Below are 72,089 nucleotides of genomic sequence, written 5' to 3'. Positions count from 1 at the left end.
GCTGTAATAAATGTATAGGTTGGTTTAAGGAAAAGGTAACATCTTTACAATGTGTGTCTACCAAGCCAAGAGTATTACATGCCTCTTTATTTATGTAAGTGTTCTTTCTCACGGGACACTGATTTTTAGGGATACAAACTAGTTTCTCACCGGACACTGATTTTTAGGGATACAAACTAGTTTCTTCTCAAGAGACTAGTTTTTTTGTTTTGTTTTTGTTATCAATTCTGCTGTAAGAAATGAATTCAACAAAATGTAATCATTTCATGTTGGGTCACCGAGTACTTCTGACAGCATAAACACATGGGTGTATTGTTGAAAATTGTGTTGCGATGATTAACTATCCAAGATTCCAGGTTGGGATTTTTTTTTTTTTTTTGAACTGAATATAGAGGGATGGCCAGTTGAAAAAACTGATTAGAAAATTCAACACATTCAGGGGCGCCTGGGTGGCATAGCGGTTAAGCGTCTGCCTTCGGCTCAGGGCGTGATCCCGGCGTTCCGGGATCGAGTCCCACGTCAGGCTCCTCCGCTATGAGCCTGCTTCTTCCTCTCCCACTCCCCCTGCTTGTGTTCCCTCTCTCGCTGGCTGTCTCTATCTCTGTCAAATAAATAAATAAAATCTTTAAAAAAAAAAAAAAAGAAAATTCAACACATTCAGAAACCACCAATGTGTATTTGTGTTATTTGTCTATGAAGGATTTCTTTTATTGAAAAGTTGCATCATTATTCCAGAGCAGGAATGGAGGCTGTAATGTTATCTTGGCTACATATTTGCGGCCCATCTGAGAATTGTTTGCATAAATGCATTGGCTAGAAGCCACATCTCCTGGTCCCAAACCCATTCTAATATTGACAAGACAATAAAGAAGAACGGTACATGCCAAGTTATTTAACAAAGCTTGCCAAGGAAGTCACCATGCTGGATTTCCTTTTCCATTGTATACTCAATGCCTGGTATATAGTTGGTGCCTAACTACTTACTGAAGGAATGAATGGAGTCTCTAACAAGGACTTATATGTATGCTTTTTTTTTTTAAGATTTTTAATTTTTTTAAGTAATCTCTACACCCAATGTGGGGCTCAAACTCACAACCCTGAAGTCAAGAGTCACTTGCTCCACCAACTGAGCCAGCCAGGCACCCCTATATGTAAGGTAAAAACTTGGAAGACTGTAATCTGCTGCCAGCCCGGCTGACTACTATGGCAGAAGCAACAAATTCTGGATTGGTAGCTGAGACTGGTGAGCCCTCTTGCCTGTGCCTCATCTAATCTTCCCCAGGGCCTGCCTGTGACGCTTGGTCAATCCTCCCAGTCTACCTTCCATTCCATGGGTGGGTGTTCCCAAAGAGCTTGCTTCTGTTTTCCTTCCCACCCAGCCTCTGTTGCCAAAGATCCTCCGTGCCTCATACTTGCCAAGTCACAAAACCTTTTGTTGTTGGCACTGGAATCAGAGGGTACCATGTTTGAGTGTTGGAACAACACATTAATGACAGAACTTGCCTGTTCTCCTTTTCAGGATGAATAGGTGGATGGGCTAAAATGACTCCATCATAGCCCGAATGGGGCAGTGAAAATAATTTTTACCCCCAGTTGCAGATATGGGCTTATGAATGAGAACGATGTTAGGTCAAAGAGAATGCAGAGTGAAAGAGAAGCATGTCCACCTAAGGCGATCAAAGCCCGGAGTCTCTGTGACTGGTATTAGGAGCTGGAATAGAATGCCAAGAGACTGGAGACCAGAGAATGCTGAAGGAAATAGCGAAGCCAGCTACCGCCAAAAGCTGAGCTTTTGTTTACTCTTAGAGTCACATGGCAGTCTGAATTTATTTAAACATCCTCAGGTGGAGCCGACATATGGAGAAGGATCATTAAAAACGCAGGTGTAAGTGTTAGGAGGCTACTGCGTCTAAGTGAGAATCACTGAAAGACTAGGAGAGTCAGTGTGAACAGAGAGGCCGGAACAGATTCTAAAGTCACATCAGACACAGGATTAGTGGGAACGAACGGCTGCACAGCCACAAGTCATGAATTCTAGAGGCATTCATTGTGGCAGGGAGAAAGTACAAACAGATAAGACTCGAATGGTAGAACATGGTCCATAAAGATCAATAAGCACTGAGAAAATTTGGATAGTGCAAGAATCATTCTCATGGATCTTTTAAAAATTGACTGTTAGAACATATTATCATTATTGCTCATGACAATTCCGTAATAGTGACATCTTTTAAAATTGCTTCCGTCTTAACAGTTTTGCGAGTGTGACTCATCCAGGTTTACACAGCAGCTTGGAGGCGTATCTGTAAGAACTTGGGGCTTTGAATTTCCAAGTCCTGCTAGTGGACTCCACTCCTATTTGCAATTCACCTCTCACAGTCCTAAGGTCCAACCCCAATTTACATACACACACTCTTTCTCTCTCCCTCTCCCTCCCAAAATTTCAAGTGTGAGTTCTGAAACTAAAATTAAAGTGATTTCTCTATCATCAATATTTCCAGATATAGCTAAGTAGATAAATAGATTGAAAAAGTGTATAAATATTGTTAAATACCTTTGGAACTAGGAAGGTGACCTCATTGTTTTGCCATTTTCAGAAACTCTAGAGTGACAAGACCACAGACTCCTCCCATTCCTCCTTCTGCCTTCCAACTTTTTTCCAGCAAACATTTATGGAGTGTGAACGATGTGTCAGCTCATGCTGGGCTCTGAGAGCTACAAAAATAAAAAGATGGGGACCCCTAATGTCTAGGATACGGAAAGTCAAATTTGCATAAGGCCCCTCAGAGACAAGTCTACGGTGCTTGGGGAGGATTTGAGTGCTGAGCACCCAGACACCAAGATGAAAAAGGATAAGGACCTTCCCAACCTTCCCAATCCTTCCCAGAGACGCCTGAGATGGGGGTGGGTGGGTGGGCAGTGTAGGGCATGTGCCTCCCCACGGGACACAAGGTCAGGGTCAGTGAGGAGGAATAAGAGTACGATACAGGGTTGTGTGACACAGATAGGCAGCCGTCCCCGCCCCACCTCCTCTCCAGCACACGAGGGCTGTGAACTTAAAGAATCAAGTGACTCCCCTTGGCAGGCCAGGAGAGATGCTTCCATTTGGAGCCATAGCATCTGAAATTGGCTGAGAGAGCTGTCCTACTTAGGAGGAAAACCTTTCTCTTGGTTGCGGAAAAGCTGTGCATTGGGGTGGTGGGGTCAGAACAGGATTTTTCATGTGCAGTTAACGAAGTGCTGGGTACAGAAGCTGGGCAGCAGGGAAGCACAGGGTGGGAAGACTGAGATTTCAGTTTTGTCTCCACCACTTAGAAGCTGAGCAAACAATTGCTATGAGCTCTAGTTTCTTCCCCTGTAAAAATCCCAAGTGATAATAAGTGGTCCCATTTATTGAATTATGTGGATTTTTAATCTTTGCAACAACCCTATGAAAGAATTATTAATATTCCCATAATACAGATGAGGGAAATGAGGCTGAGGGAGGTTGAGAACATTTTCAAAATCTACATATCTAGTAAATGGCAGAGCGGGGATTTAAACTCATGTCTTGATTGAAAACCTGGTCTTCTTAACCATTTACATCTTCTGACTCTCCTCCATGGGTCTGTGTGAAGGACAAAAGGGTATCAAGTTTAACTGAAATGTTGGTAATTAATGTGACTATTAAATGCCTAATTGTTCCGATAACTTTCAATCTTAGTTTTAGAGAACAGATTTGAGTTTGTGAATTTACATTATTTTTCAAATATAATTTTTAAAGATTTTTCCCTCATTTTTACTTTTTTTGTTGTTCAGTTTGTCACATAATTGCTGTTTGAGAAAAGGAACATCTTTCTTTTCTTTTTAAGGATATTACTTATTTATTAGAGAAAGAGATCATGTACAAAAAGGGGGAGTGGCAGAGGGAGAAGCAGACTCCCCGCTGAGCAGAGAGCCTGACAAGGGGCTCGATTCCAGGACCCTGGCATCATGATCTGAGCTGCAGGAAGACACTTAACCGACTCTGTAATATTTCAAAGGACTTTCCTTCGATCGATCCTTTCAGATCCTCACACGGACAATACGAAGTAGCGAGGAAAGTGATTTTATCCACTCTTGACAGAGGAAGAAACTAAAGGTGAAGTGGTGGCCAGGTCACTCGGCTAGCTGGGGGCACGGCGGGGAAAGGCAGTCTTTCTGGCCCGTGCTCTGTCCACTACACCACCACACTCCCTGGCTCAGTAAATAGATATTAACTGGTGGAGAAGGTTGCTTAATATGAACGGCATCTTATTCTACTTTCACGGATGAGTAATCCTCAGAGATTAATTCCTTTTTTTGAAAGTTCAAAGTCTTTAGTTCATCAGTTTTTGAGCCACCTGTAGGATCAACAGGGTTAGGACACACGATACTTGCAACTTTTTCCGAATTCACAACTGGAAAAGCTGGCGAGTGGGTTTTACTTTTTCTTTTCAACTTAAAAAAGCCAAGTAGATTATATGTTAAGGTCTCTTTGACCTAAGACATGACCTAAGACAGTTTTCCTAAAAACCACGGGCCTTTGTAAACATTTAGCAACTGTGAATAAGCAACTCCCCTTTCAATTACATATGCCTATCTTAAATATTATTGCTGTGTTTGTGGAAAAGATTCATTTAGGCTTTTTCCACTCTTCAAAAAATTAATGTATCTACTCTTATTAAAGTAGCTCGTTGCTATTTTACGGTTTTATATGCACGTAACAAGAAAACAATGTTATCAATACAGAAGAGCATAAAATAAACGTGATCGCTATACCATTCCGGCCCAGGCTGACGCTGTCCATACAGGCATGAACTGCTACTGCTGTTACATCATGTAGCAGTTACTAGTATAATTTAAAAGAATATGCTTACAGCTCTGTTTCTCAACTTATCAGCTTTGGAAAGTGTCTACTGACTTCCATCTATGAAAGATAAGGAAGAATACTTACAGTTCCTCCTAACCTCTCTACCTCCTAATTTTTTTTTTAAAGATTTTATTTATTTATCTGAGAGAGAGCGAGAGAGCATGAGCGGGGTGAGGGGCAGAGGGAGAAGCGGACTCCCCGTTGAGCAGAGAGCCCAATGCTGGATCTGGGGATCCTGGGATCATGACCTGAGCTGAAGGCAGACGCTTAACAGACTGAGCCACCCAGACGTGCCTCTACCTCTTCTGTTCTTTATAATTCAGTTCTATTTCTAATTTTTCTAAAAACTGTATTTTAAATTATTATTTGTAACTTTAAATAATACCCAAACTTCTACTTCTGGATTTATTTATTTAGATAAGATTTTTTTAAAAGGTTTTATTTATTTGACAGAGAGAGAAACAGCCAGCGAGAGAGGGAACACAAGCAGGGGGAGTGGGAGAGGAAGAAGCAGGCTCCCAGTGGAGAAGCCCGATGCAGGGCTTGATCCCAGGACTCCGGGATCATGCCCTGAGCCGAAGGCAGATGCTTAACGACTGAGCCACCCAGGCGCCCCAAGATAAGATGTTCTTGACTCCCAGTTATGTAAGAGGGTCTACTTCTAAGTTCTTGTTTTGGACAGATTTACGCATATACATCTCTCCATATATACATGGTCATGGTTTACTGTATTTATTTTCAGCTCTGTAATTATAATTAAGTCTTGGGACGATTACAAGAGTTAATCCGTGTAAAGCACTCAGCACAGTGCCAGGCACATAGGTCCCCCATCACCGCCAGCTGTTATGAACAACTGAGTAGCGTAGATGAACACCCATTGAGAGGGAAATGTAATGTTATTTAATAGAAATTTGGAGGCTTAAATGAGATTCTTCTAAACTTGAAGAACTCATAGATCCTTCCTCCCTCCCGTCCTTTCCTCCTTTCTTGCTTTCTTCACTCCCTTTGGGCCACGGTCAGATGGCATTGCTTCTTGTTTTCTTTCTTGGATTACAATTTGTTGGATCACTTCTTTGAGCTTTGGTTTTGTTTTGTACAGGAAGCAAGCTTTCTAAATCTTGAATGTTCTAAAAATGGTCTTTTTTTAGACCTCAAATTTGATTGACAGTTTGGCCAAGTTTAGAATTCTAAGATCTGTTTGTTCCCCCTCAGAACCTGGACTACATTCTGCTAAAGACCCACCAGGGAAGGACTTTGGTCTGTTTGGTTCCTTGATACGTCACAAGGACCTAGAACAGGGTCTAGCACGAAGTAATCACTCAATATACATTAGTTTTATGACTGACCTTCTAGTGACTAGTATTGCTGAAAAGAAATTGCAATGACAGTCTGATTATCGTTCTTTTATTTGTCCCCCTCTTTGGAAGCATTCAGGGTTTTCCTTTTGTTCTTAGAATTCTAAAATTTCACCACAGTGCCTAGATGTACTTTTGTTTGTTTACTTTTCCTGCTCTGTAATGAATGGGTTTTTCAATCTAAAAACTCTTTAGTGTAAGGAAATTTATTTCATTATTTTCTTGACCATTTCTTTTTCTCCATGGTCCCCTATACCTTCTGGAGTCACCTTTAGTTCCCTAAAGTATTAGATTTCTTAGAACTTCCACGCATCTTAATTTTTTCTCATATTTTCTGTCATTTTACTTCCTTTATCTTCCAGGTAACCAACTTGATCTTCTATATTTATATTACTACTTAGATTTTCCATTGAAATTTTATTTTTACTTTCCAAGAACTCTTTCATGTTGTCTGATTGTTACCTTTCATTGCAAACTATAATTGTCTTAAAAGAATGCAGATTATAAATTCTTCTGATATTAATTAGCATTTTTATTGCTCTTATGAAACTGTTTCAAATATTAATTGTATTAACTGGCTAATACAGGTGTTAAGAATGTGAGCGATCTGTGTGTGCGTTCCTTAGTTGTTTTTTTTTTTAATACTCCAACTGCTTGGATTATCTTTTTCCTCCAGCTTCAGTTATTTATTTTTCTAAGGCTTTTCCTTTTGTATTGTTTTTTCTCCCAAGTCTGAGGTTCCCTGCTGTCCTTTTATACAAATGAATGAAGAACTACACAAACACCTTAATTTAGTATCAGTAGCTTGTGTGGGTTTCCTCTTCTGGGCTTTATGTTTGTTTCTCTAAGCTTTTTCACTCGAAGAGAATGACTGACAGCAGTTTTTATATAAGTAGGTGGAGTTTGTGGACAGGAAGGCTTCCAGGTAGGTTTTCCTGTGGGCAAAGCACAAGCAAGCAGATCCAAGAGCCGAGAGGTTTCCAGGTGGAGGGGTGGAGGTGCGTTTGAAGTCTGGTGATTTCCAGTTTGAGTTTACTATGGAGATTCAGAATTTCTTCATATCATCTCTTAGGCCCCATAATCCTCACCGAGCATGCTCTCTGAGCTGATGATAGCTTGCTTTCTAGAGGGCAGCGCTGGCTTTTAGCCCGAGGGCAAAAGTTTCAGCTGCCAAACTCTGTTTACACAGGTCAGAGGAAAGGGGCCCAGCTGTGCCGAGGCACTGCGTCCTTCTCCTTAACGAGGCCACCGATGACTGCCCCACACCCATCATCATATTGTCCTCGGAGCAGGAGCTGCCTTCTGGGGCCTCCTGGGGAAGGTATGTGCTCAGTTCTTGGGCCCGGGCCTACAGTTTTCTCTACACTTTCTCATCAGTTCATCTATCTGCTTTTTCTCTTTCAGAAATTTCTCAAAACTTCTGGTTTGCTGATGACGCTTTTTCTTGTTTCCTATGCTGTTATCTCATTCTCTTCAAAGAATCTTTTCTGTTACTTTGATGGGGATGTGGGAGGTCGGAGAGGTAAACCCATGTCTTAATCGACCACTGTGTATGTGTATTCTCTCTCTCTCTCTTTCTCTCTCTCTCTCTCTCACACACACACACACACATACACAGCACATACGCATTTGAAAAGATAATACAATAACACATCCAGTCAATCCTTTGGGGGAAGATGCAGTCCTGTAAATCAACAGAATACAACCCCTGACTTCTTTAGTTGGTCTCAGTGTTTTGCCCAGTTTATGCTTATTTAAAAAAATTAATACTGAACAATGTGTCAGGAATTACAATGATAAAGTCTGAAAATAAAAAAAGTTTTAAAGTGACATTTTGGAATATTTGCTATAATCATTTGTATCCAAAATGGAATATTTGCTCATTGTTGCTTTTTCAGCTCCCCTGCCCTTGGATTTAGACTTGACTACCCCAACTCCATAGTAAATACAAGGGGCTGCTTGCCAAGGCATTGTTTTATTTATTTTATTTTATTTTTTTCTAAGTACGTTCCACACCTACTGCGGAACCCCATGCAGGGCTTGAACTTACAACCCTGATATTAAGACCTCAGCTGAGATCAAAAGTCAAAAGCTTAACTGACTGAGCCACCCAGGCACCCCCCGCCCCAAAGCATTGTTTTAGGCATTATGCTGAGAGAAGTGCTGTTCAACTCATATTCTCCAGGCTGATTATCAGTATCATCTGGATCCTCCTGATTCAGATTCCTTTCCTTACAAATTCTTTAAACAAGTATTTAACTTAATATCAATAAAAATGTTTATTTAAAAAAAAGGGACACCTGGGTGGCTCAGTCAGTTAAGCGTCTGTCTTTGGCTCATGTCATGATCCCAGGGTCCTGGGATCGAGTCCTCTGTCGGGCTCCTTGCTCATCAAAGAGTCTGCTTCTTCCTCTTCCTGCCGTTCCCCTTGCTTGTGCTTGCATGCTCTCTCTCTGACAAATAAATAAAATCTTAAAAACACACACACAAAACAAACAAAAAAAACCCAAACAGACCCCAAACCCTGAAATTAGCAATATGCTTCCCAGTGTCAGAATGAATCCAAGGTTGAATCTGGGCTCCACCATGTACTAACCCTGCCCTCTGGGCAAATGACTTAAAACAGTTTCTGTATCTTACTTTCTGAACTTGCAAATGACCATAATAATAGTATCTGTACCTATACCGGCTGGGTTCCAGAATTAAGATAATGTACACAATTCCCTTAGTACAGTTCCTAACACATAGTAAGGTTTCATTAGATGTTAGCAATTAACATCCACAGATAATTCACATCTATATTACAGAACAGTTCTGTAATATTTATTTATTTATTTGAGAGAGAGAGAGAGAGAGAGAGAGAGAGAGTGTGAAAAAAAGGGGGAGGGGCAGAGGGAAAGGGAGAGAATCCCAAGCAGACTCCCTGCTGAGCACGGAGCCGGACGAGAGTGTGAAAAAAAGGGGGAGGGGCAGAGGGAAAGGGAGAGAATCCCAAGCAGACTCCCTGCTGAGCACGGAGCCTGACCTCACAACCCTGAGATCATGACCTGAGTCTAGAGTCGGACACTTAACTGACTGAGACACCCAGGCGTCCCCCAGAACAGTTCTGTAATAGACCATCAACCCGGTCTTGTTAAGATATTGATAAAATATAGGAGTATTTACTTCCTTGTTCCATCTGGTTGGTCCTTTGGCACATGCTTTTTTTTCAATTGTAGTAAAATAAATACAACATAAAATTTACCATTTTTAAGTGTGCAGTTCAGTGGCATCAAGTGCAATCACATTGTTGTGCGACCATCACCACCATCCGTTTCCAGAACTCTTGCATCTTCCCAGACTGAGACTCTGCACCCGTTAAACAAGTCCCTATTTCCCCCGGCCCCAGTCCTTGGCAATTACCATTCTACTTTCTGTCTCTAGGACTTTGATTACTCTGGATATCTCATATCAACGGACTTATACAATATTTGTCCTTTTGTGACAGCCTTATTTCCCTTAGTATAATGTCCTCAAGGCTCAAGTAGCATGTGTTAATTTCATTCCTTTCTAAGACTGAATGCTCTTCCAGGGCATCTGGCTGGCTCAGTCAGAAGAGCATGCAACTCTTGATCTCGGGGTTGTGAGTTTGAGTCCCACGTGGAGTGTAGAGATTATTTAATAAAAAACTTAAAAAAGACTGAATACTATTCCATTGTATGTATATGCCACATTTTGCTTATCTGTTCATCTGCTGACAAACTCTGGTTACTTTCACTTTCCGGCTATTATGAACGCTGCTGGCATGAACACGGTGTATGCGTCTGTCCAAGTCCCTGCTTTCCTTCTTTTTGGGTGTATATCTAGAAGAGGAAGTGCTGGGTCACATGGCAACTGATGTTTTTGTTCACTCTTCTCATTTGGTAACCTACGGCAGTTTGCATTCTTGTGCTTGAGAGATTTACGTCACGTGCTAGATTTGTTTTCTTCTCTGTTTCAGACACATATGCTGACGCGTCTTTTCAAAGAGGGGAGACAGAGTCCTTTCCTGGGACAGAGTTCACCTGTGCGGTACCACGATGATAACTCGCTCAGCGGGATCCACCCACCAGGCCCCAGGGCTCCTCTGGGGATGGGGGGTCATCTCCGTGGCCCTGTTTACTTAAGACAGAGCACCCTTTCTGCTGGTCACCAGAAACAGCTCTGTAAAGCCTACTCCTCAACTGCTCCACGAATAAGAAATTGGTTAGGCAGACTTTCACCTCTCCACGCAATTCACTGCCATTTAACAGCGCTGCAAATGGCTTCTGAATACCTGAAATGTGCCAGACATGCGCTAGCCAACAAGGGTACAGGGGTTTGAGGCTTGGTCTCCCAGTTTAGTGGGGGGCTTACAGGCACCCTCCCCAAACCTCAAAGCATAGTTAGAACTAGACTGCCTCACACAGGATAGCAAAAAAGTTGTCAAAGAATATTTTGGTGTCCTTTGGCAATGGGAGATCTGGGTTTGGTAGGTTCTCTAACGGGATAATTTATGGGCCCTGTAATTCAAAATTGTGAATTTGAGTGGGATCCAACATTTTGAAAGGGATCAGTGTCAGTGAGGGGGAGGCCCTGAAGCATGAGCTTTACCAGCTTCACAGTAAATTTGCTTCTGGATTTGGGGAGTATTAAAAAGATCCTTTACCCCGCAAGCTCTGCTTTAATAGTGCTATTCTCAGTCATTATTTTCATGCCACAGTTAAGAAATTAAAGAGCGTGGTGAGACTGGATATGTTTGGGTCCCAGATGATTCTCAAGCCCATACCATTTTCAGCTTTCCAGCGCTTGAGGAGGCTGATAGCAAGGAGAATAAACAAGGTTTTGAAAAACACCGTGTTCATTGTAGACCATTTGGGAAGACACCAAAGGAAAAACAAATTCACCTACTAATGGCCCCATTACCCAGACATAAATCGCTGTCAACATTTTTGTGAATTATTTTTCACATCCCCTCAGATTGGTAACCTGCTTTTTGTATACAATACTCAGGAACATTTCCAGGTCATGCATTTTATAAATATAACAAACATTTTAAGAATTTTTTTCTTATGAAAAGGAAAAATAAGACGTCCAAACACTATTGCTGAACTGATCCTCCAGGCGAGGCAGATGGACTGTGTCCCCAAAACGAAGATGCTGCCACCTAAAGGAAAAATGCTAAAAATAGCGTAATGACATTTTAAGAGGATGTTTGATGTGTTAAACTGTGATGTGAAGGGGGCTAATTTTGCTTTGTTTTAATCTTCCTTCCTCTTGCCAGACTGGTTCTCCTCCTCCCTTTAAAAAGTCATTCGACTAGGTAATACATTTACCAGCATAAAATTTTAAGTAACAAAATGGTAGAGAGTAAAACGTAGGTCTCTTACCTATCCCTGCCCACCTGACCACAGTTCCTCTCCCCAGAATCAACCACTATTAGCAGTTTCTTGTGTATCTTTCCAGGGACTGTGCATACACAAGACTCAATGTTTGTGCAGAGGCATGTACTGATATACAGATTTATTTCCCCCCCAAATAGTGGTACTGTAACATTGGACCCACTCTTCTCCACCTTGATTTTGTTTGCGTGGTATTTTTGTATACATTCTCAGGAGATAGTTCATGTCAGTATATACGGGGTTTTTTGTTTGTTTGTTTGTTTGTTTGTTTTTAATGCTTGCATGACACCCCAGTTAACTGTGATCCATTTCACTGAAGGACAGGTATTTAAGTTGTCTCCATTTTTGCTCTCTCTTGTTCAATGATGTGGTGACCTTCCTTGTACATATGTCAAAAAATAGATTGAGGGGCGCCTGTCTGGCTCAGTTCGTAGAGCATGTGATTCTTGATCTTGGGGTTGGGAGTTTGAGCCCCACATGGGGTATAGAGATTACTTAAGTAATGCATATATATTGCAATATAATATATATATTACAATCTTGGAAAGGAAATTGTTGGAGTTTTTGATTTCTTATCTGACTCTAACCTTTGCCACTTCACTCCCTGCCTTTTGCGAATATAGTGACATCAAAATCTCTAGTTTAGTCAAAAGTCAGTGTTTACATAATTAAGACTGAAATATTATTCACTGCTGACCCAAACAGTGTATTATAACTATCTCTAGTATTAGTAACCGCTAATCCCCCTTATCACCTGGCCAAATGGCTTCCTTTTCTATCTATTGTCACCACTTTTTCCCCCAAATGATCCAACAGATTTGGAAAACTTTTAGTAATAATTTTCCCCCAGACTCTCAACACATGGAATAGCCTATCAGTTCTAAATTTCTCTCCTTAGATGTCTTGCTTTTGCACTTAGCACAGGCTTCTGTTCCCTGGAGGGCTGCTTGTCAGGCATGACAGGTACCCGCATCCCAGCACTTGCCCTTTGCCAGTCTGCTTGGTGCATCTCCGCTTTTTTCTGGATCCCATGTCGCCTCTTCCTTGTTTACTCCACACTGTGATGGAACTGCGCCCTTTGGGAGCTTTCTCCTTCATGATGACGCACAGTAGGCAAATAATTTGAGACTCTGCATGTCTGAAAATACCTTAATTTTCCCCTTACACTAGTTGGGGAGTTTGGCTGGACACAAACTTCTCAGTGGTATTTTATCTCTGAATTTCGAGGGTGTTGCTCTACTGTTTCCTAGGAACCTGTATTGCTGTTGAAAAGTCTGATGCCAGCCACAGTGCCGATCCTTAGGACGTTACATGGCTTGCTTAGGATCTTCTCTTTATTCCCAACCTTCTGAAATGTTATGCAGATGTGCCTAGAGAGTGTGGTAGCCGTCAGAAAGCATGTCTTCCATCCATGGTGCAGAGTGGTTGAGGAGAATCCCGTGCCCAGTCCTGCTCAGCATCTCCCACCCCCTTAGGAAGAACCTTGTGACTAGTTCTCTCCAACAGAAGGAATGTGTTGGCTCATGTGCTGGTGGGATCAGGGGACTGGACTGGGGTGAGGGAGGTGAGAAACGGGAGTACACTAGCTCCTGGCTGACCAGTACCAGAGGAAGGGGTGGGGCAAGGGGCCAAGGTTCATGTTCCCACCTCCACTCCAACTCTAGATTCAGCCCCGCTCTTCTCTTCTGCCCCTGCTTGGTCCGTGCAGACCCCGAGTCTGACCTCTCTGGGAGAAGCATCTGATGCCTTGAGCACATCTTCTTCTCCAGGGTCTCAGGCTCCATTGTTCTCTACTCTGGTAAGTAGGTCACCTTTCATCATTCATTCATTTCCAGCTTCCAAAAATTTATTGAAGTCACTTTCTGCCGTTCTCCTCATCTTTATATGATTTTCCCACCTGTAGCTGTTATTTTGGTGGGGTTTGGATGGATCCAGAAGTGTGCCAATTTCCTGGGGCTGCTGTGACAAATTATCACAAACTTGGTGGTTTAAAACAACAGAAATTTATTCCCTTACATTTCTGGAGGATAGAAATCTGTAATCAGTTTCACTGGGCTGAAGTGAAGATGTCCGCAGGGCCACGTTCCCCTCTGTGGCTCTAGGGGAGAATTTGTTCCTGGCCTCTTCCACCTCTGGTGGCTGCCAGCATTCCTTGGCTTGTGGCCACATCACTCCGATCTCTGTCTGTGTGGTCACATCTCCTCCCTCTGTCTTTCCTACAAAGATGCTTATTGTTACACTCAGGGCCCCTCAGATAATTGGGATTATCTATTTGAAGGCCTTAACTTAATCACATCTGCAAAGTCTCTGTCATATCAGGGAACATTCATAGGTTCTGGGGATTATGGCATGGATGGATCCTTGGGGGGTCATATATAGCCTACCACAAGGAGAGAAGATAAAGGCATATGGTCAGTGTACCATGTTTAATGGGGGTCCTTTCTATGATTTCTTCTAGTACCTTTAGATTTCCTTTCATACATTTAAATCTTTGGCCTGGTTGGAATTCATTTCATAATGGAGCTTCTTTACTACCCCAAACACTAATTATTAAATAGCTGTACTTCCCCCATAGAGGGGAAACAAAGGTGACTAGCTCTTAAGAGAAAAAAATTAAAACACACTTATTTTCCTGTAGTAAGTACAAAAATATAAAGAAAAGAAGAGAAAAGGAAAGGAAAGAAAAGAAAAGGGGCACCTGGGTGGCTCAGTCCGTTAAGCGTCTGCCTTCAGCTCAGGTCCTGATCCCAGGGTCCTGGGATCAAGTCCTGCATCAGGCTCCTTTGCTTAGTGGGGAGCCTGCTTCTCCCTCTGCCTCTGACCCTCCCCCTGCTCGTGCTCTCTCTCTGTCTCTCGCAAATGAATTAATTTTAAAAAATCTTAAAAAAAAAAAAGAAAAGAAAAGAAGTAACTAGATATAATTTTAGAGAAACTGCCTCTGCTCACTTTGGATTCTGGAGAGGGTGCATGGAGAACAGAATCACTCCTTGTCTGATGAGAACACCCCAGCCTCAGGCAGCAGGATGGAACAGTCTAGACACTGGCATTACTGCTGCAGACATGCAGCGGTGGGAGAGGTGTGTGGGGTAGGGAGGGACACCCTCACCTTCCTTCTGACCTTCCAGCCTTTCATGGAACAACACACGTGGGGGCCTGCAAACCTGTCATTGCAACGCAAGCAGTGAGGGGTAAGAAAACAAAGCAAGCTAGGACTCCAGTCACACCTCCCAGGGACCACAGGCCTGGCTGATCCTCAACCTGAACTTGATAAACAAGAGCAAAAAGTTCACGTTTTCACCCCGTTTGGGCTACACCTCGAGGCAGTTAGCCAACTGCCTCCTGGGGGGCTTCTGTACAGGTTGTGCAGGGGGATTTTTCTGTCACGGCCTCCTTTTCACTTATTTAAGGAAAATTTTGAGTACGCCAGGGTAATTGTTTTGTATTAAAGCACTGTAATTTAGCTCCTTTCTGGACTTTGTAAGTATGAGTCACTTTCTGCAGCAGTGCTAGGAGATGCAAATAGAATATTATTTCTAAAAATTTGAGATCTCAAGCTGGGTCTTTTATTTGTATTCCCTTGTTAAGTTTTAGTTTTAATTGTGACACTCGCATGACTGAAAGAATGACAGAATTTGGATCACATTTTGTCCTGAGTACTAATGTAACAAGCTGCTTCTCAGTTTCACTCTATTTCTTTTACATGTGGGTCATTATTGCTCGGTCTTGCTCTCTTCCGCTCCTGAACACCCTGTCTCGCATCCGCACAGACACTTTCATCTCTGGATTCCAGATCTTTCTTCATGGGCGATCTAGATGTTTGTGCATTCTATTTTGTTACTTTTCATACCCTCTAAGTGTTCCTCTTGGTCTAAGTATGACTACCTTCCACTTGTCCAACACTAGATCGTCCTTCTTGCAATGATACAGTCACACAGTCTAATTTTTTGCTTTTTTTTTCTTGAGTGTGCCCACAGAGCGAAGAAAGGAGGTAGTTAGTTGGATGGAAGCATGAGCTTCCTCTCCTCCAAGGAGAGGAGGAGGTCTGAAGAGAAGATCTTACGTCTTCTCCTTTAAATCTGAATCGTCTCAGAAGCATATTTCATTTTGAAGTATATGGAATGCCTGGCACAGGAGCAAATGCAAGAGCAATCACAAAACTGAGGGCCAAGCCAATTTCCTGGCATCTCCTACTTCTTCCCCTTGGCTTTCCTGTGAAAACTTTACCATAATGCACTACTGCTTGCTTTACCAAATGTTTGTTCGTTTACGAAAGTTGTGTGAGGTGACAGCAGAGCTTTTAGAATGGGAAAGACCTGGTTTTAATTCTCAGCTTTGCTATGTGACCTTGGACAAATTATCCAAAAAGCTTCAGCTTTTCCACAGTAAACGCTTATCTCCTGAGAGACAAAGGAGAAAATGTATGTAAGAATCTTGGTATCGTGCCTGGCACTTCAAACAACCCAGAAGTCCAATTAATCCATTCAACAGATATTTCCCGAATATTCGCCACATGCCGGGGCCTGTCTGCTGGGTGCTGAGCATGCTGTGGGGGACGGACAGGTCTGACACCTGCCTTTACGGGACTTACGGTCTAGCAGGAAAAGCAGATAATAAACATGTAAACACAATGTAATTACACAGGCTGATTAGCCCATGAGTAAATAAACAGGGGGCAGGGCTGGGGGTAGCAGGGAGCACGTCTCTCTGCGAGGAAAGCCACAGAAGGCTCCCTGCAGCCTGAAGCATGAGAACGAGCAAGTGGAGCCGAGGGCTGTTTGAGGCAGAGGCACGTACATCACTGGCTCAGAAAGAGCCCCCCCACCTCCCCAGGCAACCGTCAGCGACGGGTGAGAGCCCTGGGTGGGTGCCTAATGGACTCTTAGGAGCTGGAATCCACAGAGGAGTCCCAGCTTCAAGTCCCTCTTTGTGTGGTTTCGCAAGCTGCCAGACTGTTGCCTTTCTACTCTGGCTCCATCTATTGAACGAAAAGGACCAATGCTGCCTAAATTTGTCTATTGTGGCTTTGTTTGCAATCTTCAAATTAAGTGGAAACTGAATACACTTTCCCTTAACGTTATACTTAGTTTTGACTCTGTCAAGCCCTATTTCTGGACAGAAGGAGTTTAAAGGGATTCTGATCATTCCTTCTGAACACATTTTCTTTTTCAGAGGAAAGTTCCAGTGTCCCTTAATAGTAATTAATTATGTTAGCTAGTGTGGGCTTATGGAAGCTGCAACCTTCCATTCATTTTGTTTAAAAGAAAACCAGAAGTTTAAAATGGGGTACCTGGCTGGCTCAGTCAGTAAAGCATGTGACTCTTGATCTCAGGGTTGTGAGTTCAAGCCCCGCTTTGGATGTAGACATAACTTAAAAATAAAATCTTAATAAAAAATGGAGTCACTTATGTTAAGGCCTCCATGTGAATAAATAAACCAAGACTTACTATGCCTAACCTGACTGCAGTTTCAACCCCGCATGCATGTAACCTTTAATGGTCCACACGAATTTCCTGGACAGCTCTAGGAAATTTACTGATAGACGCTTCTGCTCCCTAAGGAGGGTGATCTTGCCTCAAACAATATTCTTTGCTAATAATTTCCTCTTCTTGGCTCCCTTCTGCCTTTAAAAACCTTTCCTTTTCTGCAGCTCAAAGGAGCTCCTTGCTGTTTACTAGATGGGCTGCTGCCCCATTCACGTATCATTCAATAAAGTCAATTTGATCTTTTAAGCTATTCAGTTGAATTTTTGTTGTTTAATGATTTAAACTGATCCTCAATTATTGTTTTCAATATGCAAAAGTTGCCTTTGTGGCAGACCTTACATTGATAATTGTTACCATTCTTAGAATCCCAGGGGCAGGGGCGCCTGGGTGGCACAGCGGTTAAGCGTTTGCCTTCGGCTCAGGGCGTGATCCTGGTGTTATGGGATCGAGCCCCACATCAGGCTCCTCTGCTATGAGCCTGCTTCTTCCTCTCCCACTCCCTCCTGCTTGTGTTCCCTCTCTCTGGCTGTCTCTATCTCCGTCAAATAAATAAATAAAATCTTTAAAAAAAAAAAAAAGAATCCCAGGGGCTGACCTGGGTCTCTCACATAGCTTATGTAGCTTTCCAGTCCCTGTGACCTCTTTATTCCAGGGAAATCAGGCCCACCAGGCTATCCACATATTTCTCACACTTGGATTTGCATTTCTGGCTGTTTCACTTCACTCTACTTTCAAGTCCAGGGGTGAGTGTTTCAGCTCATTAATTCTTCTAGCTAATAGTTATTAAATGCTTCCTATGGGCAAAACATTGATTTATTTAAATAAGAGTATTTAGTATACTCTTATTGGGAGTACATGAAAGTTGCCAACCTCCTGAAGAGTGCATTCTAGGTGGTGGGGGAAGGGTGGATATGAAGACAGACAATAAACAAGTAAGTATAAAATGTGCGAGATAGGGGCACCCGGGTGCCTCAGTTGGTTGAGTGGCTGGCTGCCTTTGGCTCAGGTCATGATTCCAGCATCCTGGGATGGAGCCCTGATTCTGCTCAGTGGGGAGCCTGCTTCTCCCTCCCCCTGCTCTTGTGCTCTAGCTTGCTCTCTCTCCCTCTCAAATAAATGAGTAAAATCTTTTTTTAAAAACAAATGTGTGAGATAGCCAATAAATGCTCTATAGCATAGGAAAGCAGAGAAGAGGAGATTGGGAATGGGGGGGGGGTGGGCAATTGCTATTTTATGTTTTGTAAAGGCCTCACTAAAAATAACCTTTGAAAAGACATCTAAAGAAAGTGAGGGAGTGAGGCATGTAGCTGCCTGGAGGGAAAGCCTGATTTCAGGCAGAAGGAAGAGCACATGAAAAGGGACAGGAAAGAACAGGTGAGAGGTAGGAAATGCGATCAGGGAAGCAGAAGGGACAGGGCCTACGGGGTCTCCTAAGCCATTATAAGGATCTTACTTTTGCACTGAATGAGATGGGAAGCCATTCAAGTATTTTGAGCAGAGGAACTGTAACTGAACTAACGTGAGTTCACTCGCTGGTGAGTCACATATAGAAACTACACCAGATGGAGCTGTCGGACAAAGAAAAACATTTGCAGCAAATAAGGGGATCTGGGGACTAACCTCCAAAGCTGTGATTCCCCAGGCAAGGGCGAACAGGCGCCTTTTATTTAGGATTAGGAGGAATATTTACAAAGGGGAGCCCGGTCATTGCACGTAGAGGTGTGTGTAAGGTCACAAGAACATTAAGGAGACATGCCTAGACGTTACGTAAGTTGTAGGTTATGTAAATGAGGCTTGTGCTCCTCCTTGGTCCATCTGTGCAGGTGTGAGTTTGGTGTTAAGCTCAAACTGGTCTGGGTAGTCTGGGCTGCTGGAGCTCTCCCTCTAGCCAGGAATTATTGCTTAAGGGATAGTTGGGGTTTCCATCAGGAATGCTGTGCCCATGGGGTCTTTAGACTGAGTTAAGAGATAAACTGGAAAGAGCTTAAGGAAAAATGTGGGACAAAGGTGGGTGGAGATGAGCAGTAAAGGTGAGGTCTTGGGGTCTAGCTTGTGACAGAATGACATAATCTGACTTAAATTTTTAATAAAATTTGTGTTAAGAAGAAACTATAGGGAGAGCAAATGCAGGAGCAGAGAGATACAATGGGGGGCCTACTGCAATAATCCAGGCAAGAAATGATGGTGGTTTGCCTCCAGGGTGGTAGCAGATGGAGGGTAAGAAGTAGTCTAATTTTAGTATATCCTGAGGGTAGAAATGACAGGATTTAGGGATGGCATGATAGGATGTGGGATGAGAGATTAAGCGAGGCCTCAAGGATGACTGCAAGGTTTTCAGCCTGAGAAAACCAAAGAACAGAGTTGCCATTAGTTGAGACAGAGAAGGCTGTGGGAAGTGAGTTTTGTTCATGGCGGATACTGAGAAATCAGTATAGCTGACCCTTGAACACCATGGGCTTGAACTGTGTGGGTCTACTTATGTGCAGACTTTTAACAGTACAGTACTGATAAGAATGTGTTTTCTCGGGACACCTGGGTGGCTCAGTCAGTTAAGCGTCTGCCTTCGACTCAGGTTATGACCCCAGGGTCCTGGGATTGAGCCCCACATTGGGCTCCCTGCAATATCATTCTCTTCTCTCTGGCTGACTTTGCTGTAAGAACGCAGCATATAACACACATAACATACAAAATATGTGTTAATCAACGTTTATGTTATAGGTAAGGCTCCCACTCAAGAGCAGGCTCTTAGTAGTTAAGTTTTTGGGGAGTCAAAAGTTCCATGTGGATTTTTTTGCTGTGCAGGGTGGGGTGGCACCCTTAAACCCCACCCTCAGTGTTCTTCAAGGGTCAACCGTAATTTCATTTAGCACATGCTAATTTGAGAAACCTATTAGACATTCAAGTGGAGATGTTGAGTAAGTAATAAGAAAAACAGATCTGGAATTCAGGCTAGAGGCCGGAGCCAGACACAAATTAATGCTTTAGCAGTATATAGGTACATATATTTTAAAGCCAGGAGCCTGCGTGGGATCTCCCAGCAGAAAGAGCGAAAAGAGAAGGTTTGAGGATCAGTCCTCAAACTGATTTGGGGACATTTAGATTTGGGCACATGAGGATAAACCAGCAAAGGAGATAGAAGAAGCAGAACCAAGAAACATGTCCTTGAAAACAAGGGAAGGAGGCCTTTGCAAAAGAGTATTGACATGAAAATGCTGCTTGCTGACCTTGAAGTAAGAGGACTGAAACTTGACAGTGAGAAGGTCACTGTGGAGGTCAGCAATGACCTTGACTCATGAAGTGATGGAGTGGAAGTCTGACTTTAATAATAATAATAATAATAATAATAATAATAATCCCCTCAAACAAGAAAATAAACTCAAAATGGAATAGAGACCTAAATGTGAGACCTGAAACCATAAAATTCCTAGAAGAAAACATAGGCAGTAATGTCTCTGACATCAGCTGTAGAAACATTTTTCTAGATATGTTTCCTTTGGCAAGGGAAATGAAAATGAAATTAAGTTACTGGGACCACACCAAAATAAAGTGTTCACACAGCGAGGAAAATGATCAACAACAAAAAGACAACATACTGAATGAGAGAAAATATCTTCTAATGATATATCAAAAAGGGGGTTAATATCCAGGATATATAAAGAACTTACACAACTCAACACCAAAAAACCAAATAATCCAATTAAAAAATGGGCAGAGGACCTGAATAGACATTTTTCCAAAGAAGACATGGATGGCCAACAGACTCATGAAATGATGCTCAACATCACTCAGCATCAGGGAAATGCAAATCAAAACCACACTGAGATACCACCTCACGCCTGTCAGAATGGCTAAAATCAAAAACACAAGAAACAACAGGTGTTGGCGAGGATGTGGAGAAAGGGGAACCCTCATGCACTGCTGGTGGGAATGCAAGCTGGGTGTGGTCACTGTGGAAAACAATATGGAGGTTCCTCAAAAAGTTAAAAACAGAACTATCCTAAGATCCAGTGATTCCACTACTAGTTATTTATCCAAAGAAAATGAAAACACTAATTCAAAAAGTTATATACACCCCTATATTCATTGCAACGTTATTTTTAGTAGCCAACATAGGGAAACAGTCCAAGTATTCATCCATAGATAAATAGATAAAGAAAATGTAGTTTATATATATAATGGAATATTACTCAGCTGCATAATCATTTTAAGATGATTTTAAACATGCAAATGTTTATATGCATATGTTATATATAATTATATATACTATATACCATATATGTACGTCATTTACATTGTTATGTTACAGATAAAATTATATATATTATTATTATAGTATTATATTATTATAGTATTACATATAAATATTATAGTAGCTATATAAACACCAGAAGGACAAATAAGTATTATAGTATTACATATAAATATATGCAATTACATATATAGTATACATAATACTATAGTATACAGAATATATATAGTCTACAGTATATATAAAATTATATATAAGTATAGACATCAAGGAATATGTTAGCATACACAAAATAATATATATATTTTAAAGATTTTATTAAAATAAAATTAATTTATTTTAATTAACATTAATTTAATTTAAATTTGTTTATTAATTATATAATTATATAAATAAGTAAAATTAATTTAATTAATTTATTTTATTTAATTAAAATTTCTTTTAATTAAAATTTATTTTAATTAAAGAGAGGGAATAAGAGAGAGAAAGAACACAAGCTGGGGGAGAGGCTGAGGGAGAAGCAGACTCCTTGCTGAGCAGGGAGCCTGACATGGGGCTTGATCCCAGGACTCTGAGATCATGACGTGAGCTGAAAGCAGATGCTTAACTGACTGAGTCACCCAGGTGCCCCAAAATAATTAAGATTTATTTATAATCCATTAGATCCTATGATGACACCAAAATCAAATCTGATTGCATACATGAGATTTTCTCCTTTTCTCCTATCCAAACACATTGGACTATTATCTTTTCTTTGTTGTGCAAAGGTTCATATTGACTGATTTGCAAGTCAAAGCAGAAAAACTAGTACAGTTAGAGGAAAATCAAGTGCATGGAATCTATGGATTATTTATGGATGGGAAAGAGGATGCGATTTTAAGTAGAAAACCTAGATTGAGTTCTTGACCCATTGCTTGTAACCAACATGTCTTTGGGTGAGATACTCAACCATTCTTGTCTACCTCAGATTTCCACCAGTAAAATAAAAGCTATAATGATGGAAACACTCAGGGAGCACACATTAGGTGCCAGGCTAAGTTCTTTACATGTGTTACCTCATTTACTCTTCACATCAACCATCCGAGGTGAGTACTGTTATATTCCCAACCTATGGATGGGGAAACAGAGACTTGAGAAGTAATTTGTCGAAGATCACACAGCAAGTCAGAAATGAGGCAAAGACTGAAAGTCTAACTCCAGAGCCCATGACCTTAACTATTGCATGATATTAGCTTATCATAATATAATGGGATGATCAAAGTGGTTAATATAGATCCAAATGCTTAAAGCACTTGACACACGTTAGTTTTACCTCATTGGAGAGGGTATTGTTATAACTAAGAGAGAGCATCACAATGTAAAGACATAAACACTGAGATTGTTAATTAGGGGTCCAGAGATTCTTGTGCTGATTTCTCCATAAATTAACTGAGTGACTGTGACAAGTCACTTTAGCATTTGGGGTCCAAGTTTTCTCAATGTATACAGATGTTTAAGCACCATTTAGACCCAGCTGGCTAGGGAATGATGTTGTTTTGCCATTTTAGGCTCTTCTGGATCCAGCTTCCTCTAATGTCCTGGCTCTAAGTTTTTTCTCACAGGAGAAATGTTGCATTTTTCTCCAGCTTTTAAATGCCTTGAGTTCATATTCAAGATTATCAAAAAGTATAACATGCTCAGAAAAAGCAGTGAACCATGGAAAGAAGACTCTTGTTTCTTTTCAAAGCTTTGTTTACTTTGTTTTTTTCTGTTTTGAATAGGTAATGCATTTGCATTGTCTGAAAGTTAAAACCCTACCACGAAGGGCACTTTGAGGAGTCTTGCTCCCTGCCCTGACCCTGTCCACCTGTCCCTACTGTTCTGCTTCCTTTTTTCTTATTTATCCTTCCGGTGTTTATCTACACAGGTTCAAGCCATATGAATGTAAATACTTATTTTCTCCTCTTTCTTAAACAAAAGATGATATATTATGTGCACTTCGTTTTTTTTCACTCAACAATATATCCTGGAAAGCACTGTGCCTCCGTACACAAAGAGCTTTATTTACTTTTTTCCAGCTGCATATTATTCCATCGCAGGGTAGAACCACAATTCATCTAATCTCTGAATGAAGGACACTTGAAGGGCATTTTTAATATTTTGCTAATGCAGACAGTGATGCGAATAAACACGGTATGCACATCATTTCATATTATACTCCTGGATTAAAGGGTAAATGATTTCGTAATTTTATAAATATTATCATATTGCCCTCCACAGAAGTCAGACCATTTTACACACCAACTAGGAATATATCAGAGTACCTGCTGCCCCATAGACTCACCAACACTGAGTTGTCAAATGCTGGCTTTTTTTTTTTTAACAGATCTTTTATCTATTAGGGAAGATGGCAGGCAGAGTGATTTTAATTTGCTCAAAGATGAAGCTTTTTAAAAAGAGTTGGGAAGCTGAAAGGCTGGTCAAAATTTAAAGGTTTGATAGAAATAGATTCTTCAAAGCAGACCCCAAAGCTGAGGCTATGCAACAAAGTAATATTCAGAAACTCCTGTAAGTGATGATTGACATTGGACTAGAACAAAAACAATTTTTTGTAACCTGAAGCTGTGTGTCAATCAAGTCCAAGGATATTTGGCAATTGCTCTCTAGTTACTCAATCTTAACCCAAAGAAATCAATTACTGCCCTACTGGAGCTTGGTTTTAATCTGTCCCACAGTCCTGTTAACTGAATTTTTTTTTACTGTTGTTTTTTTACTCTCGTCTGGCCTGTGCAGGAATCAAGGGCAAGTCAGCCCCAATGTGCCATTCTGGCATGCAGATTATTTCAAGCTTTCTTCATTAAAAGACTTAGGAAGCAATTTTACTGACTAAAGGATTAGATTGTGGACCTGCTATAGGAAGAGAACTATCACCACAGTTACCTACATTGTAATATGAATTGGTTATGGTAGAAGGGAGCAGCCTAGGAAGGTCTGTTTGATCAAAACCCTCTCTTTGTCCCATTGTTTCTGAGTGGCCCAGAAAACCATTTGTTTACCAAACATTTATTCTTTTTCATCTTCCTGTGGATTGTTTTCTTTCCCTCTGAAATTCCAAACCCTCTACCCCCTTTTCCTTAGTTCAGGATGTCATATATACCTCATTTGACTGTCTTTGGAATCTTATGTCTTTGATTCCCTGTGAAACAAAATTAAATTTGATTTTTTCCTGTTGATCTGTTGCATGTCAATTTAATTCTTAGATCAGCCAGAAGAACCTTGATGGGTACAGTAAAATCTTTCCTCCCCAACACAAGCATATTAACAACTCCAAATTATTATCTGCATATTAATTCCAAAGGCAAAATACACACTTAATGTTTTGAACAGATATCATAGAGCAAAAATGTCAGGAACAAGATGAAAAACAACCGGAAGAAATCCCTTTATATACTGAGTTAATCACTCTTCACATACATAATCATGTATACAAGTGTATACACACACCAGCACATGCATTTCTTTCAGATTCAAAGAAATGAAAATGTATAGATTCCATTCTAGTTTTTCTCTCAAATCTAAAGGTGAATATGTTCATCTTTGATAGAATGTAATATAAAATATGTAATACATTTTCTGTGTTTGTATATTATAAAAACCATTATACTGAGGGCCATCTGCTATCATTTCTTTTGATAACACCCTAAACCTCATTTAATTTAAATGTAAACTTCAAGAAACTTCATTCATCAGTAAAATGGTAATGATGCCGATACTCACCTCATAGGGTTTTTGTGAAGATTAAATAACTCAAAACATGTAAAGCACCTAGAAGAGTACTTTGAGTAGAATAAGCACTCAATAAATGTTAGCTATTATCGTATTTATTCTCTTGTAAAACATTTCAGTGACCGTGGAATCTTTGGTAGGGACAATAGTAGGCACAATACGCATTACTTCTGTATGTTGAGGAAAGTCTTGAAATCTTAATTAATGAATAGTGATCAGAATCAGGCCAGAAAGTAAAAGTGATGATGGAAAGGATCCTCTAATGGTTAGTATTAATGCTGAACTTGTTTGATATTTAAACTCAAATGTGGGGGCAAAATAATGGCCCATATAAACGTCTATGACCTAATTCTTGGAACTTGTGAATATGTTACCTTATATGGCAAAAGGGATTTTTCAGATGTGATTAGAGGTAGGGACCTTGAGAATGGAGATTACCTTAGATCATTCAGATGGGCCCCCACAAATCACATGAGTTGTTAAAAGTGAAAACCTTTCCTGCTGTGGTAAGAGAGAGATATGATAAAGAAAGGTCAGGGAGAGGCACCTGGCTGTCTCAGTCAGAAGAGCATGCAACTCTTAATCTTGCGGTCCTGAGTTCAAGCTCCATGTTGGGGATACAGATTACTTAAAAATAAATAAATAAATAAATAAATAAATAAATAAATAAATATTTTAAAAAAGAGAAAGATCCAAGAGATGTGATGATATCAGGACTCAACCAGCTGACCAGATATTGCTGATTTCTTAAAGCTAGAAGTGAGCCCAAAAATACAGGTGGGAAAAAAATAAAGAAGGCGCCTGGGTGGCTCTGTTGGTTAAGCCTCTACCTTCAGTTCAGGTCATGATCCCAGGGTCCTGGGAATGAGCCCCACATCAGGCTCCCTGCTTCTCCTCTGCCCCTCCCCCTGCTTGTGCTCACTCTCTTGCTCTCACTCTCTCTCAGATGAAGAAAAAAAAAATGCAGGTGGCCCTCTGGAAGCCAGAAAAGACAAGGAAACAGATTCTCTCCTATAGCTTCTATAAAGGAATGTGGCCCTGCTGGTGCCTTAGGGTTATTAGCCCAGTGAGTCCCATTTCAAATCTGACCTACAGAATTATAAGATAATCATTTTGATATGGCTGAAAAAGAGAACTAATACCTCAAGGTAGCAATCTTTTGCAAGGAAATAGGACTTACAGCCATTTATTATGTGTTTTGTACTAAAACATTCAAAATGACACATTGTGAAAGAACAGCACCACAGACCATATATTCTCCTGGCTTGGACCCTATGAATGAGGTGCACAATAGGCCAGTTTGTTGTTCTACAAACATTTAAGATGACTTAGTCTAGGCCTGAGGCTAAAGAAGACTTTTGAGCTATTGGCAAGAAAATCAAATCACTGGTATCACTCAAGGGCAATTTCAATCTGTCTCTGCCTCACACATATGTGTATAAATGCACTGGGTGATTTTCCTATGCCTGGTGAAACTAGATCTTTGGAAACTATTTTGACAAGAAATACTTTGGCCCAAATTTTAGAAATTAAAAACACAGCCTACGTTGCATTTTTTTAAATTGCAGAGTTGAAAGAATTTCTGACCATTTTCCCTAACTTAAAACTGAACAGAAATGAATTAACATTGTGCAGTTCACCTTTTTCAATAATAATAGTGTGAATAAAGCACGACCAATGTATGTTAGTGACCTCTACTACAATACGGTCCTGAAAACAAGATAGGCCAACATTGAAATATCAGAATTTTATAAATATCTCAGGGTAGTTAACCGACACATAACTCTAGAAAGTTTCTATCTTCCGAAATACTTAAGTTTTAGAACAAAGTAAATAACCGCTATTTTTATTTTCAACTACAATGTAGTCTCTATATCAATTTTTTAAGAGTTACTGATATTTTATTACCCAGGACGCTGTCAATTTTTATAAGCGTTCCCTCTGTACTTAATTAGAAAATTAGATTATTTAACTAAGTACAGGTTACTACATATGTCAAGTTTATTAGTCTTACTGAATGTTTGATCCATTAATTACCAAAACAAGTACGTTAACAATCTCCCTATGTGATTGCGTATTTGCCCATTTCCCCATGAAATTGTTTTATATAAAATATATATTCATAAATATATGCTATGTTCTTAGATACTTGTACGTTTACAGTTGCTAGAGATTCCAAATTAATTTAAATGCTTAGCATTTTTTAGTGACCATGTTTATTCTTTATAATACATTTCTTCCTGGTCTATTTAATTGGGTTTAAATAAAGTCCCTTTAATTGGACAGCAATACAGCAAGCTATCTTTTGACTGTATTTACCTGGTATTTATCCTTTTATACTTTTTCTAATTTTGATATATTTCTTCTAAATGTCATAAAGTCAGAATTTTCACATCCTCAACGAAAGTCTGCCTTTTCATTGGTGTATTTAATCCATTGACTTTTGAGATATTGGGACTTACTTTCAAGATTTCATTTTATTCTCTTAAAATACATGCTTTTAAATGCTTTTTTCCCTTTCTTTTGGAGCTTAAATGATGTATTTGTCAGGATCGAGGCTAGGCTGTGGTAACAAAAAGTCTTTAAAATAAGTACCTTCAGGAGCATCATTGTTACCTTCTGTCTCAGGAGCATTTCAGAAGTGGGCTGGGGGTCTGCAGAGCAGGGAAGCAGCATCAGCACTGGGAGGCGACTCTGCCACACGCAGTCACGCGGGAACCCAGGCTGGTAGGCTGGTTCTGACCGGCTGTCGTCTCTAGTATTTAGCTTCTGTGTTTGCGTCTCACATGATCACCCTGGTTGTTGCCATTTTCTAGCTGGTGGGAAAGGAAAACAGACAGAAAGGAAAACACAGAGCTTCCTTTTAAAAAAGGTTATCTGGTTGCACACATCACTTCTACCTGCGTGGCTTTAGCAAAAGCTGTTACAGGGACACATTACCTGCACAAGAGGCTGGGAAATGTAGTCTTTGGCTAGTAAGACATGTGCTCGGCTAAAATGCAAGACATTCTGTAACCAAAAAGAAGAAAGGGAGAGAGGATTGTGTCAATAACACTTCGGTCTTATTACTAATTGCATTTTGGCTCAACAATGTAATTCTCTCTTACTCTTATTTTTATCTTCTCATGAGATCATAGTTGGTGTTATTATTTTACAACCAATTGTTATTTAGATTTACCCATATGGTTGCTAATTTTTTGCTTATCATTTCTTCTTGCTTATTAGTCCTTCCTTCTGGGTTCAATTTCACTATTCTTGAAGAACATTATATTAGCTATCTATCGCTGTATAACAAATTGCTCCAAAGTATAATGAACGGAAACAACATTTATTATCTGTTTCTGGATCTGGGGCAGCTTTGCTGGGCCCTCTGCTCCAGGGTCCCTCAGAGACCACAGTTAGGGTGTCAGCTGGGGTGCAGTCATCTCAAGGCTCCACTGAAGAATGACCTGCTTCCCAGCTTGCTCTGATGGTTGCTGACAGGATTCAGGTTCATGACTGGATAGCTAGACGAAGGCCTCGGTTTCTTGCCGGCAGTGTGCTAGAGGCTGTCCTTAGTTCTTTGCCATGTGAGCGTCCCCAGCACGGCTTCATCAAAGCACGTAAACCAGGAGGGCAACAGAGAGAACCAGCAAGACAGAATTCACAGTCTTTTGTAACATAGTGGACAAGTGACATCCCATCACTGTTGCTGTATTCTATTTGTTAGAAGCAATCACTAGGTCCAGCCCACACTCAAGAGGAGGGGATTACACCTAGGTGTGAATCCCAGCAGGTACGGATCACGGGAGCCATGTCAGAAGCTGCCCACCAAAGACCTTCTTTATCTAACTTCTTTCAGTGAGTCTGAGAACAATAGCTCTATTAATTTTTGTTGGTTTAAAAATGTCTTAAACGTCTTCACTTCAGTCTCATTCTCTTTCCTTCTGAGACTCCAAAAAGAAGTGTGTCAGATCATGTGATATTGTCTGACAGGCCAATAATGCCATGTTCTTATGTTCTTCTAGTTTTTTTTCTCTTTGGATGTCATTCTGGAAACTTTCTATTGCTGTGTTTTCAGGTTCACTGATCTTTGCTTCTGCGGTGTTACTGACTTCTAACCTTTGTACATTTAGGCATTTAAAACACTTCCAAATGGCTCAACATCAGAGGATAAACAGCATGGAAATCTGATAATATTTAAACCAAACAATACAGAAAAGAGCACGTTTCAAACTCTTGACACAGCCAAACACACTACTTAGAGGAAACTTAAATACTTAGAGAAATTAAATACTTCTTTTAAAAACCAAATTGACAATTAATAAACTAAGTATCTAGATTAAGAAGTTAGAAAAAGAACAAACAAGTAAATTCTAAGAATGCAGAATGAAATAAATTATAAAGATAAATAAGGAGCACCTGGATGGCTCAGTTGGTAAAGTGTATGATTCTTGATCTTGGCCTCACACTGGGTGTAGAGACCACTTAAAAATAAAATCGTTAAAAAAAAAAATGAATAAGATTAGAAAACAAAGATATAGCACAGAAAATCACTGTCCAAAGCTGTTATCTGAAAAGGCTAATAAAATTTTGCTAAGATTATTCAAAGAAAAAAGACTCAGAAAATAATATAAGAAATACGAAAAGCAATGTAGGTATAGATATATCAGGGATATTTTTTTAAAGATTTATTTATTTATTTATTTATTTATTTGACAGAGAGAGAGAGAGAGAGAGAGAGAGAGACAGCCAGAGAGAGAAGGAACACAAGCAGGGGGAGTGGGAGAGGAAGAAGCAGGCTCCCAGCGGAGGAGACAGATATGGGGCTTGATCCCAGGACTCTGGGATCACGCCCTGAGCCGAAGGCAGACACTTAACGACTGAGCCACTCAGGCACCCCAATATATCAGAGATTTAAAAAAAAATATTAATACTAGGAAAAAATTTATGCCAATAGATTTTGAAAATTTAGTGAAATATACTATTTATTAGAAAATTATAGGGGTGCCTGGGTGACTCAGTCGGTTAAGCATTTGCCTTCAGCTTGGGTCATGATCCCAGCATCCAGGGATCAAGCTCCACATGGGCTTCCTGCTCAGGGGAGAGCCTGCTTTTCTCTCTCCCTCTGCTGCTCCCCTGCTTGTGTGTACTCCTCTCTCTCTCTGTCAAATAAATAAATAAAATCTAAAAAAAAAAAAAAAAAAGAAAGAAAATTATAACTTTTTTTAAAGGGAGGGAGGGCAGAGAGAGAATCTTAAGCAGGTCCCATGCCCAGTGCAGAGCCTGACCAGGGGCTCAATCTCATAACACTGAGATCATGACCTGAGCCGAAATCAAGAGTCAGTTACTTAACCGACTGAGCTACCAAGGTGCCCCAGAAGACTATAACCTTTCCAACTAGCTTTTTTATTATTATTATTTTTATTATGTTAGTCATCATACAGTGCATCCCTGGTTTTTGATGTAAAGTTCGATGATTCATTACTTGCTTATAACACCCAATGCACCATGCAATACGTGCCCTCCTTACTACCCATCACCAGCCTATCCCATTCCCCCACCCCCTCCCCTCTGAAGCCAACTAGCTTTTGAATAAAGAGAGAACATAAAGCTGTAAGTATGGCAGATAAAAAAAGGGAAACAACCAAGCATTTATCCTACTTTTTCGAGTTTTTACTTCAGTAGATATGAATAGAAGATGAAGGCAAATCTGTCTATAGAAGTAGGCTAGGTGATCAATGAAGAAGGAATGATAGGATTAGGACACCTGCATTTTGCAACCCCAAACGAATTGTTCATCACCAGTGGCTGACATGACAAAAAAAGACAACTACTAACATTTGAAGGACACACTAAAAAGTTAAAAAGTATATAAAAAGTAATCTTAACAAAGAAACGGGACCTGAAACTGAGCAAGTCACTTGATCCAAGCTCTTATTTGCATATAACAATTTAAGCGTAAGCTGTGACAGAGGGATTTCTAGTGTGTAAGGCTCCCAAAGGCGCATGTGTCAGAGAATGGTTCCTCCAAGGACTGGAGTCCTGGGGGCTGGCTCTAAGTCAACCAGGTTCAGGAAGTCAACATAACCTGCAGAGAAAGGCAGGATGAGGGATTGATGGGCAGTGGAAGGCAGAGCTGGAGGGGAGCTGAGTGTCCAGCTGAGCAGTTTGTTTTATATTAATAAATGGTGATGAAATGTCATTCAAGGGTTTTTATCAAGAAAGTAACACAATCATATCAGTATTTTAATGGGATCAGCCTACTAGCAGTATGGAGGATGTCTTAGAGTAAGGTGAGACAGTAGGCAGAAAGGTCAATTAATTTAAATATCAATTACATCCTTAAATTTAGGAAACATACCAGTATCATCAGTCATGTTAATAAATTACCTGCGGATGGAGTAATTTCTAGGGGTGAAATATACTTAGGTCTAATTTTGTACTCTTTTTTAAAAAAAATTTAGATAATTGTTGACCTTATCCCTAAATTATATGGACTGTGTAGAATCTTACACATCTACTACCGAATATAGAGTTGAAAAATGTGACATGTAAATACACATTAATAATATACAATAATAGGGGTACCTGGGTGGCTCAGTCAGTTAACCGTCCGACTCCTGATTCCTGCTCAGGTCATGATCTCAGGGTGGTAAGATCGAGCCCCGTGTCTGGCTCTGCACTGGGCATGGAGTCTGCTTGAGATTCTCTCTCTTCCTCTGCTCCTCCCTCTCTAAAAAAAAAATGTGTATATATATATAATTATATACATAAATACATAATAAAATAAGAAGAATAAAAATATCATTTCTTGTGTTTATGCCCTGATTTGGGACCAGGAAGCAGGAAAACCTGTATTTACAGTTTGGATCTACAACTCACTAGCAGTATGATGCCAAGAAAGACACCCTGGGCACCTTAGTTTCAGCTGTAAAATAAGAGGGCAGGGATTATTTTATTCACTGCTGTGTCTGTAGCACTCGCACGGTGATCTCCATATTGTTTATGTCAATAGTTTTTGATTAAAGGCATGTCTACTCTACAGAGTTGCTGTGATAATGAAATGAGATACACATTGTGGAAGTTCCTAACACAGTTCTTAGCAAAGACATTATTAAATGGCTGCTTTGTGCCAGGCGCTATGCCAGGTGCTGGGAAGATGAAGATGAAGAAGACAGCATCCTTACTTTGGGAGCTTCTGTCTACAGGAGCTACAGAGAGTGTGTGTGAGGGAGTACATGGTACCATGAAGTGCACAGTGGGTGCTCAACAAACACGGAATCTGAATTTTTATGACACTTTTCAGTTTACAAAGCACTCTCATGAACATTATTCTATTTGAAATAACAGGTGCTATCAGTTTTAACAAGAATAGACAGATCTTAGGCATTCAGCAGAGGGGAAGGATGATCTGTTGGGATAAACAGGTACAACTTCATGGGAAAGACGGAATTTGAAATGAGCTTCAAAATATGGACAGATTTTGACAGACTCAAAGATGGAGGGGTGGAAGTTGTATTTTTGTTTTTTTAAATAGGCTCCAGGCCCAAGGTAGGGCTTGAACTCATGACCCTGAGATTAGGAGTCATGTGCTCTATGGACTGAGCCAGCCAGGTGCCCGGGGGATGGGATTTTTATAAGATGGAGAAATACATAAGCAAAAGCTCTTCCTCAGTAACTCCATATTGCTTTTTAAATCTGTGTTCAGGGATCACATGTTTATAAATCCCCTCTGGAATACTACTGAATTGATATTTGTAATCTCTGGAATCCAGCCTTATTCATCATTGAAAATCCGGAGAACATTTTTCCCATCTTTGATTTTCATGTACGTGCTTCATGAATTGTTATGATTACTACTGGAAGTTACATGACAACATTCATTTATTCACAAATATTTACTGCCCACCTGATATGCTCAAAGTCCTGTGGCTGGTAGTATGGGGGCTACTAAGATGAACAATGTATACAAACTACCCCACCAAGCACAAAGCTGAAAGCACCATAACCCAGCTGAAGCTGGATTTGAGAGAAGAAAGTCTGCACTCCCCGCCCCTCCTGTTCTCTTCCTACAATTAATTCATCTCACTTTGAAGATTTGATCTTACAAAAAAAATTAACTGTTCTTCACAATCTCCTCTTTCCGACTACTTGTTAGGGTTTGTTGTGCCCTTTCCAGCCTTAAAGTCTTTCTCTTTATGGGAAGAGTTAGGCAGTTTGGGAGCTAAATGACTGCCCTCTCTCTGCCATCAGGTTCAATGCCCAGCACACATTGTCTCGAGAAACTTTACTCGGTCCATACTTTCTTGTTCTGAATATTCTTTAAAGTATCTTTTATTGTGTTTAGCACATCTGAAATATCCATTTGACTTTGACCTTTAGCGTCTCTAAAGATGGCTTTAGGAAGGGGCTCAGGAAGTTATCATATTAATGTTTGTGACGCAGTATGCCATTGCGCGATTTTTTCTGTAACCCTCAGAACGGCCCTGGACACTGGAACATCTTATCAGTGTTTAAGTGTTTTGGAAACTCTGATCCTCGAGGACAGTAATTCATCCAAGGTCTCAGAGCTCAGGAGTGGCAGACCTTGGATTTGAACATTGCTATTTCTGGCCTCAAAGCCCACGTTCTTTCCACCACAACGTATCACTCACGATAACGTGTATTTTAAATTTCATCTTTCTTGCGTTTTGTAGAAGCCCTTAAAAAAAAAATCTCAGGTCGTTAAAGTTTCCAAACTCAAGGATTTCATGTGCTGAACGAGCATTTATTTACCCTGGATTATTACCTGCTTTCTCCAAGTATCCCCGAGTTTATTCATTATTGCGATCTTTATGACTTTATAATCATAATTGTTCCTCTGTGTATCACGCCTGTTGGCATTGTGGAATTTCCTACTGTCCTTGTTTGACAATGCCCAGAATTCCTTTTTTCCCTAATTTGAACTCCGGGATGATAATCGCCCACATTGGTTTTTGTTCTGTTTTAACAGGGAGAAGGCGAGAGAAGTGCGGAACAGAAGCGGTTTCGTTACCTGCAGGTCGTTTGTATAGTATCTTGCGGTCTGACGTTCGGCTGCCACTGACAACTCATCGTTCCTGCGCGCCCACGGTGGACGGAGCAGCAAGGTGCCGGCGAACCTGGTCGGTAGGTACGCCGACCCCGCGCTCAGCCCCGCCCCCTAGAGGCCACACCCGCCCGGGAGGCGTGGGAACAGGCAGGGGGAGGCGCTGCACTTGGGGTGCCGCCGGGTTTATAGGTCACCCGGAAGGCGCGCGCAGCCCGCGGCCGCCGCACAGAGCAGGCCCTTGCCGGGACCCCAGCCGCCGCGTTCCTCCCCGCGGGCCCCCGGGCGTCCGGCGCCGGCGCAGCGGCCCGTTCACACTCGCCAAGCCACTCGCTGGCGCTGCCGTGCGGCCCGCGTCGCTTCCGGTTGTTACCCGGCCACCGGTTATGGCCGCCCCGGGGGGCGCCCGGCTCCTGCGCGCCGTCTCCACGGCCCTCGGCGGCGCGGCCCGTCGCTGGCTGCTTCTCGCCGGACCCCGCGCGGCACCCGGCCGGGGCGGCGGCGCGGTGGGGCTGCCCCGGACGCTGAGCGTGTCGGCGCCGGCGCGGAGCAGGTGAGACGCGGCCCGGCGTGCGCATGCGGGCGGGGGTCCCCGGCGCAGCGGCGGGGGGGTTTCTCGCTCCGCGGCCTCTTCCCGGGCGCCTGCGTCCCGGGCGCCGTCCGCGATTGCTCGCCCTTCGCCCCGCCTGGGAGGTGGCTCGCCTCGGGGCCCTGTCTCCTTGGTGTCGCGCCGCGGTTTCCTTTCCCAGCCCCCAACGCCTGCGAGAAGCGGGGCCCCGGGATCCCAGTTCTCCCTTTCCCAGCGCCTCCCGGGGCCCTCCAGAAAGCCGCGCGCTGTGCCGCCACCCTTCTCCCGTGCTTTGGCTCGGCCCTGACCTTTGCTTTACCCGGCGCCTGCAGTGACCTTCATTAGATGCTCCCCACAGATGTCCTGGCCAGCAGTTTTCGAACGGCCCTGTTAGGACATTCTGTGTCCAGTTCTCTGGCAGGGGAATGCCTGTTTGGAAAACACCCACTCTATCCCTTGTACTTCGTTGTCCGCTCTCTCCGAGCTGATAGAGGGCTAAAAGCCTCTGCCTTGGACTGGCAAGGCAGAGTTTTAAACTGGGATTAATGCCTAACTTCCTCCATCACTGTAGGTCTCAGTTTCCCCACTTATAAATGGAGCATAACACTAGTATAGGCCTCGTACGCTAATTTGAAGAATAAGTCAGGTAGTACAGGTAGATTTGTGCCTGACAAATGGGGAGGGCTCAGGGGATGCCACTTGTTAGCAGTAGCTACTTAGGCCCACGGTGTTGTGTTTCGTATTAAATGTTGAAAGAGATGTGAACAGATGTCCCCCAAATATGTTGAAGTTTTATATTCTTGGGCCGATTTGTTTTTCAAAGACCCAATCCCCTTTGATGTAATAGAGTTAAAATGTACTCACCATTTCAGAGTGTAGCTGTGTGGTGGAGCCTTATGTAATGCAGGTTTGAACAGCTCTCTGTCCCCTTGCTGTCAAGTAGCAGGATGCAAGAACTGGAGGAAGAGAGTGTCGGATTTGTATACTGCCTTATCTGGTTTCTTGTTGATAAGGTCCCCAAGAACAGAGTCTAGGACTTAATCATTTTTCCCCGTTAATCCTGTTATGTAGTGCGTGCCCAATAAATTTTTGTTGCGTGGACTGTGAGGGACATAGTGGAGAAGGCAAGCCAGATTTATTTGTCCCTATTTCCCTGACATTTCCCTGCCCTGACCTCTCTGCATGCGTATCTTGCTTTGTGCAATGGATGCATTGAAAAACCGTGTATAAATTGGGACATATATTGAACATATTTGCAAAACTAGTATTTAAAGGGGAACATGAGTATTTTGTAAATGGGAATTACCTCCCCCAAATTAATATTAAGTTTGAACTTGGTTATATCAAGTTGTCTTAAAGGGAAGCACATCTGTTCCCTCATAATCCTGCTCCCCCCCCCACCCCCCCTTGGCACAGTTTCAGTGAATGGCCTTGTGCCTTGTATCACAGACTTTGGAGTTACAGCTAGATTTTCCAAGTCTTAACTGTCTGAGGCTTGTGTTTTCCAGTTTGGTTATGACTAACCACATGTGGCCATTTAAGATAACGTATGTTAAATACAGTGAAAAGATTCAGTATTCCAGTTGCCCTGGCCACATGTCAAGTACTCAACAGCTGTGTGGGGCCAATAGCTACTGTATTGGACATTGCAGGTACAGAACATCTCTGCTAGTGCAGGAAGTTCCATTGGACAGAGCAGCCTGGAAACTAGTTCTGTCTCAGGAAGTTTAACGGGCAGCCAAGTTATCAGTAATTGAGAACTGAAAAAACTCCTTTCGCTCCAAGATACCCTGACACAATGTATTTTGTAGTGATTTAGGTTCCAAAGGGCTTTCACAAAAATTGTACTTCGCTCTCAAGAAAATCCTGGGAGGTAGGTGGGGTAGGGAATAAAAATTTCATATTAAGTAGCTGGCAAGCTAGGAATACAACGTAAGCCGTTTTTGCTTGTTTTCTTGAGCACCGTAAGAGTTGATAATTCTTTAGCCCATTGAGTCGTTTGGAAGAGTTAAGGCATCTATGGAAGGAGGGAGCCCTAGAAGGGGCCCTTTCCTTGGACCAACTGCCCCAGGGGCCACCCTGTATGGTGAAAAGGTAGGCATCAGCAGCTATCGCTTCCCTCCCCAGGAGAAGTCTGTTATGAACTTTACCACTGCCCCTCCCGACAGCTTCGTTAAAATCTCTGCTGTGGTTGAGCAGAGTAAATGGCAGTAGGAAAAAGTAACAAGTGAAGAAAAAAGTTGCTTGTGGTGCTGACTGATTAATGAATGATGGTACAAGATTTAGAAGGATTGTATTTCTCAGTGCATGAGGTGTTATCCTGGGGAACAGCTAAAAGCTTTTGGCTAGTTCTTAGAGTTGAGGGGGGGAATATAAAACCCACCACTACCAATTACTAATAGCAAACGGGGACAGTTATTTGGGTAACGTACATGTGCACAATGCTTTAAGGAACAAAGTTTCCACACACTTTCCTTTAATTGTCTCGGCCACTTGGTGAAGTCACTGTTGTCCCCATCTTCCCCACCAGGAACTAAGCGGCTTCCCATGGTCATCTCATGCGTGTGTGTCAGAGCCACAGCTAGGATCTGCATCTGATTCTTAGTTCTGTTCTCTGTCGACTGCAGATTACCCTTCCTCTCTCATTTCTGCTTCCTCTCTGGTCCTTTGACAAACCTTTCATTGCTCTTACCCTGTAGTTTTTTGTGGGGACTCTACACCTTTTTTTTTTTTTTAATATTTTATTTATTTATTCGACAGAGATAGAGACAGCCAGCGAGAGAGGGAACACAAGCAGGGGGAGTGGGAGAGGAAGAAGCAGGCTCATAGCAGAGGAGCCTGATGTGGGGCTCGATCCCACAAGGCTGGGATCACGCCCTGAGCAGAAGGCAGACGCTTAACCACTGTGCCACCCAGGCGCCCCAAGGGACTGTACACCTTTAATACATAGCAGTTCAGGCTTTTTAGCAACAAAAGGACTGAGGCCTCAAAGTTATTAATCAGTGTTTGTTGAGTGCTCCTCTGCATTAGGTATTTTGCCTCCATTGTTAAACTAGAATATAAATGTTTTCCTGATTTTACAGAAGAGGAGTCTGACGTCAGAGAGCTTTCTGTGCTGTAAGCTTAGCTGTAGAATGCTCCAGAAGAACAGCCATTGTAAAACCTCTGGCTTTCAGTGGTGTACATATATGATGGGAGTCTTGCTCTCGTCCTTCCTGCAGCTTTCGCTACCGGGCATTTGTCCATGTCAGATCCCTAGACTAAAGTGCTGGGCTCGGACCCGTATTTCCATCTGGCTTCCGGACATTCTCCTGTGGTTTTTTTCTTTTAACACAACTAAAGCAGGTTTAGACTTGAACTCCTTTCTGTCTTCCGCCAAAGCTGCTCCATCTCTGCTAACTCTAGGTTAAACTGAACCCCGCTCATTGCCTGAGCTGCAGATTTCAGCAGTGTGTCTTCCCTCTTTCTCAATCTACCTCGTATAGAGGGCCAACAAAACCTTCTATTTCTGCCCTCTGAATATCTCTGAGGTCAGTGTCTCCTACATTCTTTCTTAGTCTGTATTCTTTTAATAACCTCCAGAGTGGTCCACCCTGCTTCCAGAGCATCTTCATTCGCAGCCATTCTGCCTTGAAGAGATGGCAGTTACCTAGTTGAAAATCATGAATAATGTTCAGGAGTACTTACTTCTAAAGTATTTTTTGGCTGTGAAAAGAAGTTGGAGAGCACAGGCCCTTTTAGAGGGACATTCTCCCCCCTGCTCTCTGCCACACACACACACACACACACACACACACACACACGATAATTTTTAATTCGTAGACTTCTCTTTTTTCAGCATTGAATTATCAGGGAGGGCATCATCCGAAAGGGGCTTTCGGTTGCTTCATTTGTTAAATAAGATAATTGGACTTGATAATTTGGAATTATATAATTCTAGGTTTTTACTTACATTGAAATTTTCTTTGACGAATTATACCATCTATTGGCAGTAGTGAAAATTGCAACTAATTATTTTAAGCTGAAATACATCTTTTCAGTTGTAAGGTAAAAACTAAAAATGACCAATGGTGGATGACAGGCGTCTAGTTGATTATATAATTTCTTCTCCCAAATTTTGGAGTGATGTTTGTGAGAAGGGAAGAAAATTTAAGTCAGTCAGCTAACTCTGATGGATAATATAATATCCTATAATAAAACACGTAAGGAGGCATTGTATTTATCTTCCCATTGATTCAAACAAATACAAATCTACTCTAGTCCCTTTGATTTTTGAGTGCATGATGTGGACCAAGGTGAGATGTTTAAATGCTCAGAAAACGACTGGCCTGCTGCCTCCCAGCAACAGTTCCAGTCAGACACCTGCCCAAGGGGTGTCTGACTGGGGCGCCTGGGTGGCACAGCGGTTAAGCGTCTGCCTTCGGCTCAGGGCGTGATCCCGGCGTTACGGGATCGAGCCCCACATCAGGCTCTTCTGCTGTGAGCCTGCTTCTTCCTCTCCTACTCCCCCTGCTTGTGTTCCCTCTCTCGCTGGCTGTCTCTATCTCTGTCGAATAAATAAATAAAATCTTAAAAAAAAAACAACAACAAGGGGTGTCTGACTGATAACAGAATGATTGGCCTGTTTACAGTGTTCCACAACCATGGTCTCATCTTCCAGGGACACTACATAGAGATGTTGCTTTTCAGACGGCTATGTGAGAGCAACAGAGATTTCATGACTGATGAGGATTGCTAAATGTTTTCACATGACCGTGACCCATGACCATGACCCTTGGGGTGACACAACAGGTGGCCTTGATAGGAATGTAGTTGCTCTTTCCTTTAAGGTGGTAGGTAGAGCTTCCTCTCTGGTGGGTGGATAGATAGACATGCCTCTGCTTTGTGATGTCTTCTCACATAAACTTTGGAAAGGAAAGAAAATACTATAAAAAGCATATTTGTGTGCATGCGTGCACCTAGATGCACGCACACTCTATTTTCTTGGACCTCACAAGTTCTGAAAACAGTTATTTTAAAGTATCTCTTGAAATTACTAAAAGTAATAAAGGACTGCTTCCTTTTCCAGCTCAGAAGATAAAATAACAGTTCACTTTGTAAACCGTGACGGTGAGACATTAACGGCCAAAGGCAGAGTTGGTGACTCCCTACTAGATGTTGTGATTGAAAATAATCTAGATATTGATGGTTTTGGTGAGTATGGAACATTCCTTAAAATTTATAAGTGACACCATTAAATAGGTTTCAACTTCTTGGGTTTTTTGTTTTTTTTTTTTTCAGAATTTTAACCTTCAGCATGCTAAGTAAAATATTAAAATTCAGGATGCGTTAGTGTTCAATTCTCGCTTATAAAGAATATGAGTGACACCGTGTTTCTCTTCTTTGTACATTGAATTGACCATGTGCCCTAAAGTCTGTTGCCTCATTACCTTACCTTGATGACTTGCGTGCTGCTAAGCTGGGAGTAGCAAGTGGAGTTGGACGACACCAGGTTAGAGATAATGAATGTCATATCATGGAGGAGTAGTTTTGACTTAGTTTTTTGGTTTTAACTTTATAATTGGAAATATCTTCATAGAGAAAAGAATTTTCCTATATAATCTTCACTCAGGTTCCCCTACTGTTAACGGTTTACATAACTGTGGTATAATAATCAAAACGCAGAAATTAATGTTGGTTCAATAACTCAAAAACCCTAGACTTAATAGAATTTTCCTAGTTTTCCCACGACTGTCTTTTGTTTTGGGATTCGACCTAGGAGCCCACGTTGCGTTTAGGTATTATGCAACGGGACTGAAGGGACTAGGTCCCTTCAGTCTGTGACATTTCCTTAGTCCTTTCTTGTTTTTCACAACCTTGATACTTTTGAAAAGTACTGGTATGTTATTTTATGAAATGTCTCTCTCAGTTTGAATTTGATTGGTGTTTTCTTGTATTGATAGAGTTCATGCATTATTTTAAGTGAGTTTTATTTTACTTACTCTTCTTTAAAGTTTTATTTTTATTGAGCTATAATTGCCATTTAACGTTATATTAGTTTTAGGTGTATCATATACTGATTTGATATTTGTGTATATTGCAAAATAGTTACCGCAACATGTCCAGCTAACCTGTGTCACCACACAGAGTCTTGAATGTCCATTCCCCTTCCTCGGAAGGGCAGTTTATCTGCCTCTTGTTAGAAAGGAAGTGTTTTAGTTAGAAAGTTTTTATGTCTAGATCTGACCATATTCTTTACCCACTCACGCAAAGCAGGTGTTCCAGAAACTGCCTTCTTATAGCTCAAGGATACACAGTCTATCACTTGTCAGTTTTGCTCAAGCGCTCTCTTTCTCTGGCGTGGTGGTTCTCAAAGGGGGTTCCCTGTACCATTAGTGTCACTTGGGAAATGCAGATCCTCAGGCCCCACCCACTCCAGACCTCCTGAAGCAGAGAGGCTGTGGTAGGGCCCAGCAATGTGTGTTTTATCAGGTCCTCGTGTGATTTTGATGTATGTTAAAGTTGGAGAACCATTGGTCTGCAGTAAAGCCCAAGGAGTATATCTGACTAGGATTCTTTCAAGGCACTATTCACATTGCACTTTTAAGACCCCTTTGCAGATCAGAATTATTTCTCCATTTTCCCATCATACAGTAAATACGCCTGTCAGTGTTAATGCTCATCACAGTTTTCGTTTTTAGAGGAAGTGCCCTCTCCCGTATGAAATTATGAGCTCTTGCTCAGGCACCTCACAGAGTAGATTTTGTTCAGAGTTGACAGTGCATCATATTTGCTGAATTCTTAAATCTACGTCAGTTTCAGGGTTAATTATAACAACTGCCCTCTGAGCGCATTCAACATTCCAGCATATGTTATGTGTTGTAATAGCGCTAAGATGTAGACTCGTTTTTTAAACTTCTGTTTTATAGATGAAGAAAGTAAGGTTCAGAGAAATTAATTTCCCCTGGGTCATACGTGGAGCAAGTGGGAGGTCTAGGACTCCAACCCAGGTCTCTGACTCCCAAACCTCTGCTTTTTCCTTTATACCATTTTCCCTAAGAAGTGTCTTTTGTATGTGAACACCTGTCCCAGAAATAGTTGATACAGTTCTAATTTTAAGGAATTTGTTAGTCTAATGTAGTGGTTCTGGGATGGGACTGAGTTTCAGAACCTCTACAGAACTTTAAAAAATGCAGCCACCTGCATTCCGTCCTAAATAGTACAGGGAGGGGCAAAGTTGTGCGGGTAGATCTGTGAAAAGTTCCGCAAGGTTCGGATCTGTACCATGGCTAAGAATGATTAATTTAGGGAAGGAACTCATTGGTAATTTATGTAAAATATATATTCTATAAAATTTATCTACAATTCATCTTCCTCATGAGTTCATATTCACCTATACCTTTAAAAAAAAATTTTTTTTTTAAGTAGGCTCCGTATAGGCTCTGCACTCAGTGTGGGGCCCAGCGCAGGGCTTAAACTCACGACCCTGAGATCATGACCTGAGTTGATATCAGGAGTCGGATGCTTCAATGACTGAGCCGCCCCAGGCGCCCCCATATTAAGCTACACTTTTAACTATGCTTAGTTTCTCTGAATTATTGTCTCACAAATGAAAAGTACACACATGAAAAAAGTACGCAAATGAAAAGCACGCAGTAATTGAGAATAGACTGTGGAATCAGATCATGGTTCGTAAACCAACACTAACACTGCCTCACTGGCCATGAGACCTGGAGCAAGCCACTTGAAAATCTGTATGCCTCAGTTTACTCTTCAGTAAAATAGGATTATAATAGTGCTAACCTCACAGGGTTGTTGAGGATTAGCACAGCGCCGACCGTGGTAAGAAGTAGCATTTGTGGCATTTTAACTTGGCCTTCCCTCATCCTCTCCCCACTTCTGCAGTAGCCTTAAAACTCCGCAGCTTGGGAACTACGGGAGCTGTGAAATCCAGCAGCCTTGCAGCCACTGCAGGGACAGATGGGGTTTGATTTCCTCAGGAAGCCCAGTCTCCAGAAACCTGTCGCCTGTCCCACAGCTGCCCAGGAAAGCTCCACCACAGGGAGTTGTTACCTGGCCTGCCTCCTGTGTGCAAGAAGGTCTGTGCCTCAGGCTGTAGCCTCCCACGGTCACCTGCAGCTGTTTCACACAGCTGCTGACACAGTGACACCGGCAGGGCAGACAGGATCCTGGCCAGAAATGTAAAAGGAAGATCTGGGGAATGAGATGTCCGTAGTGGCTTTGAAATGCCCTGGGGATCTGGAAGGCCATGCCCACGTGCAGGACCTCGCTCACACCCAGGGAAGACGCGACAGGGTCCTGGCTCTCACCTCTGGATCACCTTCAGGCCCCACGCGGTGAAGGATGAGACGAACACGTAGGCTGCTTGAATGTCAAGGGTGTGCACATCCCTCCCTCCCCTCAAGCTCATCAGCAAAGGGTAGAAGACTCACTGGTTCCAAGCACTGAAGGACACTCTGCCCGGTCATCTGGCTGGCCACTAAGCTAACCGAGCAGAGACCTCAGTGGCCGCAGACAACAAGGAAGACAAACTGCAGAGAGTTAGAACAGGAGAGTCGCCAGGAAGCACCTAGCAGCAGCAACAAACCCAGGGCACAGGGTGGAAATCCTCATTTCCACAGGTGCCACATCATATTATCTGCAGTGTCCACTTGCAATAAAAAAAAAGTCAAGCACTGAAAGAAATGGGGAAGCGTGGTCCAGACTCAGGAAAGAAAACACATTCAATAGAAGCTCTCCCGAGGAGGCCCGGGGGATAGACTTACCAGACAAAGATGTGACACCAGCTGTTACAGAAGTTCAGGATGCTGAGGGAACCTACGTGGAGGTGATCTCTGGCATCTTCACATCGGAATGTGTGGAGGCCATTGCCACTCTAAGTGGGGGAAATGAAATAATGAATGTTCTTTGTGCCCTTGAGAAAGCTGAGCTTTTGAGAGCTCTGAGAAAGCTAATGTGGAGGCTGTGACCAGTAAATTGATTTTTATAAATTTCTCCACAGATTCGATCATATGCACTAGGCCTGTGTACTGGGCTGTTACAGCAGAGATATTTGTAACAGCAAAAGATTTGAAACAACTGAATGCCCATCAATAGAGGGCTGGTGTATAAATTATACAACAGGATATTATATGGCTGTGTTAAGAAAAAGTCTCTGGAAGGAGTCTTAAAAACAAATATCAGTGGTAACCTGTTGGTAGGAGGGAGACTTTGATTCTATAACTTTTTAAAAAAGATTTTATTTACTCGAGAGAGAGAGGGAGGGAGTGAGAGAGAGAGAGAGAGGGCGAGCTCACCAGTGAGGCGGGGGGGGGGGGACAGCAGGAGAAGCATTCCCCCCCTGCTGAGCAGGGAGCCTGACTCAGGGCTCATCCTGGGACTCTGGGATCATGACCTGAGCTGAAGGGAGATGCTTAACTGACTGAGCCACCCTGGTGCTGCTCATTCTACAACTTTTTATCCTTTTTGAGTTTTGAACAGTGTGAATGGGTTACCTGTCTTCAAAACATCTGTAAGAAAAACAGGAGACAGCCTAAGTATCTAACAACAGGAACTGTGTAAGTCCACGATGGCATTTCTAAATTACAGTATGTGTCTAATACAAGTAACATTCACAGTGTATAATCACATAGATAGATGCTTGTCAGTGGAAAACACAATGTGTTTAGTTGCTTTTGATTTTTCAGAATGCACTGAGAAAGATATTAGAAGATGTTCAGTGTTGGTTGTCTCTTCTTGATCTGATGGTAAGGTTTTCATCTTTATTCCACTTTTCTCTATTTTAACTTTTCCTGTAGTAACTTACTTTAATTCCTATGACTTGAGTAAGTCATTGACCTTGCCTGTGGCTCACTTTCATTATCTGTCAAATGAGGGTAATAATAGTACTCACCTCGTAGGACTTTCATAATGATTAAATTAATATTAGGTCTTCAGAATATTATGACATTAGGAAAGTGTTATAAATATTTGCATTAGTCTGTCTTATTATATAAAAATCTGTACATGATAAGATTCCACTTCATGTCCATCAGGATGATTTCTGTCAGAAAAATGTTAGAAGAGCAAGTGTTGGCAGGGATGAGGAGAGACTGGAGGCCTGAGGCATGGCTGCTGGGAATGCGAAACGGTGCAGCCGCCATGGACAACAGTTTAGCAGGTCCTCAAATAATTATACGGAGTTACCATGTGATCCAGCAATTCCATTCCAGGTGTATTCCCAGAAGCACTGAAAGCAAACAGATACTTGTACACCAGTGTTCGCAGCGGTCAAAGGGTGGAAACAACTCAAGTGTCCACCAGTAGATGAATGGATAGACAAAACGTCGTATATACATGTAGTGGACTGTTATTTAGCCATAAAATAAGCTGAAATTCTGATATAAGCTGCGACATGGATGAGCCCTGAGAACATTGTGCTGAACATGTAAAATAAAATCCATCCATTATTCTATTCTCTGTAACCACTAATAACATTTCTATGCTTTTTAAAACCTATCTTGTGGTTACATTTTATGCAAACATGGATTACATAAAATAAGGGCAGTATGAAACTATTGAAATTCCATATTCTATACAGTGTGTGAAATTGTGGGAATCTCTCCACATTTTTAAAATGTGAAGAGATTCACTTTATTTTAAGCTGACAATCATGGTGAATTATAAACTGTGTTTGTGCTGACGCCATATGGTGGACACTTCAGCAGATAAATAGAAGTGATTCCTGATCTTTGACAGGAGCAGTGGAACTTGTGCCTGTTATGCTGTTGAAAAACGGAAATCTGAATATCCCGTAACAGTGTTCACTAACTCAGCAAGTGATGGCATAGTGCTGGAACGTACCCCAAACCAGTAACTGTGGAGTGGAAGTTAAACGTGACCTAACGCTAGAAGATGAAGGTTCAACAGTCACCCCGACCTTCTGTGCTCTTAATTGAGGAGTAGATGCCATGTAAGCAGAAGTGCTTAGAAAATAGGATTTTAAAAAGCAAAAATATTTTTAAGCTCAGAAAAACCTCTTGGAGCTCAAGACTGGTACCAGACGTGCAGGCGTGCCACCGTGTGTCCTGTGCCCCCGGACGTGGTGGCTGTTGCCCACAGCAGGCTTGTGGGATGGGAGTGCGGGAGACGCTGAATGCCCAGCACTCCTGCGCTGCCCCTCTTGGCATTTGTTTCTGTGAGAAAATTAGTCTCGACTTGAGTTTTGACTTCTGTGAGAATTTTGGAACTAGCATCCCTTGCATAAAAAAGATGATTGGTTTTAAATGTGTTGGTGTTTTTTTCCCCATTGAATATTCCAAGAGAGAGTATCTGACATTAAATACTCTTTTGTAAACATCGTTCAAAATGTCTGGGGGCGCCTGAGGGGTGCTGTTGGTTGGGCATCCAACTCTTGGTTTTGGCTCAGGTCATGATCTCGGGGTCATGGGATCGAGCCCCACGTTGGGCTCTGTGCTCAATGTGGAGTCAGCTTGGGATTCTTCTCTCCCTCTCTCTCTGCCCATCCTGCTTGTGTGTGCGTGCTCTCTCTCTCTGTGTCAAATAAATAAATCTTAAAAAAATAAATACAGTGTCTCTGTTTTTCTGTTTTATGGATATGCCATGACTTACCCATCTCTTTCTTTGAACGTTTAGGTTTCTTCCAGTTTTCAACTATTGTAAATAAACTTAAGGTGAACACCCTAAGAAATACTTTTTTATGTATATGTTTTATAATCTCCTTTCAATAAATTACTAGGGATAGAATTACCTAGTAGAGTTTGTTTTACAAATTGCTCAAATTATTTGCCTGTTTTTCTGATGAGGTATTGTTTGTTTTCTTGGTTAGCAAAAGCTGTCTAAATGTGCCATTTGACGAAAAAAATCATAAAAGTGAAAACTAACTTTAACATTTATTTGACTTTCAACCTCTGTTACTTGAAACCACATTTTTTCTCAAAGCATTGTAAATGCTTTATTTGCAGTAGATAAATCAAGAAAATTGAGTTGCTTTCCATTAATTCCTTCTAAATCAAAGCAAGTGTAAGTATTGTGATCTTAATACCTCAAAGTATCTTTTTAAAAATTTTACAATATTTCATCATTAATGACTGTATCGCAGTATGCTGTTTTTCAGACTGCAGGTTGCAACCATTAGTGGATTATGAAACCAGTTTAGTAGCTCCCAACAAGCATTTTAAAGAAATCAGAAAGAACAGAATACATAAAAACACACCCATCTTTTGCAAGGGTATTATTTCATGAACTATTTGTTTAGCTGTTTTACAAAGTATATGTTTGCTGGGTCGTGGTGAAGAATGGAATTCATACTGAGAGTTACAATAAAAAAAGATTTTTTTTTTGAAGGCCATTAGTTGGAATGGGTAAGAATTGAGTCTTCGTGTGCAGGTTTGGTTCTCAGCTCTGCCGCGTCACCAGCTTTGTGACCGGGGGTTAGGTACCGAACCTCTCCATACCTGCTCTTTCCGAGGGTAAAGTGGGAATAATGTTAGTATCTACCTTATGAGGCTTCTGAAAAGATCAAATGAGCAACCAAAGCAAGTGTTTAAAGTAAACATTAGCTACTATTATTAACATGGTTATTAATACAGGTTCATTGTTCATTATAGAACATTTTAAGAATACATTAAAAAAGGTTTCTGAGGGGTGCCTGGGTGGCTCAGTCGGTTAAGCATCTCCTTCTGCTCAGGTCATGATTTCAGGGTCCTGGGATCGAGCCCCATGGCCAGCTCCCTGCTGTGGGGAGTCTGCTCCTCCCCCTGCTTGTGCTCTGTCAAATAAATGAAACCTAAAAAAAAGGTTTCCCATCTCACTGAAGTAACCACTAGAAGAATCTTTCCCCTTAGAACGCCTTACTATAGAAAATTTAACGCTGCAGTCTTTAGTAGTTTGATGAGAATTCTGCATTCACCTGTGTGGTTTCAGGAGAGAAGCTTTAAAGACCAACGACCTGAACATGTCCAGAAATTTGGACATGTAAGTATAAACTTGAGATAAGCTAAACCGGGTTCACTAAAGATAGAGTTAATCCTAAGCCATTTTCTAGAATAAAGATGAAGGAAATGAGGTCAAGAACTCTGGGGGCGGCTGTTTGGTTGATTCCTAACATTGAATTCGGAGACCCTTTCAGTGTTGCCCTCGAAAGTCCTACTCAAGGGAGGCCGACCAAGTACGGAGTCCTTTTTACAGCTTCTCCCCGGGTGACCTCATCCCTTCTGTGACCCTAAACCCCATGTAGATGCCCATAAATTCTTGCAGTTACCTTGTTAGCTTTCCTCTCCCCTGAGCCCTGGACTTGACAGACCCAGCTTTCTACTTTACATCTCTTCTTGAAAATTGTACAGGCCTTTTAAAGTCAACATACCTAAACAGCATTTGATTTTTTCCTCCCATTGAAACTAGTTCTTCCTTGGGTCTCTCCTGCCATCAATGAGCTTTGCTCAGCTGTTTGAGCCCGAAACCAGAGAGTGACTCTTCCTTCTCCGCCCACCCCCTACCTCCAGTGCCATCAGCAGCTTCTGTCAGCTGTACCTCCAAAATACATCTCCCTGCATTCCTGCATCCTGCAGTCGCTTCTTGGGGCTGGCCAGGCGCTGCACGCGGGGAGCTGTGCGGACCTGTTTCCGCTCTTGAGCCCAGTCTTGGGGTGATTTGTCATAACACATCAGGCATGTCCCCTGATTGCAAAGCACGAATAACTTCCCGTGTCACTTGGGATACAAATCACATTCCTTACCCCAGCCTAAGAGGCCCCACCGCCCTTCTTCCTCTCCCAGATTTCTCACCATTCTTTCTCTCACTTTGGCCACACTTGCCTTTTCTCAAGAGCTGACCTCACCCAGGATTTTTACTTTGAGACTTCATACACACTTTATATTTGTGTCTGCTTGGAACACCCCCTCTCTCCTTTCTCTTGTACACAGGATTTTCTTCCGCCTAGGTTCATGTGATGTGTTACTTCCTCAGTGAGGCTTTGCTCAACCACCCAGTCTGAAGTAGGACTCCTCTCACTGCCCTAAGCCCTTTATTCTCCTCACAGCATCCTGTTTCTTTCATAGCATTTATCACAGTCTGTTAGTTATGTATTCCTTTGTTTACTTGTGCAGCTTCCTCCTGAAAGACTATGATGGAGGATAAAATCATTCCTGTTTTATTCCTCTCTGTATATGAAATCATGAGTATATAAATAAAAGGAAAAGCAGAATAAAAGGAATAGAAATAAAGTGTATACATAAAAGGAAAAAAATGGTAAATTTTGGAAGCAACACACTTATAAGCATGCTTATTTCCAAATTTTTTTTCCCAACTTTTATATTGATTTAGATCTTTCAGAGGATCTGTTTTCAGAGTGTATTGTAATATTCCATCACTAGGGGGCAGCTATACCTCTCTGATCAAATTAACCTGAGACCTTGGTTTTTTTCTTGCTATATTCACCTATTTCCTTCATGTCTCTTTTGAGGGAAATTGTTCAGATTGGGAAATCCTGATAATGTTCACATAAATCTATATATATTCCTATCATGTTTACTGACTTCCTATTGTTATACTGTATTACTGGCTATGCTAGATCAAACTTTACTCTAGAAAATTAGATTTTATACTTATATATGGTTTCATATTTTTAATATATAATGATACAGTTATCTTCTGGATTTTTTTGAGGGAAAGGGATTAGGTCGAGGTGGGCAGTCTTTCTTGTTAGCATGGTATCTCTACAAAATAATCTTAAAGTAAGGTACACATGTGTACATATGTATGCAAAATGATCTTTTTCCTGTTGGCAAACACTCAAATTATGTGAAAGGAAAGGAGCAATAGTCTGTAGATACCTTTGACTGGGAATTAATATTATGGCAAAAATTTCTGAGCATTTGCGTAAGAACTTAATATTAGCTTTGTTTTTAAAAAAACCTCAATCCTGGGGTGCCTGGGTGACTCAGTTGGTTAAGTGTCCAAATCTTTTTTTTTTTTTTTAAGATTTATTTATTTATTTGGCAGAGAGTGAGCACGTGTGCACAGGCAGGGGGAGCAGCAGGCAAAGGGAGAGGTAGAAGCAGGCCTCCCGCCAAGCAGGGAGCCTGATGCAGGGCCCAGTCTCAGGACCCTGGGATCATGACCTGAGCAGAAGGCAGATGCCCAACTGACAGACTGAGCCACCCCGGTGCCCCAAGTGTCCAACTCTTGATTGCAGCCCAGGTCATGATCTTAGGGTCATGATCTCAGGCCGTGTTGGGCTTTGGCCTGGGCCTGGAGCCTGCTTAAGATTCTCTCTCTCCTTCTCCCTCTGCTCCTCCCACCCTTAGAAAACAACCAAACAAAAACCAAACTCAGTCTGGAGAAATTTTATTACCAACCTTGAGATTAGCCAATAACCGTACTTACTTATTCTTAAGGTAATTTTTAAATTATGGGAATTTGAAATTTTGTAGATTAACAGTATTAAGGGTCTTACTCTAGCAAAATCAGAAGTACTGTGAAAACCAAAAGTTTGTCAAGAATCCCATAGTTTCCAGGTGACAGGCTGTGTGAACTGTAAATTTTACATTTGTTACTGCAGCTTAAGTGATTCCATTATAACCGGCAAACAAATACCCGCCATCCTTAGTCACTGTTGTGCAGACTGCTGTTCATAGAAATCTGAATGTCGGTGTGCTTTTGTTGACTATGGTGCTTAAATTCTGGTTATAATTTAATATTTTTAAAGTCTATAACGGTTTCAGCCAAGCATTCATTAAGTGCTAATGCCAAAAAATGCATCTGAAAATCAGTTATTTTGAAATAGAAGTTACATGTGACAAAAAGCTATGAAGAAAGCCAAAAATCTGTCATGATACGTGTTACTATTAATTTAGGAGAACTCTTAATCATTAGCCAGAGTGCCGACAAAATAGAAGCAGCACTAAAGCATGCATACCTTTAAGTTCATGAAAATTGTTGTATAACCAGGCAAGGATGACAGATAAAATCCCGGCACCAGGGGCATCTCGGTGGCTCAGTCGTTAAGAGTCTGCCTATGGCTCAGGTCATGATCCCGGGGTTGAGCCCCGTGTCAGGCTCCCTGCTCAGCCGGAAGCCTGCTTCTCCCTCTCTCACTCCCTCTGCTGGTGTTCCCTCTCTTACTGTGTCTCTCTAGGTCCAATAAACAAAATCTTTAAAAAAAAAAAAAAAATGCCAGCACCAGGGGCTAATACCCATGTGGCTGTCATGTGTCCCTAAGTCCGATTATTGTCTATGCTAAGTATTTTTGATTATTTGAAAGGTGGACATAGTAATGTAAAAAGTTTTATTTGAAAGGTTTGTTCACCTAAGTGTATTTTGTTATTATTATTTTTAAAGATTTTATTTTGGAGAGAGCTTTTGTTTGGGAAAGTCTTTGTCGCTCTTTCATTGCTGAAGGACAACTTTGTCAGAGTATTTTTGGTTGGAGTTTTTCCTGTCAGCATGTTGTAGATGTCATCCTGGTGTCTCTAAGGTTTCTGCTGAGAAATCCACTGATAGCCTTATGGGGATTTCCTTGTAAATTACAAGCTTTTCTCTTGCTGCTTTTAAGATTCCTTCTTTGTCTTTGGTTTTTGGCAGTTTTATTATAATGTGTCTTGAAGAAGATCTCTTCAAATTGAGTTTGTTTGGGGACCTATGAGCTTCATGAATTTGCATGTCCAAATCTCTACCAGATTTTGGAAGTTCTCAGCCATTATTTCTTTAAAACTTTTTTTGCTCTTTAAAAAATTTTTTGCTGTCTTCTCCCTCTCTTCTCCATCTGGGACTCCAGGAATTTGTGGATTATTTGTTTCGATGGTCAAAACACCAGTAGATCACATAGGCTTTCTTACTCTTTTCCATTCTTTTTTTTTTTTTTTTTCCATCTGACTGGATAATTTCAAAGGTCCTATCTTCTCATTCACAGATTCTTCCTTCTGCCTGTTCCACTGTGCTGTGGATGGTCTCTGTTGCATTTTCCATTTCATTCATTGTGCTCTTCAGCTCCAGAATTTCTGTTTGGTTCTCTTTTATGACTTCTACCTCTTTGTTAAACTTACCATGTTGTTCATGCATCATTTTACTGATTTCAGTCAATTGTCTTTCTGTGTTTTTTTGTAGCTTATTGAGTTTCCTTGAAACAGCTGTTTGGAATCCTTTATCAGGTAAATAGCAGATGTTCTTGTCTTTGGGGCCAGTTACTGGAAGATTATTGTGTTCTCTTGGTGGTGTCGTGTTTCCTTGATTTTTCACATTCTTCAAAGTCTCGTGTTGCTGTCTTCACATCTGCAGGGGCAGTCACCTCCTCTAGTCTTCACTGACCGGCTTCGGGAGGGAAATTTTTGTCATCTCTGCTAGGTATTCTGAGGTTTTCTTGGGGCTTCAGTGGATTTACCTGCATGCTTGCTCCATCTTGTGGCACATTCTTAAGCTTATGTGCCACCTCTGGATCTTGCAGAGCCAGGTTGTGTGCTCACAACTTGCCTTTTGCTTTTCCAAGGGCAGGGCCTGGCAGGCCTGCAGATTCAGGCTGCTTTGTGCGTAAGCTCACTAGTTGTCTGCGTAAGCTCACTCTTGGTACCCTTGGGAGTGGGCATGGAGAGTCTGCCACAGGGTCAGAAGGGAGATGTGTGGGTGAACTGTATGAAGTGCTGGAGGTATCTGTGGGTGGGCTGGGTGGATCTGTGGGTGAGCCATTCCCAGTGCTCATGGCAGGCCTCCCATTAGAGTACATGACATGGTGAGTAAGAGTCACGTCCCTTTGATATATTCTGAGCCCTGGCTGCAGCCACTTGCTGTGCCCCATTCGTTTGGCTCAAAGTGAGTATGCTAGATGAGGTGAGAGGGAAGTGGGCCTGTTTGGGGGCATCCTCTCAAAACAGCTCCTCCTTCTTGGGCTACAGCGGAGCTTCAGCCTCCTACTGGATCCCACAGCTCCCACAGAGGCACTTTGTGGATGGGTGCTAAGCTGTCATTGTGGAGGGTGGGATATGACCGAGGCACACCTTTGTTGTCCGTCTTGCTGTTGTCACTCCCTCACCACTGTTAATCTTAAAACATTTTCATTACTTCAAATGGAAATTCTGTACCCTTTAGCTATGACTACCCAACCTCCCATTTTCCTGACCCCTAAACAGTCACATACTTACTTTCTATATCTATATATTTGCCTATTCTGGATGTTACATGTAAATGGAATCATATTATACGTTGTCTTTTGTAACTGACTTCTTCCATTCAGTATATTTTTAAGGTTCGTCCATGTTGTAGTATGTATCATTCCTTTTTTAATGCCCAAATAGTAGTCATATTCCATTTTATGGATATTCTACTTTTTGTTTACACTTTCATCCCTTGATGGATATTTGGATTGTTTCCACTTCTTAGCTATGCCAAGGTATGAAGGCAATTAATGAAGAGAGGATACTCTTTTCAATAAAAGGTATAATGTTGGAACAACTGGACATCCGTATGGACAAATAAAAAGGAATCTTGACCTAAACTTCATACCTTGTACAAAAATCAACTTAAAATTGATTTAGATCTAAATGTAAAATTTTAAAACTATGATACCCCGAAAAAGAAAATAGGAGAAAATCTTCGGGACCTAGGGTAGGCAAAGAGTTCTTAGATATGGTGCTAGAAGCACAGTCTGAAAAAGAAAAAATACACAAATTGGAATTCATTAAAATTAAAAACTTGCACTCTGCCAATGACACGGTCAAGAGAATGAAAAGACAAGCTACAGAGTGGGAGAAAATACTTGCAAATCACATGTCCAATAAAGGACTAGTATCCCTAATATGTAAGGAACTTACAAAACGCAACACTAAAAAAAAAGCAAACAACCCAATTAAAAAGTAGGTAACAGATATGAACCGATACTTCAGCAAAGAGAATATACAGTTGACAAATAAGCACATAAAAATATATTCAAGGGCAGCTGGACTTGAACTTGTACATATGTACGACTCTGGGTCATTTAGCACTTTCTCCTAGAAGTACAAGAGACAAATTAGGCCATTCTCCCAAATGACTTTGGAAAAAATGATAGAAATTGCCCCATCCTCAATTTTTGGAGAAAACACAAGCGAAAACCACAATGTGATACCACGACATCCATGCTAGAAACAAACTGCGCTACGTCCATCCGGGGGGTACTTGTCAGCAGTAAACAGGAATGAATTGTGCACGAGACCACTTGGATGAATCTCATAGGCATTATACTGAGTGAAAGAAGCCAGTCTCAAAAGGTTACATTACTGTATGTTTATACAACATTCTGAAAAGACTAAAGTATAGGGTGGAGACGTGATCATGGTTACCAGGGGATAGGGATGGGGGAGGGTGTGACCCCAAAGGAATAGCCCAAGGGAATTTTTTGGGGTGACGAAACCGTTCTGTATTGTGATTGTAGTTGTGGTTACACAAACTTATACATGTGTTAAAATTCATACAACTATATCCCAAAGGGCAAAAGTCAGGTGCTTACTAATTGGGGGACTACCTTTAGCTACAAGACCAGGAACCTAATAAATTGGAAGAAATAGGAAGAAACAGCCATCATGAAATAATTTTTTATGAGATGAAAAAAGAACAAAAAGGAGGAGTAACTTTTTTCTGAAATAGCCTCTTGTTCTTCTCACAGTTTTAGACTCTTTTAAAAAAGATGTATTTTTTCCTCCTACGTACTTTTTTCAGAGACATGTCTTCACTATTTTCTAGAAGTCTTCCTGTTTATTTAAATAGAACATATAGGTTAAATCTCAAAAAAAAAAATACTTCTCAGATTGTCTTATTATCTTGGGGGTTTTGTGGGTTTGTTTCTTCTAATAAGTGTGATTCATGAGGTCTTGTGAATCTTTGCTGCAGAATTTTATTTCAAAAGCGACACTTAGAGCACAATATGACTGTTAGCGTTTGTCTGGTACAATGTAAGCCATCTTATACAGGCTGAGTTGATTTCATTTTGAGTCTAAGAGTCTCTGTTATATTTGATTTCTTCTTAGTCCAAAGAATAGGAAAAGCACACCTGTTGACAGCTTATGGCAGACAGAGTTTGGAAGGGGCCATAAAATAAGGGGTGATCATGAACGTAGTGCATTGATTTAAAGAATAAATACGGGACTAGAATGTATAATAGGAACTTAGCTCATAGGAACCAAAAGTTTAATCTTCTGTATATACTCAACGTTTGTCAAATCCTTATTAGAATCCTCTTCAGCTCTGAGTTTGGCAACTTAAGCAAGATGTGGAAACAGTTGGCAAGTTTCCTGAGAGGGCAATGAAAATTATACTAGAGAATGAAAATAAAACCTTTAAGAGAAGGTTAAAAGAATTCAAGTTTCCTAGGGAAGAGAGTTGAAAGCATTTGAAGAGCTGGAACATGGTTGGTAACTCTTCATTTCATCTGACCAGGTGGTGCAAAAAGGAATGTCCTAAATTTTTCCAGAGGGATTTATTGGGCATATGAACTTTTCTCTCCATTCCAAGATGATTGAGACCATATTGTATGCAGTCTCCTCTTCCCTGAGCTTTTCTCACATTGCGCCTTTCTGGCTCGCTTTCTACCATTTGGAACACTCTTATTTGAACTCCCTTTCTAGGAGGGGGTCTCTCCTTGGCTCTCTCTACTTCCTTCCATCTTTTCACCCTCCCGCTGACGAAATCTCATGGTTTTTGCTTCTGTCTTATTCATCTCAAATCCATCCTTTCACAGCCACCAGAATAAGACATGCCACATCACTTTCCTGCTCCAAGTCCTTGAGCAGCTTCCCATAAGCTATAGCAGAGGTTCACAACCACCACCTCTCCGGGGGCTGGATCTGGGAGAGGACAGCTGGAGGGACAGGTGTCCATAACCCCCAGCCACTTGCATCTCTGTGGCAACCCACCATGAAGGATGGTTGGTTACCTAAGCATGTGAGTCACCCACCCAGTATGTCCGGAGACAAGGTGGAGAAGAATAACGGGCTCAGGGAACAAGTTCAAGCTCCCTAGGAGAACATGGGAGACTTTCTGTCCTCTGTCCTCTGTCCACTGCTTCTGCAGCCCCCACACACCTCATCCTGCCTGGAACTGTGAGTTCTGTTTTCTTGCATCTTCTGTCCCACACGGCCTGCCGTTGTCAGCATTCAGTTTTTTTCAATAACATAACCTGAAGGGAAGTATAAGCTTTTTAAATTAAGAAAGTTGCTTGAAATATCTTGTAAGGATTGTTTGACTTACATTTTAAAGACAAAAGGGGCTGGATTTCCTGATTTTTGTCCTACAGTATTCTAGAGGGATTTGCCATTTTAGTTTTGAGTTTGTCTTGACTGGGTATTGGTGAGATGAAAATAGGAATCAAGGTAAGTATATGTTCATTGAATACCACTGAATAAGCCCATTAAGAATTGTAGTTCTTTTCTGTGGGGTCATAACATATTGGAGCCACAAGTCCTCAGAGATCATCTGCCTCAGTCATTATACAGATGAGAAGAAAAGGAGGCCCTTGAGAGAACTTCCCAGGACACAGGAGACAGTGTGGTGGGTCTTCAGGGTCACGCTACAGCAATTTTCCTTTTAGTGCAGGAATTTTTGAACTTGAGGTATATGTATGAAGCCCCCCTCCTTTTTAAGTAAAATATATCCATTTACCTTTTTGTGTGAAATGTTTCAGATTTACACAAAAATAGAAAAGTCATCTACTTGTTCAAATAACCAATTGGTGTATGTATATATTTGTGTATATATATATGTGTGTGTGTGTGTGTATTTATATTTTTTATTCAGTTGAGAGAGAGAGAGAGCATGTGGCGAGGAGGGGCAGAGGGAAAGAGACTCAAGCAGACTCCATGCAGAGCATGGAGCCCAATGAGGGGCTCAATCCCACAACCCCAAGATCCTGACCTGAGCTGAAACCAAGAGTCGGATGCCCAACCAACTAAGCCGCCCAGGCGCCCCTCTGTATATGTTTATTAGATTATATATATTTAATATATAAGTAAGGTGGCTTAGATTATGGAGTGGCAGGAACCAGTTATCGTCAACATTGGGAAACTTAGCTGGAGCCGTGACTCATCCCTAACTAGCAATATGACCTTTAGTCTATTCATTTAACTTCTTGGGTTTAATTCCTGTTGTATTTAAAAAGAAAGTTGAATTATTTAAGATTCCTTATAACTTCCAAATAATAGTATTAATACATAACAATATTAACTGATTAATAATAATAACAATAATAATACACTTGTATCAGGCTTACTACCTATATGTCATGGTTGCAAGTACATAATATATTAAGTTAACACTCACATGTAATTCTTGCAAGGACCACGTGAGGCTGGTGCAGTCGCTACTGAGGGAACGGAGGTGTGGAGGGTAAAGCAGGTCAAGGTGACGCTATTAGTGAGAAGCGGAGCTGGGACTGAAGCCTGACGGTGGCTCCAACAGCCACTGTAACTCCTGTGGTCTCTGTCTACTCAGTCCTGTTACTGCTTCAGATTAGATTTAGTAAAAATGAGCATTTAAGGAGGTCTCATATTTCTTCCTTGGTTTTTTTTTTAGGTAATAAGATGTGAATGACAAATGTTTAAATTATGAGAGAACAACTCTTGTTAAAATGATTAATTCATTCAGAGGAAAATTAAGCAGGTTACCGATAATAGTTATGTATTTTTTTGTATTGTTTAATTGACCAAAAGAGAATCTAAATCAAACTGAAGTTACTCCTAGGACTCTATAATCTTTACAGTTGTGTAAAGGCTTTAAAAATTATTTAAAAGGGACGCCTGGATGGCTCAGTTGGTGAAACGTCTGCTGTTGGCTCAGGTCATGATCTCAGGGTCCTGGGATTGAGCACCGAGTCGGGCTCCCACTCAGTGGGGAGCCTGCGTCTCCCTCTGCCTGCCATTCCCCCTGCTTTGCGCTCTCTGACAAATAAGTAAAATCTTAAAAAAAAAAATTATTTACAAAACAAGCCGGAATAACTTTTTCAGGTGGGATTTAACTAGGACATGATTCTGCATGATTCTGTTTTGTCAGATCCTCCTTTGGACTCCCATTTTTGAAAGACAAGCTCAGCAAGACTGGGGGATGGGATTTAGAGCTGTTACTGTGTAAGACAAACTTGAAGCAGCTAGCTGTGCTCAGCCTGCAGAGGGAAGAACAGCCTCAAAGATATGAAAAGCTATTGTTCAGAAGAACGATTCACTAAGTAAACCGTTAAGAAAAGTCTCACAGAAACGGAATAGAAAAGTGGTTGCCAGGGGGCTGGAGAAATAGGGAGAGGTTGGTAAAAGGATCCAAACTTGCAGCTATAAATGAATAAGATCTGAGGATTTAATGCGTAACATGGTGACTATAACTGATAACTGACATTTGCTAAGAGAGTAGAACTGAAATGTTCTTACCAAAAAAAAAAAAAAAAAAAGAAAGAAAGAAAGAAACAAAAAACACCACACACAAAAGATAAATATATGAGGGATGGGTGTATTAATGAATTAGGTGGGGGGGATCCTTTCACGTTGTGTACATATAGCAAATCACCACAATGCACACCTTAAATATCTTAGAATTCTGTCAGTTATGCCTCAACACAGCTGGGGGGAGGAAAGAAGGGCTGGACTGTATCGGATAGACTTGGATCAGCAGCTGAAGTTACAGCGTGACAGACTTCGCTTGGCAGAAGCCCAGTGCGGAACTGGCTGACTTACGCCATGTAGCTTTGTCAGGAGGTTTTTAAGCAGAAGCTAGGTAACCCGTGGGACAGAGACGTTGCGGAGCAGATCCAGTCATGGTTTGGTTGGACTCGATGACTTTTCAGTTCCCTTTTCACAGTGCCTGGCATATAATAGGCACTCAGAAAATAAGTGTCAAATTAATAAACAGGACAGGAGAAATAGTTTTATCTCATTATTTTAAAACCAATATAAAACCAATATAATTCTTAAAATGACTTATTTGATTCTATCTTGATTACGAGGTGAGATCGAGAGAGAGGAGTATTTAATTTGATTTAGACATAGGTTTGGTTGCTTTCTAATTCTTCTCATATACCCCAAGGTTTCATAAATTGTGTTGAGCTCTCCAGAACAAAGGTAAATAACTTATGTAGCTACTATATAGATTATTACTATGTTAGTTTAAAACTGCATACATTGTTTTTTTTAAATAAGTACTTTTTATAAAAAGATTTTATTTATTAGAGAGATAGCGGGAGAGAGCACAAGCAGGGGGAGCTGCAGGCAGAGGGAGAAGCAGACTCCCCACTGAGCAAGAAGCCTGATGCGGGGCTTGATCCCGGGACCCTGGGATCACGACCTGAGCCGAAGGCAGACGCTTCACCCACTGAGCCACCCAGGAGTCCCTAAAAATGCATACATTGTTACATGCGTGCATGTCTGAGTTTATTAACTTGTAAGCTCTTTGATATTAGGATTGTGTATTTTTGTGTTTCCCTTCACAGCACCTAGCCCAGAACCTTTTTGAAACCATAGGTGAAAGTGATTTCAAATTGTGTGTGTGTGTTCGGGGTGGGGGGGGGGCAGGGAAGCATGGGAGGTTGTCCCTAAATCTCATTATTATTCAGAAATAAAGTCCTAGCATTTCTGTATGCTAATGCTGATTCTAAAATCTAGAAATGATCAATTCAAACTGGATTTGACTTGTGTTTAATGTGGGGGGAGTGTGTTCAATGTGTGTTGCTTTCGTAGGTGCGTGTGAGGGGACCTTGGCTTGCTCCACCTGTCACCTCATCTTTGAAGAGCACATATTTGAGAAGTTAGAAGCAGTCACTGATGAGGAGAATGACATGCTCGATCTGGCATACGGACTAACAGATAGGTAAGATTTTAGGACCACTTCAGCTATACTAATAATCCGGGAAGATAAAGTCTTTAGTAGTTTGTACCTGAGACCAGACCCGTGCATGGAATAGTGATCTCCTGGCACAGATGGATAAGAGTTACAAATTCTGAATATCAAATATGGGACATTTCTTTTTGTTGTCACTCTTCTAAAATTTTTGCCCTTATGAAACTTTCCTTTCTGCTAAAAAAAAAAAAAAAATCCATTGAAGGTATGGGAAGTATAAGTTCTTGATCCAAATAAATCTTCTTTAGTCTATTTTTATTCCAGGGATTGATATTTATCACAATTTAATGAGTTGGGATTCAATTTAATGCTTTTTAGGTGTTCTTGAAGGATAGATTTGATAATTGGATGAAATTATCATGGGAAGTTTTCGCTACTTGAAAGAAGAGAATTTTTAAAGAAACTTAATATATAATAGTAACTATATTAAAATGAATAGTTCTCTTTTTAAGTGTACCTTAATAGTAATTTAATCAGAGCTTATTCTTGATAATAATAGGTAGAATCCCTCTTAAAAGTAGTCAGATTTATAGTAACAAGTGAAATTGAGTGATACTTTATTTTTAAAAATTACCTCGTCTTTTGGTTGGAGTTGGAGGAGGCAGCTAGTTGAGTTACTGTTTCAAGGGGACAAGATCGTGAGTACTTAAGGTTGGCTTTGGTGTTTACCTGTAATTTGGTGACCCTCAAGAAAAGTAATTGTTTAAGAAATTAAAAATAATAGTAATAATAATAGCTTAACATACTATATATATTATATAACCATAATTTTGTTCACTCCTTAACATCAACCATCTTATATACTCCTCACAAAAATGTTTAGGTCATTAGTATTTATTTAGTGGTGAAGAATCATTTTATTCCCTTTTGTGGTTCATTTCCCCGTTGGTGGCAGTGAGGCTGATACCCCAGCAGGAGAAGCTGGGAGAACAGGGTCTCTTTAGGCTTCGGAGCAAAGTGGACTGTAGCTGAATGCACCCAATGATTGTTGTGGGGAAAGAGAACAATGCTTCTCCCAGGTAGCAGTTATAAGACACTGGGGCATATCTGGAATCAAAATAATTTTGCTCAAAGCCAATAACCACGTGTAAACGATTTCTGGGGTACCACATAGTTCCAAAACAAAGAAATAGAGGCCTCGGTTTCTGTAGTTGTGAGATGAGGATGGTAATAGTGCCTGCCTCATAGGCTTGTTGCGTGACCCTCTTAGAACAGTGTCTGGTGGAGAAAGCATTCATCAAATAGTTTTCTGCATTGTAATGATAAAAGTATCAATTTACGTGCCGGACACTTACTGTTGTGCCTAGGTATTTGCCAATGATTATTTCTAACCTTCAGGGTTTGGTAGTATCGTCACCATTTCATAGGTAGGAAAACAAGGCTTAATTAGGAGATTTGCTTAAGGCTGCACAGCTAGAGAATGACAGAGCCTTGATTTGAATCAGTTATGTTGGGCCCTAAAGTCATTGACCTTGTAGTTCTCTGAATTGAAAACCAACCCTTAGGAGTAAAGTAAACACACCCCCCCCCAGGGTATTTCCACCTTCGAGTATATATGGCAAAGAGGGCTGGAGAACATACCGTCAGGGTTTGCACATGTCAGAATTTTGTGGAACTCAGGGTGAAATCAAGGCCGCCTTGCGGTCTGTCTCCTGGTCTGGAGGTATAGACACTTTCTCTACTGGGTGGACCTAGAGCAAGGGGGTAGAGGAAGGAGGGGAGAAAACAGCTGAAGGGCGCCACTGCCTTGCCTTCCTGGAGCCACGGTCCCTGGGTTCCCATAACACACTTCCTGTTCTCTCACTGCATTTACTGTAAGCTGTCCCTTTTCACTGACAGCCGTTTCCATCTCTGTCTCTAAATTAAAAATGCCTTGGAGACTGCAATTATCTTGTCTTTATGTGAACACCAGGAATAACCAGCAGTCTCTCTGGGACTCGCCACAGTCTAGATGAATTGTTCTAAATTGGCTCGCCACGTTTTCTGTCCTGCAGACAGAGCTAAAGGCATAATTGAATACTGTCAAGACTATTTGTAATCAACAAGTAGGAATTACTGGTACAAGGCGATTTTTTCTATCAGAAGTCAGTATTTCCCCTGGCTATACTTACTCCCTTGCTCAAAAACTTCCAAGTGGTCCCTCATTGCTCACCAATTAAAGCCTAAACCTCTTTTATGGGTGTTCAAAGCTGTCTGTGGCCTGGCGGCCATTCTAGTCCATCACCCTCCCTGCATAGTAGCCAAGCCAAGCTGAAAACCCATATTGCCTCAAATAGCCCTTGAATCCCTGTTACCTTTGCCTCAAATGCCTTTCTCCTTTATCTTTTATTAAATATTACATCCTCCCCATCCTTTAAAGCACATTCTAAACACCATCTCCCCTGGCCAGAAGTAAGTGCTTTCTTCTTTCTTCTCAGACCTTCTGGCTTTCTCTCTCTGTGGCATTGGTCACAATCTCACATGTTAATTATCTGTGAATGTGTCTCATCTCGTCTGTTTGATTGAAAGTTCATTCCTTCATACTGGTATTGGTAATGAATTCCCACAACAGTCCTGTGAGGACCCTGCTTATTCTTCATCTTTAGGATTAGGTTAGGAAGCTAATGTCTGGCAGGGTTAGGAAATGTGCCATGTGCACTGCTGGATTCCGGACCACTGGCTGGTCGGCTCTAACCCGATGCAGCTTCACTGCGTCCCTGGCACCCGGCACGTAAGCGTGTTCAGTGATGGAAGTGAGCCGCCATTCTTCGTGTACCCACTGACGTTTAGTGCTCAGTGAATGCTTGATGGATACATTAATGAAACCAAGACCTGCATGCCATATGCCGTCAAATTGTAGACAATTTGTAACACGAATACATTTGTTTTTATGCACCTCAAAGGAAAAAGCACTGCTGATTAAAATACTGGTACAGAGTTATCACTTGATACTTTGTGCATATTAACAGAACTATTTATACTTATCTAGACATAGGTTTGTACATCACTGTTAGTAAAGTAAAATATAAATAAAATAAAATTGGTAGTAATTCTGAAGAAAAAAAAGAAAATGGAATTATAGTTATTCTTCCAATGACAAATATTTGCTTTACTAATACCAAATGTATGTCCTGCTATGTATGTTTCCTAACTTTCATAGTCTTTTTGGACTTATTTGAGTGGTAATTAAATTCATACATGTAGTATGAACACGCTTGCCGTAACTCAGTTGACAAGACACCCATCAAACATGGTCCCCGAGTTCACAGCTCTGATGGGACTGCCGCCTCCCAGTGCAGCTGTGATTGTAAGGTGCCATTGATTTTGAGATGCATCTCCATTTCAGAGATGTTAAAAATGTGGCAAAAAAGAGGCATCTGATAATTGATGACTTAAGTCTATATTTCCAAATTTCTTAAAGGTTTTAAAGAGGGTAGCTTTCCTTTATCATCCATATGGTTTCAAAGACCAGGGGATTGATGAATCATTCTCTTGGTGTTGCTCAGACCTCTGTTCTCTTCTTCACTGTCGTGCCTTCTGATTGTTTCATTGCTCATCAGCCCTTTCACCGAAACACAGTAGTTGTAGGAGATGCTGGAGACTGAAGACAAAAATGCTTCGGCACACCGCGCTTTGTGTTCCGTTTCACGTTTACATTTCCGTGTAGCCTCTAGTTTTGAATGGGCTGGGTGTATGCGTTTCAACGTAATGGAAATTTAAAAGGTAAGTAAATCCTGCACTGCTTTGCGTAAGAAAATGTCCTGTCAACTGCATTGCCTTGTGAATAATACATACTTAATCCTAAACCATACTTCTCCCTTTTTTATGCAGATCTCGGTTGGGCTGCCAAATCTATTTGACAAAGTCTATGGACAATATGACAGTTCGAGTACCTGATGTGGTGGCCGATGCCAGACAATCCATGGATGTGGGCAAGAACTCCTAAGCTAGAATAAATTGGAATATTTTCACAAAATTTTACCTATTTTTATAATTATTATTTCTTAATGTAATTACATGAGAACACGGGTGGAGGGGTTTATTATTATGATTAGCTTTACCACTTTAATTAACCCTACATACTACTGCATTTTGTAGTTCTGAAAGTATGCAGTCTTTATTTTGGTTAACTTATAAAAAACAAATCAATGTTAGAAATATTTAATATTATAGAACCTTACATATTTTGCCTTATGTTTGTTTAGCAACTTTAGCAAGATATTTTCACATAAATCTTATGCCTAATTACCTGTAAGTTAGGTTAAAAAAAAAGGTATTATTTTCCCTGTTAGATGTGGGTGAAGGCAGAAATCTAAAATGGCTTGTGTAGAGCCATAGAACAAATGAGAAAATATGTACCAGAACCCATATCGTCTTACTACAAGTTACGTGTTCAGACTGACACTAGGGAAATTATGAATATCTTATTTATAGCAATAATTAAATGGACAAAACTAATCGCTCAGTAAACCGCTTCATTTCACAGATTGTTATTGCCTTCTAAATAAATATTTCAGAATTTTGATCCAGTGAAATGTGTCTGGACTTCCTCACTGCTTGGTGGCTGGTGTCTGAGAGCCAGCGCCTGCGAGGGAGCTCATGCGCCAGGCGGAAGCTGCATCCTTTCAGTGACTTAGTTCTGGAAGTCGCATAGCGTCACTTCTGCCTGTTCTTTTCATTAGCAGTGAGGCACCGAGTCTGGCCCGTCATTTGAAGAGAGGGTGTCAGAGAAGTTGCAGACGTGGTTTAAAGCCACCACAGGAACCCCTACTTTGAGATTAGCTTACTGGCACATTACTGCCTGAGAAGACTGGCCTTCTAACTAACAGTGTTCTAAACGTTTCAAGAAGGACTGGATTTCACTCTTACATTGCATTTTGAAAGATTCTTGTGTCTTCTTTATTATGATGGTTCATTGGTTTTATTCTATAACTCCCAACAGTTTTCTTCCTGACAGTTGGTTAAAATCAGAGAGAATAATGGTGGGTTCCCTTTCAATGCTGTATAATTTTAGTTAACATTTCTCTGCATTTTGCCATCAAGAAAGGCAGCTTCCTTTGGCATAATAGTATATATAATTGTTGGTTACATGCTAACACTTAATATTGTATTTGGTTTTCACAAATAAAACCAACCTGTAATTACATAAGTAATTCAGAACTGCTGAATTAGTTTTTCAAGTGAACGATTCAAAGATTTTTGAAAGGCTTTTGCCTAACTTTCACTGTGAAAATATTTGTCTAATTTTTGTCTTAAAGGACAGATTTCTTATTTTCTTTATAACTATTTAAATATCATGGTGATCATGTGATTTCTGTTACAGTCATTTAGCATTTATTAGAACAATCACATTTTGCTTAAAAATTGTTTTCAAAAGGGGAACTTAGATTCATTATATGTTTTTCCATCTTTTTCTTCTTTTTTACCACTCTTTTAATTGCTTTTCCTGCTCTTAAACTCCCTGAAATTTTGTGGTAAACCACATTTTGGATCAGAATTTGTTAGATGGATTTCTTATTTATAGGATAACTTATCACTCTATAAATTAAAAAATAGTAATAATGTGTTGTATGTACATTTCTAAGAATAGTATATGAAACTTTATTCTAAGTGTAAACTATTCAAAAGTATTCAAACATTAACACAAACTTTGTTTCCTATTAGAGAAATATTTAAGAATAGAAATATGATGTTGGTTAAGCAACAACAGGATTCTTTTCATGTGTCAACACATCACATGATATCAAGTTGTTTTTATCAGATTTTCTTTTGTTTATAAGTTTCTAGAAATTTAAAAATTAGAAAACCAGCTGGCAGGAGGAAGACATGATCACTTGCAGACACAGAGTGGTTATTTCAGAACAGAAACAGGGGGTTAAAATATCATTTAAATCTACCAGAGGCCACTGAGGAGTGAAGTGGATGGGAAAGATGTCTGTCGTGAGAGGTGTTACTTGGCAGAAACTGTCAGTAATAAATCATCAATCAGTGCCTTCATTCCTCCTTCCTTTTGACTCTCATCTGCCCATCTTACCACCTGGGTGTATTATTTGTCTTCTAATTTTTAGAGTTGGTTTGATGTTACAAAATTAAGCAGAGCCTTCGCATCTTTCTAGTTCCCTTTGTCTATTGGCCGTTGCTGAAACCATGACCCCTCAGCTTGATTCACCCAGTGGTCTTTATCCCCCATCTGCCCAAGGCCTCTGCCTCAGACTGCCCTTCAGAGCATTTCCTACACATGGCATTATGCAGCCGTCTGACGTGCAGCACTTACTACAGGAGTCCCCTGATAGACTAAGCTTTTTAAAATAAGGACTGGGTTGTGTTCAGCTTTGTAACTGCAATGCCTATCGCAGCATTTATCCCACAGTAGGCATCTAAGAAATACTTGAGTTAAACAAAACTTGGTCTTATAAGGAATATGCTTCCAGCGTCTTGCGCTGTGGCAGTCTCCTGTCATGGATGAGACTGCATGAGCTCAATATAGGCCTGAATACTGAGCCTGCCTCTCAACTCCCACCTTAAAAGAAATCAAGACACATAGGTTTTCCTGAGACATCAGATAATTTCCACTGTATTAAAAATGATCGTTCAACTTGTCATCTTTTTTAAACATACCTTGAATGAAGTATTTTTGAATAAGCCAAAGTCAGGTCCTTCTGCTGGTCTTAGATCTTACAGGTAGGTAGTTCTTGAAATACAAGTGCTGAGATCCTATAGGTGGCACATGGTCTCCGTCCCCTTGCGTCATGAGACGCCGTGATGACCAATCTCCAAATGGGCGCTCCTCCATCTTGGGAGTGTCTGCCATCATGTATTTCGGAAGGCCTCAGTGGTTTCTCATCAGCGTTGGGCTTCCCATTGGTCCTAATGAGGATTCCTTAAGGCAGTGAAAAAGGGATAGGTAGTTAGTTCACAGACTGTTTTCCCAAACCAAGCAAACCAAAGACTGAGAAAAATTGAGAAACACACTCTCCTAAACAGTTTTATTTTAATGCCCTATCTTTAATAGAGTCTTACTTTGTTTCTTAACTGAACTCCAAAGACTAAGTATGCCTCAGAGAGATAGCAAGGTAAGTTCTCCTTTGCAGTGAGGGAAAAGCATGGGGTTTATTGTTTGAAGACCTGGGTACTGTTTAAAAAATTATCTAAAACTTGGAAATAAAGCAAAAAGATTACTGCAGGTCACTTTAAAGTGTACTTAGAGGATTGTCTAACTGGGCACCCAAGGATCACCTGATGTTCTAAGACAGGGGTATTAGCAAACTATGTTCTGTAGGTCAAGTCAAGCCCACCACCTGTTTTATGTCGGTAAGCCTTATTGGAATGCAGCCATGCTCATCTATTCCTTGTTGCCTATGGCTGCTTTCATTTGACAATAGCAGAGTTGAGTAGTTATGACAGAGACCAAATGGCTTATAACACCTAAAATATTTGCTATTTGGCCTTATATAGAAAAAGTTTGCTGACCCAGGCTCCAGGGAAGTAACTTTGACTTAGTACTTATTAGTGATTAGGACCCAGTCCCTCTAAAGTTAGATTTTTTAAAAAAGATTTAATTAATTAATTAATTAATTTAATTTGAGAGAGAAAGAGAGAGAGCATGTGCGTGCAAGCTGGGGGAGGGGCAAAGGGAGAGGGAGACAAGCAGGGTCCCAGCTCAGCGGGAAGCAATCCCAGGACTCTGAGATCATGACCAGAGCCGAAATAAGAGTTGGACGCTTAACCGACTGAGCCACCCTGGTGCCCCATCCAAAGTTTGATTAAGTAATTTAGAGGAGATTGTTAAATTGCAAAGATTTTCATTTTGGTAGAAAAGGTAACAGAGTTGCGGTGTCTTGCCTTGTCGGGCATCATCCTGTCCTATGGCTGCCTGTGTAGACCCCCCCAGCACTCTTCCTCCACATGTATGTGCACGTATTAGTTTTTTGTGTCCTTCTGTGAATCAGCTTTGTCATTCTGCTGGTCCCCTCATTAAGGAGTTTAATAAATCTTTGACGTGTGCTCACTGTGTATTTGTATGACATTGCTTTATAATCCATAGAAAATTATACAAAGACCTCTTGAGGTCTATCTGTGCCTCCTCACGAATATTCCATCTTGAGGCAGTCACGCCTCTGGCTACATACCTGGTACTAGAGATAATTATACCCAGTACCTAGGCCAAACTACTCTCTCATCCATGTAATAATATCCGTTAAATTAAAAGATGTGTGTAAACATTTTTAACTGTAAAGCACTGTGTGGAGTGTAAAGTGTTAGTATAAAGCCCTGTGAAACTGTGATTGTTGATTATCACTTCTTGACAAAATCTCCACCTTAGGCAATAAAGCAGAGGTGAAATTCTTATTATGTAGGAATTGCAGACCGGGCCTCGATTCTTTGACTTTCCCATTTAGAAGAGTTATTTAAAAAAGCAGATGTATACAGGCATTAATCTTAAGCCTAACTGGCCATCTGATGAATGCACTAAAAATGTTAGTGCTTTATTGTAATCTTTTATGTCAGAGAAATAGTCCATTGATAACCACCTGTATTAAATCCTCAAGAAGTAGTGATGAATTGAAAATTTCTAGCCTGTAATAACTACAAAAGGAAGCAGATAACAATACAACTGTGAATGTGGGCTGGAAGTAACTCATTGCCTTTTTATTGAGAGAAAAAATAAGGCACAATTTAATAAAAGTCTAAAAGAAGGAAAGTACCTGTCGCTGAAAATGGAAATATCAATTGTTTACTTTTTAAAACAACATCAGTTCTTTCAAAGCACACAGCTCCTTGTAATACTCCAAAACACACTGCCACATGGAAACCTGTTCTGAAAGGGAGAAGAGCACTCTACCACGATCAGCTTACCCGTCTCCTGCTAAATTGAGATATACATAGGAATTTAAATATATTTTATTAATCAAGTTAAAAAATTTTTTTTACAATATATTTCTTGGTAGCCCATTCTGATTTTTTTCAAGTATGATCATTGACTATATTTTGCATGATAGATAAACCATTTCTTGCGCACGAGAGAAAACACTTTGGAGAAATGTTTTAATAATCCCGTAAGGGTTCTGTTTAACATAATTCTGCTACAGGGAAATCGCACGTGCTGGCTGCTCAGTTTTGAGCTGTGTCCTGTACAACCAGGTGAAATTGCCAAGAGGATTCCCATGTATACAGTAATTTCAACTGATGTGGTCTATTTAAGATCAGATTTGAATTATAAAATCAAAAGTGACAGTTCCTGTGGTTTTTTATTAAAATCCAATCTCTTTTTTTCATGTTATATTCCAAATGCCGTCAGTATCTGGCACATAGTAGGTGGTCAGTCAATATTAGTTGAATTTTTTTAAATGAATCTCCAAGGAGAAGACTGACTGGCTTGCCCACCACCGTTTTCCAAAAGTTCTCTGGGGTAAAATAGCAGGGGCTTGTGAGAGGAGACAATCCCGGGTTAGAGTTTTGGATTAATAAGCATAATTATGTTAAAAGAGTCACTAACCTAAATAAAGAAAAGCAAATAGGTTCTATACCATCGACAGTTTCCAAGGTTAAAGTCTTGGGTTATAGCTCTTATCAGGATGATGAGGAGACAAACTTTCAAGTGTTTTTGAGTCTTCGTTACTTTGGCCAGACAGCTGAACTCTTCAGAAGGACGAGATGATTATTTCTTTTGAGAATGCTCCCAGACTGAAAATAAAGTGCTCATGTACCCAGCAGGGGGTGGGCATACTTTGACCTGACGCCCACCTCTCCAGCTTCTGCTTGTGTGTCCTGCACAGGGCGACGCTCAATGATCAGACCTTTAGAGTGCGGAGGTTTCTTGTATTGTAAAGGGCAAAGAGAGTGTGGCCCTAGAAGCTGACTTTTCTGGCTTTTTCTTCTATACCAGAGACTAAAATGTTCATCTAACTGTGGCGCCAGCTCTCGGCTAACCAGCTGGTTGCATTTGTGTAGGAATCATGCACAGCCTTGGAGCTCTGCCAGAGTCTCTGTGAAACCCCATCCTTGGGGGGTTGGAGCCTCATCTTGATGTGGTTAATGTGCACACCTCAAAATATCCATTATCAAGCCCAGAATACATGCCAAGCAGCAGGATAACAGAACTTACCACAAGGCATTAGATTATAAAACCACCTGTTGGCACGCATGTGTCTCCATTATTACACAACGTTTTTATGCCACAAGTCCAACTTTGTGAACTGACTACTCTTCCAAACCAAAAGTTGTTTGGAGAGAGAGCAAAGGAAAAGCTAAACAGGAAATAAGTAAGCCAACAGTCATCACCTAATGCAACTGCACAGAAAAGTTGAAAAATATTCTAAGTGTTTTCAAAATGTTTGTAGATAACAAAGAGCCAAACCATCTGGGTGAAACATTCCATTACTCTTCACTTTTTTGTAGTTTTGAACTAGAAAAAGCTCACCCTTGCCCAAGGTAACATATTTTGCACTTAACACCTCATTCAAAACTTCCAAGCATGTTAAGTTCTAATTAGCAATAAAATTTAGAAGTGCATGGCTATTAATGTTTTTCTTTTAAACACTTGTCCGTGAGGCTTGAAAAGGAGAGGGAGTCTCTCCCTATGGACTCACGGCCTGCCAAGATGTTAATTCCGTTCTAGCTCCTCCCTCTGTCTTGTCCCTCCCCCTTTCATGTCTTTCTCTTCTTACTTTTTACCCAGCTCCTTCAAGCCTCTCAGCCTTGAAGGAGCTGGGGAGTATTCAGAGGAATTCTGATTCTCAGGGGTGTGCTGCCTCCCCTCACTCCTCACCTGACCCTACCCTTTCCTCTGTCCGCCCCTTTGTGTAGTACCTCTTATGTCCCTCTTCTCTGACATGCCTTCCACATCCAACCAAATACCAGCACTGAGTAATTAACAGGAGAGAGCTTATTGGTGGAACTTGTTAGTCTTGAAAGAGTTTGCTAATCTGGCCATCTGATAAATCCAGACTGGAGATGAGGGGCTATGGTTTGGGACAAGGAATGCTTAGGGTCAGCTTCTGAAGACTCCAGGGTCACCTGGAAAGCCCCATATAGGGACTGGCATATGAGACCATGTCCCGTCTAAGGGGAGGAGAGGTCTGGGGTGGGGGTAGCAGCTGCTATTTCTCTCTAGCCAGTTGTTGCCAAATGGTAAGACAGGCTGGTATTTTCAGATTTTTTTTTTCCCCAAGAGAAGCTGGGACCCAAGTTTTTATTTGAAATCTCCTGATATATGTTTGTAAGGATTTTAAGTTTGGTTTGTTTTTCATGTTATATGGGATGAATAAAACAGCCGTGAGCAGGAAGAGTGGACTCTGATCTGGCAAACTCCAGTCTAGAGAACCTGAGAAGTGGGGTAGCTGAGCCCTGGATTATTAGCACTTTATACTTAGGAGGCTCTCACGTGTCCACATGGGTCTCCTTCAGTGGATTGGATGTTCAAGTTACTTCAAATTCATTTACCTGCTAAGGGGTTCTCTGGGCTTCAGAGGCTGGCCAGACCTGGGGGGAGCCTATAAGCTGACCATGGACTGGCATAGATGGCCCAGCCTCTCTCAGCTGTCTGCCTGATTTCAAGATGGCTTGAAGATGCAAGGCTTCCCGAAGGGTCTGCATGCTCTCCTGTCACCACGTGGAAAGGGCCCAGTGTGTCATCCAAGATCTCACCAAGTCTTGCTTTAATAGTTGTACGAACCTTTAACAAGCCTGGATTAGAACTCTCCTCCATTAGGGTGATCAATCTGAAAACAAATTGGATCATTTTGCATTCCACAAGGGAAGTCCAAGCCCCTTCCTACAGCACGTAAGAGATCCTGAGATCCTGGTCTAGTAACACAAAAACTGTGGTTCCCTGAATACATCATGCAGTTTCATAACTGGGCATTTGCTTAGCCTGATCCCTGCAGCGTGCTCCTGCCTCTTCTCGGCTTGGCTAACTCTCGATCCTCTTTTAGACCTCTCGGGGAAGTGCTCTCTGAACGCCCAGCTGGGGCCCCCAGGAGATGGTTCCCTCTTAGCATTTACCATATTAGAGTGTACTGAGATTGGCTGTTGGCTTCTGTGTCTGCCACTGAGCTGTTAGCACATCCTGTGAATCATCCTGCCCAGAGCATGATGCCTGACACGCACTAGTCAGTCAGTAGATATTTGCACTGAAATGTTGGAAAGCAGGTGTCTTTATGCTCAGGGGACAAGCCCTGTGAACACACATGCGCAGTGAACGTATAAAGTCCTAGATATCCTAAGCTCAGGAAGGAGTGAGAGTGTGGATAAAGAGGCCTCAGTAACATTATTTGTCTCTGGTTTGGACATGTTCTTTGTCTTGGAGTCCTTTAAATGTGTTTCTTGGTTCCTTATGGTTAAGTTTTTTTCTTGCTTTTTTTTTTCATACTTTGGAAGGGCAGAGACTTCTGATCTAATAAAGTATGTGACCTTGGAAGAGGAAGGAAGGGAAGAAGGTGATATCCACCTATTTATTTAATAAATTTTCATTGAGGATCTACCAGGTACTGGGGATTCAGCAAAGACAAAACAACAATTAAATCGCTGTGCTTACGGT

The 72,089-nt window shown here is 41.1% G+C and overlaps 1 protein-coding gene and 1 long non-coding RNA gene across 4 annotated transcripts; one reads left to right on the top strand and one right to left on the bottom strand.

Annotated features, from left to right (window-relative positions):
* Positions 1-27,405: 27,405 nt before the first annotated feature.
* Positions 27,406-34,264, bottom strand: LOC121102931. Of its 3 annotated transcripts, none has more exons than XR_005835088.1 (3): positions 34,135-34,264; positions 28,059-28,127; positions 27,406-27,978 (listed from the first exon to the last, which is right to left on the bottom strand). It is a non-coding gene; the product is annotated as an uncharacterized LOC121102931 (long non-coding RNA). The 3 variants fall into 3 exon arrangements; XR_005835087.1 differs by lacking the exon at positions 34,135-34,264 and adding an exon at positions 31,689-31,750 and having other exon boundaries at positions 27,406-27,934; XR_005835086.1 differs by lacking the exon at positions 34,135-34,264 and adding an exon at positions 31,689-31,724.
* Positions 34,265-34,538: 274 nt separating this feature from the next.
* FDX1 (ferredoxin 1) lies at positions 34,539-64,076 on the top strand. Its single transcript, XM_040631243.1, has 4 exons — positions 34,539-34,720; positions 39,804-39,928; positions 59,413-59,542; positions 63,383-64,076. Exons 1-4 carry the CDS (start codon positions 34,554-34,556, stop codon positions 63,495-63,497), a joined length of 537 nt encoding a protein of 178 aa, XP_040487177.1. The 5' UTR covers positions 34,539-34,553; the 3' UTR covers positions 63,498-64,076.
* Positions 64,077-72,089: the final 8,013 nt, after the last annotated feature.

This window comes from Ursus maritimus, unplaced genomic scaffold (genome assembly GCF_017311325.1).
Source record: "Ursus maritimus isolate PB19 unplaced genomic scaffold, ASM1731132v1 scaffold_16, whole genome shotgun sequence".
Taxonomy (NCBI): Eukaryota; Metazoa; Chordata; class Mammalia; order Carnivora; family Ursidae; genus Ursus; species Ursus maritimus.
This window is presented reverse-complemented; position numbering and strand designations above follow the sequence as displayed.

What these genes read in the sequence shown, in the direction of transcription:
- FDX1 (XM_040631243.1), top strand. Translation starts at nt 34,554, where the DNA reads ATGGCCGCCCCGGGGGGCGCCCGGCTCCTGCGCGCCGTCTCCACGGCC. An exon ending in TCGGCGCCGGCGCGGAGCAG is followed by an intron (nt 34,721 to 39,803) that starts GTGAGACGCGGC and finishes TTCCTTTTCCAG; the next exon opens with CTCAGAAGATAAAATAACAG. An exon ending in GCATACGGACTAACAGATAG is followed by an intron (nt 59,543 to 63,382) that starts GTAAGATTTTAG and finishes TTTTTTATGCAG; the next exon opens with ATCTCGGTTGGGCTGCCAAA.